The 71,131-nt window shown below is 33.3% G+C and overlaps 8 protein-coding genes, 2 long non-coding RNA genes and 1 pseudogene across 16 annotated transcripts in view; 8 read left to right on the top strand and 3 right to left on the bottom strand.

Moving 5' to 3' along the window:
• LOC146950267 (receptor protein kinase TMK1-like) overlaps window positions 1-554 on the top strand; it is a 3,806-nt gene extending 3,252 nt beyond the window's left edge. The window contains exon 2 of the mRNA XM_085746207.1: window positions 1-554. This exon is cut by the window's left edge and continues 236 nt beyond it. Coding sequence (XP_085602333.1) covers window positions 1-279 — 279 coding nt within the window. The 3' untranslated portion in view covers window positions 280-554.
• A 953-nt stretch (window positions 555-1,507) lies between these two features.
• LOC146950266 (pentatricopeptide repeat-containing protein At1g05750, chloroplastic-like) lies at window positions 1,508-3,420 on the top strand. Its single transcript, XM_085746206.1, has one exon. The coding sequence runs from the start codon at window positions 1,567-1,569 to the stop codon at window positions 3,121-3,123; it is 1,557 nt and encodes a 518-aa protein (XP_085602332.1). The 5' UTR covers window positions 1,508-1,566; the 3' UTR covers window positions 3,124-3,420.
• Window positions 3,421-3,820: 400 nt separating this feature from the next.
• On the bottom strand, window positions 3,821-5,126 carry LOC146950265 (pentatricopeptide repeat-containing protein At4g16470 pseudogene; annotated as a pseudogene). Its single transcript, XR_015027475.1, has one exon. The product of XR_015027475.1 is annotated as a pentatricopeptide repeat-containing protein At4g16470 pseudogene (transcript).
• A 10,073-nt stretch (window positions 5,127-15,199) lies between these two features.
• Window positions 15,200-16,339, bottom strand: LOC146950264 (uncharacterized). Its single transcript, XM_085741558.1, has 3 exons — window positions 15,922-16,339; window positions 15,695-15,762; window positions 15,200-15,578 (listed from the first exon to the last, which is right to left on the bottom strand). The coding sequence occupies exons 1-3, from the start codon at window positions 15,995-15,997 to the stop codon at window positions 15,423-15,425; spliced, it is 300 nt and encodes a 99-aa protein (XP_085597684.1). The 5' UTR covers window positions 15,998-16,339; the 3' UTR covers window positions 15,200-15,422.
• A 6,550-nt stretch (window positions 16,340-22,889) lies between these two features.
• Window positions 22,890-23,433, bottom strand: LOC146950263 (uncharacterized). Its single transcript, XM_085748618.1, has 2 exons — window positions 23,262-23,433; window positions 22,890-23,197 (listed from the first exon to the last, which is right to left on the bottom strand). Exons 1-2 carry the CDS (start codon window positions 23,431-23,433, stop codon window positions 22,890-22,892), a joined length of 480 nt encoding a protein of 159 aa, XP_085604744.1.
• Window positions 23,434-29,374: 5,941 nt separating this feature from the next.
• LOC146950262 (serine/threonine-protein kinase Nek5-like) lies at window positions 29,375-37,336 on the top strand. 6 transcript variants are annotated; one of them, XM_085746199.1, is made up of 14 exons: window positions 29,375-29,774; window positions 29,873-29,939; window positions 30,246-30,311; window positions 31,221-31,267; window positions 31,380-31,425; window positions 31,516-31,596; window positions 31,692-31,734; window positions 31,829-31,878; window positions 32,821-32,902; window positions 32,976-33,025; window positions 34,138-34,211; window positions 34,568-34,619; window positions 34,713-35,363; window positions 35,455-37,336. In XM_085746199.1, the coding sequence occupies exons 1-14, from the start codon at window positions 29,677-29,679 to the stop codon at window positions 37,045-37,047; spliced, it is 3,000 nt and encodes a 999-aa protein (XP_085602325.1). In that variant the 5' UTR covers window positions 29,375-29,676; the 3' UTR covers window positions 37,048-37,336. The 6 variants fall into 6 exon arrangements, with proteins under 6 accessions (XP_085602325.1, XP_085602324.1, XP_085602330.1 ...); XM_085746198.1 differs by having other exon boundaries at window positions 35,452-37,336; XM_085746204.1 differs by having other exon boundaries at window positions 30,555-31,267.
• A 559-nt stretch (window positions 37,337-37,895) lies between these two features.
• Window positions 37,896-38,917, top strand: LOC146950261 (NDR1/HIN1-like protein 1). The gene has a single exon (XM_085746205.1). It carries the CDS (start codon window positions 38,034-38,036, stop codon window positions 38,676-38,678), a length of 645 nt encoding a protein of 214 aa, XP_085602331.1. The 5' UTR covers window positions 37,896-38,033; the 3' UTR covers window positions 38,679-38,917.
• A 3,249-nt stretch (window positions 38,918-42,166) lies between these two features.
• LOC146950260 (uncharacterized) lies at window positions 42,167-45,871 on the top strand. The gene is made up of 6 exons (XR_015027474.1): window positions 42,167-42,749; window positions 42,846-42,909; window positions 43,109-43,149; window positions 43,456-43,509; window positions 44,269-44,320; window positions 45,577-45,871. It is a non-coding gene; the product is annotated as an uncharacterized LOC146950260 (long non-coding RNA).
• Window positions 45,872-52,430: 6,559 nt separating this feature from the next.
• Window positions 52,431-54,695, top strand: LOC146950259 (uncharacterized). The gene has a single exon (XM_085746197.1). It carries the CDS (start codon window positions 52,452-52,454, stop codon window positions 54,693-54,695), a length of 2,244 nt encoding a protein of 747 aa, XP_085602323.1. The 5' UTR covers window positions 52,431-52,451.
• A 10,715-nt stretch (window positions 54,696-65,410) lies between these two features.
• LOC146950258 (uncharacterized) lies at window positions 65,411-66,267 on the top strand. Its single transcript, XR_015027473.1, has 2 exons — window positions 65,411-65,721; window positions 65,834-66,267. It is a non-coding gene; the product is annotated as an uncharacterized LOC146950258 (long non-coding RNA).
• Window positions 66,268-68,533: 2,266 nt separating this feature from the next.
• On the top strand, window positions 68,534-69,569 carry LOC146950257 (uncharacterized protein At1g08160-like). Its single transcript, XM_085746196.1, has one exon. The coding sequence runs from the start codon at window positions 68,654-68,656 to the stop codon at window positions 69,350-69,352; it is 699 nt and encodes a 232-aa protein (XP_085602322.1). The 5' UTR covers window positions 68,534-68,653; the 3' UTR covers window positions 69,353-69,569.
• Window positions 69,570-71,131: the final 1,562 nt, after the last annotated feature.

Raw genomic sequence — 71,131 nt, 5'->3', positions numbered from 1 at the left:
CATTGCACTGCTAGGGAAGCATACCATAGGCCAGATATGAGTCATGCTGTCAATGTACTATCAGCACTAGTGGAGAAATGGCGACCGGTTGACGATGAATTCGATTGCTATTCTGCCGTTGACGACACTCGACAACTTCCTCAATTGTTGAAAATTTGGAAGGATGCAGAAAGCAGCGAGTTTAGCTATAGTGCTGCGAGTCTTGAAGACAGTAAAGGAAGTATTGCAGTGAGGCCTACTGGATTTGCTGACTCTTTCACTTCTGCTGATGCTAGATGATTAAAGTAGATTTCACTTGTTTTTTGTGGTTCTTGGTTTTTTGTGTGTGTGTTTTTTTTTTATGAATTTGACTTGGATTCACCATGTCTGTTTTTTTTTTATTCTCTTTCTGCTGTTAAAAGGCATGAATTATTTGCTTTTAGTCTTTGTATTGCTTTTGACACTAAAATACTGCAGAGTACTATACCAACATGTAGATAAATGTAGTTTGGGATTTTGCCCTACACAAGAAAACAATTTCTATTTCATAGTAATGAATCTGTGTTACAAGGCAAGTTATGTGTATTTCTTGTGATATTCATGTTGTACGAAGTTGATTATGGTATTAACATGTGATACCTAAAGAATTTGTCAAGTCTAATAAATACCTGATTATTTTTTACCTGCATAAACATGTAAACAAAATCTGCTCGATTCCCGTGTATTATACGACACGGCATATCTATGTCTCATGAGGTCTCAGTTTACATAGGAGCAGATTTGCTACTGTGTTTTGAAGTAGGCCAACTTTATGAGGATAATTTGTCATGTGTGCTGGATTTTCATGGAGTTCTTTGGCAAGTTAATGCTACAACTGCTTGGCAAATTATAGAGAAGGTGTGGCTGTGATGACACCAAAATTGATGCTATATGTAGACTTGTGTTTTTCAACTTTTAACGACACATATATGTACCTTTCAAAAAAAAATGTCAACTCATGTATAGATGTTTTTGATTCTCTAGGACTAATAGATTCATTGGTTTTCATACCATTGAACCCATGTTGTGAATGTGATTATGTGAACAGATGGTAGAACCACTACCCTCTTCATTAATTTAGTTAAATGAATGTTGCAATTTAAGATTTCAGTTCAATGAATAGTTAAAAACCCATTTTTATCTCTAAAATTAGTTTCATAAATTATTTATCTTGTTTAATATCAGTTTTGAAAAATGAAAATCCATTTTTGAACACCCGACTATTCCGTTGTGTCGAAAGTCTTCCAACGCATAAAAGTTTCAATTCGAGCGAAATAATAAGACACATGATATTCTCTCAAAAAAAAAAAATAAGACACATGATATACTTTGACCAACATAGTATAGTTTAACGCAAGGGATTAGACCCTCGCAACGTGATAAACTAAAGTTTGAATTTCTGTTTAGAGACGTGACCACGTTCAACCGTATCTGCAGTAAGATTACTTTACGGGAAAACCTATAAAAGAAAACATTTACCACCCCAAAAGAGTGTATAAATATAGGTGCTCAACCAAAAATCAGTTACCACCCCAATTGAGAGAAAGAATGATCCTTACTACGTGCACTGCAACACCAACACACCACCCTCACCCTCCACAGATTCACCCTCCAAATCATCAACCTCCCTCTACATTTTTTCCCCCAAACAACCCCAACAAAAACCAAACACTCTCTCTGAAACACAAATCCACCTCAAACCAAACCATATCATGGACATCCTCAATTTCTCACCACTGCAAAAACAACAATTTCCTCAAAGCCGCCACCGAATTCATCCAAATGCTCGAAGCCGAAGTTGAACCCAATCACATCACTATCATCACTCTCCTCTCTGCTTGTGCACACTCTCCCTCCAAAACCAGCATCTCCTTTGGAACTGCATTACACACACACGCTTTCAAACATGGCTTTGCCATGGATGATGTGATGGTGGGTACTGCGTTGATTGACATGTATGCTAAATGTGGGCAATTGGATTATGCTAGGTTGGTTTTTGATCAAATGGGTGTCAGAAATTTGGTTTCTTGGAATACTATGATTGATGGGTATATGAAAAATGGTGATGTTGAAGATGCACTTAAACTGTTTGATAAATTGCCTGTGAAGAATGCTGTTTCTTGGACTGTGGTTATTGGTGGGTTTGTTAAGAAAGAGTGTTATGAAGAAGCTCTTGAGTGTTTTCGAGAAATGCAGCTGGCTGGTGTTGTGCCGGATTATGTGACTGTTATTGCGATTATTTCCGCCTGTGCTAATTTGGGTGCACTTGGTCTTGGGTTGTGGGTGCATAGACTTGTGATGAAGAAAGAGTTTAGGGATAATGTTAGGGTTTTGAATTCTTTGATAGATATGTATGCGCGATGTGGGTGTATAGAGCTTGCTCATCAAGTGTTTGATGGAATGAGTCAGCGGAGTTTGGTGTCGTGGAATTCGATCATTGTTGGTTTTGCGGTTAATGGGCATGCTGATGAGGCTTTGAGTTTCTTTCGTTCAATGAAGAAGGAAGGGTTAGAGCCGAATGGAATTAGTTACACGGGTGCACTCACAGCGTGCAGTCATGCTGGGTTGATTGATGAGGGACGGAAAATATTTGCTGACATGAATAGAGATCGTAGAAATTTGCCGAGGATTGAGCATTATGGTTGCTTAGTGGATCTTTATAGTAGAGCGGGGAGGTTGGAGGAGGCTTGGGATGTGATCAAGAAAATGCCTATGAAGCCTAATGAAGTGGTGCTCGGGTCATTGCTTGCAGCTTGTAGGACTCAAGGGAATGTTGAATTGGCTGAAAAGGTGATGAAGTATCTTGTTGAATTGTACCCTGGTGGAGATTCAAATTATGTGCTTATTTCTAACATATATGCTTCTGTTGGAAAATGGGATGGTGCGAGCAAGGTTAGGAGGGAAATGAAAGAACGTGGCTTACAAAAGAATCTAGCTTTTAGTTCCATTGAAATTGATTCCGGCATTCACAAATTTGTGTCTGGTGATAAATATCATGAAGAGAACGACTACATTTACTCAGCCTTGGAGCTTTTGTCTTTTGAGCTGCACCTATATGGCTATGTTCCTGATTTCTCAGGAAAAGAATCTTATGATGATGATTGAATTTTGTGATTGAGTTGCACAATTACATAACTCATTCACCAGACCTACTAATTGAGTCCAAGAAAGTGATTTATTACCATAATTTACTCTGAATTACAAATCAAAAAATCATCAAGACCTCACCTATTCCTCATGTTATGGGGGCAATATATATAGTCAATTTTTATTGCATCGTATATGAATTATGTAGAAAAATCATACTGTTAAAAAAAACACAGTTTACTTATCCATGTTACAAGCGGCGGTGTCTCTATCTAGATTTCTATTTATTTATGTTGGCGTGTGTTTGATTGTTGATTGTCTCAAATTTTCATTTTTCTCCCTCCGTTTTTTCATTCTTCTATTTTCTTTCCTCTCCTAATCTTTTTCTTCAATCTCAGTAGACTATGTTTATGACTCATTGCAACATGTTAATGTTGTTCCTGGTCTAAACTTTAAGTGGTAAATGTATTATGTTGGAATACAATAACAAAAACCAAGTCTTATCCACTAAATGGAGTCAGCTACACGGATCAAATTACGTCATAGTGTTCTATCATAAATCATGTTTTGATCTAACTCATTAATCTCTAGATCTTTATTAACAGTTTCTCTTATAAATTTCCTATGTATTTCTCTTCTTCTTATATAGTTTTAGATCTTAATTATGTTGGAACATACAATTTGTTAAATAAGAATTGAAAGTAACAAAACTATATTCTTAAATAAATGATGCAATTGACATTGAAAGAGAAAAATGTTACATCAATTGTTATCATCTCATTTCAAGCACCCATGATGGGATATTGGGATAGGTCATATATCTTGAAGGATATAAAAGAATGAACTAGAGTCTATATATAGCCTTGTCTTGTTATGAGAAAACATAATGTATATTGAATTCAAATTGAGGATGCAACAACCCTCAGCTCACTCCCATAAACCCTCTCTGCAACTCTCTCAGCAACATCAACCTTCCCATGAGTTTTACAAGCTCCCAACAAGGCACCCCACAAAGCTTCATCAGGCTCAACATCCATTTTCAAAGTCAACTTCTCTGCTTCTTCCACCAAACCAACTCTCCCCAACATGTCCACCATACATGTATAATGTCTCACATCAGGTTTCACCCCAAATCTCACCTTCATCATCTCAAAAATCTCCCTCCCTTTCTCTACAAACCCGCCATGACTACACGCAGTCAACACAACCGTAAAACTCACACTATCCATCCTCTCTCCTACTTCCACCATTCTATTAAACATCTCAAAAACCTCTTCAAACCTCCCATGCATTCCATAACCCGCCATCATCGTCGACCAAGTAACCTCATTCCTTTCATACATTCCATCAAACACTTTACGCGCACACTCCAACTCCCCACATTTAGCATACATATTTATCAAAGCATTCATATTTTTCAAATCTAACGCAAACCCATTTACCAAAACAGCTCCATGAACTTGTTTCCCAAGCCTTAACGCCGATAACCCAGCGCAAGATTTTAGCACAAGCGGCAAAGTATGGCAATCAAAGGGTTTATAAGACAACCGCATTTCGCGAAATAGCAAAAGTGTTTCTTTAAATAAGTTGAGAGATAAATAGGCTCTGATGAGAGAGTTGTAGAGGAAAGTGGGTTTGCGATTTGTGAATGAAAAAAGAATATTTGCTTGGTGCAATTTGGAACATGAAGCATAGCAAGAAACAAGTTTGGTTCGAATGAAATCATCGGGTGAAATACCTAAACGAATGGTGCGTGCATGGATTATTTTGAGGTTGTTTATGTTTTTTGAGGAAAAACATTTGTTGAGAAGTGTTGCATATAATGGTTTGAGTTCATGAGGTTTGGCCATGACGTTAATAAACCAAACCCCTAATGTTGAAAGAAAGGAATTTATGTTATGATAGTTGTTCGAATTTTGAAGGATTCTAATATTCTATTTTGTTTGAACATTGTACGACAGTGGCTTTTGGAATGCTGCAGAGGAGACTTTGCACTTAGCAGTAAACGGAACCTGATTGGGTTGGGGGTTGTAACTTGTACAGTAAGAGATAAAAACACGTAAATTTAAAAGAAACTACTTCCTCCGTTCCGTAATAGATGATCCATTTAAAAATGTGCAATTTTGACTTAACTTACTTTGACCGTATTTTTCTATTAATATACAAAATAAATAATATCATATAAGATGTCGTTAGATTCGTCTCAACGAGTATTTTCAAAATATCAAATTTTCATAGTTTTTTCTAATATATTATTCAAGATATTTAAGCTCAAAGTTATGCATTGGAATGCGTAATAAGGTCAACTGTGTCAAGTATTATGGGACGGAGTATAAAATAGTTTTTTTTTCTTCAAGAAGAAATAGTTTCTTTTTTGATATTCAGTATCTGGTTCATGGATCGACTAATTTGAGGGTTTCAATATCACCGTCTACTTGTATGGGTTCCAATCCCACCAAAATCGACACCAAAGGAATATAATATGAAACCTTAAAAGAAAAACACTCCAAAGTCTCAAACCAACACTACGGGATCAACTCAAATGGATTAGACTAAAAAATAGTCAATGATGGTGAGACTCACATAATGGTAGGACCATTTATCTATTTTTTGTGGCTGCCTCTCGTTCATATTACTTTGAGAAATGGCGAAGATCCTAACACGTTCTAATGGTGTTTCCATTTCTTAAAACAATTTGAAAAGCTCATTTTTGTTGTTTGGTGTCAAGTGTTAACACTATAATTCTCAAGAGAAAGGTGCGTCGGTAATCCGGAGTTCGGTCGGAAGATAAAAAAAAGTCTTATAAGAGTTGTTCCACCAATAAATCGAACTAAGATTCTTCTAAATAATGCACCTGAGCTCGTTAAACACTTGATCCCAACTTTATCATAGAGAGAAAGACACAAAATTGTTTGATTTTTTTTTTCAAAACAAATTAAATAATGAAAAAAAAATTCGTTCATTTTTGTGCTTTTTTTTTTCTCTCTAGCAAAAAAAAAAACGTCTGTAGGATTCAAACCCCTTCTAGTTGATGTGTGGTTTAGATGAGGTTTGAGGTAACAAATCATGAAGCATAAAATTACACGTGGTTTTGTTTGGTTGACTCTTTTAAAAAAATTGTTAGGATCTGATTAAAATTTAGTTTTTTGGAGGATGATATGATTCAATTAAATCATGGTTTGTTAAAATATACTCCCTCCGGTCACTATTATAAGCAGAAATTGACTTTTTAGGTTCATTCAATAAATGATGTATGTGGTCTATATATAGACTACATACATTATTTATTGAATGAATCTAAAAAGTGAAATTTTACTTATAATAGTGACCGGAGGTCGTACATACCACTTACAATGATGATTAATTGTCTTATGATCTTTAGTGCAATGATTTTTTTGTCTTTTAAACTATGAAAGTTTTATATTTTATGATCAATGAGTTTTTTATATGATTTATAGATACTGATTTATATGGTTTAATACACATACAAATTTTTTATAGAGGCCAGTTACGTAATCGAGTCATCTGATTCAATCATGCGGTTCAATCAACGACCTAATGGTTCGATCATTGAACCAGTGAGTCAATGACCTTACCGAGTTTTAAAACTTGGTGGCGAATCTTACCTAAAATATTTGGGGGAGCGAAATATACTAACATAAAAGTTATATACAATTTTACGCAATTGGGGGGAGCCAAGTGAGAAAAAGTTTGATAATTTTCTCTAAATGTAAGATGTATTTTGGTATCTTCCTATAAAATTTATTTTATTTTTTTTTGGTGGGGGGAGCCACCGCTCCCTTGGGCTTCGTAAGAGCTCCGTCACTTATGCTTTGTTTGCGAGTTTGGAGGGGAAGGAATGTAACGGCTTGCAAGAAAGAAAAAAAAAGTAAGTGGAAGAAACAGAAGATATTGGAAGGAGTGGCTTTGGGGGGATTATTTTTCTTCAAAATATAAACCCCTCCTCATTTGGGGAACTAAAAAATTGTATTGGATGAGGGTTTTGGGTGGGGGGGGGGGGGGGGGGGGGGGGGGGGGGGGGGGGAGTTTGGGAGGATTTATATGAATTCTTCAAATTTAATATATGTTGTTATAATATTCTTAAAATTTAAAATGTATTAATCATAAACATTAATTTATCACTCTCTAAAAAAATATTCTTTCAAAAGATAAAGATTTCTTAATTTTCCCCTATATTTCTCTCATCTCAAAGTATTTCCTTCTCCTCCCCTCCAAACTCCTGACAAAGCCTTAGGGTGTGTTTGGGAAGAGGGTTTAGGAGAGGAAGGGAGGGGAGGGCTCACTTTTATTTTTTAAATTACGAACAATATAAAATGTTTTTTTAAGATAAATTAAGTGTTTTTGAAGTACTATATGATCATTTATCATGTTGTTAATTCAATTTTTTAAAAATCATTCATTTTATAATGTCTTTAAATTAAAAAAGGAATGTAAGTCCTCCCCTCCCTTCCCCTCCTAAACCCTCTTCCCAAACACACCCTTAGAGTTAGAAGGGAATCATGACGTTGAGGCACGTAAATTATGTTGCAAATCAAAATCTAAGTATAAAATCATTGTGCATACGTTAGAGAGAGATATGCATTTACATTCAAATCATGCGTTTCAACAATCACATGCAGCTCTGCCACATTGATAACACGATTATGTGCATTTATGTTTTAATAATTTCTTTGAAATCCTTGAAACACACACATGACTATAATTACGTGCATTGCATTAGTCTTCTTCACCACCAATATTTGCCTTCTACTCCAATGGCGTCAAAATTCATCCCTACCTCTGTCATTATACTTGTTCTTATTTCTTTGCTTTTTATAAGGGAGACTTCTGGTTTGTCAATATTCTATTTCTATTCTCCTTTTCTCACTATTTTAGTTTTTCGAAAGAAAAAAAAACTTGGTTTTTATTTTGCTAGGTTTTATTCATGTTTATTTACAGCATATTTTGCTAGGTTTTATTCATGTTTATTTACAGCATTGCTTACATCATGTTAGTATATAGTTTTTGGACAATAAAACATTCATATTATAAATAGAAAGTAGCTAGTAACAACAAAATCTTTGTAGAAATAAACACAGGTACTAGAAAACGTTAATTTGGAGAAATGAACAATTTTTTTTGTCGGAACAAATTCATATTTCTTGAATACAAGAAATGAACATGTGTTTATTGAGTCATTTTTTTCATTAATAATAAATAAATGTTTGTTTACTTGCAGGTTGCAGTTCTGCGTATGCATGCGTTGATGTTAATGGAGAAAGTCTAAATAAGATAGGAAAATGGAAGGTTTGTCACCTATTATAGGCTTGTCTACATATTAATTTTTATTTTTGAAAAAATGTTTATATTTTAATTAATTAATTAATTTAGTACAAAGAAATGGCATACTTTTGTTCTTCCAAATCTTACAAAGGAAGATGACATTAAAACTATTTTCTTTTTAAAGACTCATAAAAATATTTTTGTATATTCGACATTTTAAAATAAAACTGTCTAATTTGAAATATGAAAGTTATATTTTAAAGGTTGGTCAGCAAGGATCATCATCATCAAGAATCAAATATGGGGAAAAGCCACAAATTGGAGGATTGCGGAAGGTTCCTTCAAGTCGAGACCCAATACACGATAGCAACGTTGACTCCATTGAGGATGAAAACAAATCACAAATCGGAGGGTTGAGGAAGGTTCCTCCATATGCACACCCAATGCACAATAGTGTCATTGACTCCCTTTGGGTTGAAAAAAAATCACAAATCAAAGGATTGGAGAAGGTTCCTTCAAGTCCAGACCCAATACACAATAGCGAAATTGACTCCGTTGAGGATGAACACAAATCACAAATCGAAGGGTTGAGGAAGGTTACTCCAGAAGCACACCCAATAAACAATAATGTCGTTCACTCCTTTTTGGTTGAAAAAAAATCACAAATAAGAGGATTAAATAAGGTTCCTTCAAGTCCAGACCCAATACACAATAGCGACATTGACTCCGTTGAGGATGAAAAAAAACCATAACTCGGAGGGGTGAGAATGGCTCCTTGAGGTCCAAACTCATTAGACGATAGACTCATTGACTCTGTTAGGACTAAAATCATGCCATAAATCGGGGGACTGAGGATGATTCCTTCAACTATTTATGTTTCCTTCAAGCCATATTCATGATTGTTCAAGTATTTATGTTCATATTCATAAATAAATCATGTTTTGTAATTGAAACATGAGTAAATTTTAATTAATTTAACTCTATAATGATACTCCTTCCCGTCCTAAATATAAGAGAAGAATATTTTTTAGGTTTATTGAATAATTAATGTATGGTGAAAAGTTAAATTATATCAAGGGTCATTTTTAGTTAAACATACTAATTTAATTTTTTAGTATGTTTGCATTGGATATTCAACAACATTTTGATTTTTAAAAAGTTAGATTCATCACTTTTCACCATTTTCTAACACAATATTTCTATTTGTATCCTCTTAACCAATGCCCCAAGGACACTCTTTATCATTTCCCTTAATGTATATAGACTATAATACGAACTAAATACATCATTTATTCTATGAAGCTGAAAAAAGAATATTCTCTTATATTTAAGACAGGAGTGAGTATTATTTTTGAAATATTTTTTGATGTAATATTTTTAATTTTTTATTAACCATATTTTATTATCATGGAACAAACTCTCACAAAAAATTAAATGGTGAAAAATAATAGTTTGAAAAATTCATTTTTTTACAACAAAAAAAATTAGGCTAAAATGCACTTTTTGTTCCCTCATTATTTTAAAAACAATAAATGAAGTTTACAACCCCTGTTTTAAAAACTATTTTTTGGTCCATCAATTTAACTTTTTTGGAATTTTTATCCCTATCCTCATTTTTGGGTAATTTTTGATGATGAGGTTTAACATCCATATATAAATCCTAAATAATGACTAGTGTACATATGCCTCTCTAATTATATTTAGGTTTAATTGCATTTTTTGCTCTAATTTTTTTAATTGTTGAATTTTGACCCTCTTAGTTTTAATTGGGCGATTTTACCCCCTCATTTTCACCCTCTTTTGCAATTAGTAGCCCCTCATGTGCATTTTGACCGTGACACATTTTAACTAAAAAAATTGACATGACCATTTTTACGAATATGACAGAAAATCATATAGGTTTTGAACTTCTTTGTGTTAGTTTAGAGTTAAAGTAGCAAGTTAGATTATATTTTAATCAAGTTTTGTAAATGATTCGATAAAAATGTCGTGAAAGGGAAAAAAAAACAGGAAAATAACCTTGAAACCATGGAAATCGACCTGAACCAGACAACTTTGCGACTGTGCTATGTTTTTTACAAGTTTATCATGATTGATTATTGGGGCATAGTCGTCAAAGACGTTTTGGTGAGAAGAAATGGATCAAGGAGTGAAAAAAATAACATTACCCAACCTCGACTTCACCTGTGATGCGTGTTATGAGCTGTGCGTCGCAAGATCTCAAGGAAAATAGTCACGGTCCGTCTCACATCAACTCGTGTCGTGTACTATAAGTTGCACGCCGTGGGATCCGAAGGAAATGCAAGGTATTAACTCTAATCTCAACTTGCGTCGCGACATGAAGACTCCGGATCGCCGGCCAACTATCCCTGAAATTTTGGTAAATGTTCTCCTATATATAGTAGACACCTAGGTCAATGAAAAATCACCTTTTGACAAAAAGGCGAAGGAATAAACACGATTTTTAAAAATTAGGAGCTACTGAAGCCATTAGGGAGACTTACTTCGTAACATAACTCATCAGACGGCTCACATAACTCACTCATGAGGGGAGACTTACTTCACTCGCCCACCGTAGACTTAATTAGCCTAAAATCAAAGGCTTAAATTACCCTTGTGCAAAAAAATTATGCATTTGTGCATCCTAAAAGTGAACCTCAATGAGTGGTATAGAATAACATTTGGGTCTTGCTAACAAGGACACTCGTTAAGAAAGAAAAAAATAGAAACCTTACATTAAAAGCAATATCTTTTAAACATTCAAAAAGTTTTTTTTTTTTGACAAATTAAACATTCGAAAAGTTGAATGTACATTTTCTAACCATTTCTCAAAAGAATATTTCTATTTAAATTTTTGTAGCAAGCATCCTAAGAACACTCTTTAGCATTTTTGATAATGTTTAACGTACACAAAATACAAAATGCATCATATATTTCAAAACGTAATGATATTTGTACATCCATTTTATACAACTTTTGAGACAATCTTGTTTTTCTTTTTTTATTGGACAAAAACAATAGTAAGGAAAAAAAAGGTAGAGAAAATAAGAACCGAATGATAATATAAGAGAAAGCCGTCCTAAAATGATTATACAAATATCATTTGTCTATTTCAAATTCTTAAAAAATACTCCCTCCGTCCCGAATTAATTGAGCCCTTGGCTCATTTCACACTTATTAAGAAAAATGTATAAATAAAGGGGAAAGTGGAATATATTGAATTGAGAATGATGAAAGTAGTATTAATTAGAGTTATAAAGGGGAAAAAGTGGAATATATTGAATTTGGAATGATGAAAGTAGTATAGAAAATTGAAATGACTCAGTTATTTTGGGACACTTTTTTTTAGTAAATGACTCAGTTAATCCGAAACGGAGGGAGTATCTAGCTTTGTTGACTTGGGTACAAAATATTTTGCCAAATGAGAAATGCCAACAAGTTATCTAAATGTACTCCTTGATAATCTTAAATAGTAAGTTTTTTTTTTAAAAAAATATTGATAAATCCAGTGTATTGAAAATTGAATTATTTCATTTTTTCAATAAACAATTTATTAATTAAATTTTTTTAGAAAGTGCACTTAAGACATTGGAAGATGGTTGCCAAATTAGCTTTTGGAATGTTGCAATCTATAGAGAAATGAAAATGATTAACTTGCGTCCCCCAAGCATAGTTTTGAAAATCGGACCGGCAGGTTGAACCTGTCCGACCGGGAACCGGTGGGATGACCGGTTCAAGTTGCTAAACGGATCGGTCATGTAATTAAATCGGACTGAACTGGCGTGACTCGGCCAAACTCGGGAAAAACCGGTGAACCGGCGGCTTTGACAAACCGGACCGGTTTGATGTGAAGCAGAAATTAATTATATTTATTTTCCAAAAAAATGGCCGTGTGGGTGTTGAACCCGCGTCCCCTGGATTGCAATGCATTCATATTCATTTATCCACTGCGCTATGCATATCCTTTGTTTTAAAGTTGCTTCTTATCATTTATATATAATTACTGAACAATTTTTTTTTAAAGGGACCAAGCATTCTTTTTTTTAAGGAACGAAGCACACTCTTATCATTTAAATATTATCGCCGGTCATCTCAGATATTTTAATAAACATTTTTTTATTATATTTATTTGAATATGTATTACTCCTTCGTCTCTATATAAACACCTATTTGATTTTATTTGATTTTATTTTTGTCCTTAAATGTAAACCTTTTTTTAAATTACAACATGCATTATTTATTTTTCCAAATATACACTTATTTAATACTATTATTAAAATATATGCAACTAAATTCAAGGGACATCTATCAAGTTGTTTTTATTTATGTCATAAAAATGAAAAAAAAATTGATTTAGGGCCCGTTTGTTATGGATTAAAATAAAAGTGATTTTGACATAAAATAATTTAGAGATTATATTTTAGAGATTTTATGAAAAATCAGAATCTATTTTGCGTTTGTTTACCGTAATAAAAATCACTTTTTTTAAACAAATAATCTAGTTTGTTTGGATACAACTATATAAAAGGGATTTTTTGTTACAAAATTAGCTCAATCTTTTAAACAATATTTTCTCTCTCCTCTAAAAAAAAATCTATTTTTTGAGAAGCTGCTCATTTGAAGCTGTTTTTAGATTTTTTTTAGATTCTGATTTTTTTAAAAAGCTGTAACAAACGGATGCAAAACTCTTAAAAGTGATTATTTTTTTAAAATAAGCGATTTTTTTCTTAAAAAAGCTATAACAAACGGGCTCTTAAAGTCATTCGGTTTAGTCTAATTTAACATAAAGAATTTTTTTATATAAATCGAGTCATATAACCAAGCCATTCGATTCAATCCGATTCAGTCATGCGGTTCGACCAGTGACCCAGTACCCTTACCGAATCGATCACCGGTCCGGTTTTTAAAACTATACCCCGAAAGTTGATTGCTTTCGTACCATACTAACCAACGTCAGCATGAGCAAACACATTTGAGAATAGAAACTTCAAGTTAGTTATTTATTACAAGACTTGAAGGAAATCTTCTGCGTATATATATTATATAATAGTAGTATATTTTTGTAGTATCCAGGCGAAAAAAAGCTAAAAACACATCATGTCAACGTTGTTTCTGTCCAATCCGTTAATTAGCTGTAACCAAATTACAGAAAAAACACACAGAATTGGAAACTAAAAAATATAGAGAGAACAAATAAATATTCATGTTACTCCTTCAAATTGTTGGATGGTGAAGATTAAATATGAAAATGAAATAAGCTTAACATTGATAAGAATGTTGTGTTAGATGTGTGGTAAAATTAAAAATGGTGATACTAGAAAAAGAGTTGGGATAGATCTACAGTAGAAAAGATGGTAAAAAATATGCTTAGGTGGTTTGAATATGTAGAGAGATCTATAGATTTTGTAGTAAAGAAAGTAAATCAGACTGAAAATAATCAGATTAAAATAGGCAAATGAAAACCTAAAAAAAATATTAGAGAAACTATTAGAAAATATTTAAAACTTAGTTGAATCAAAATATGGTTTATAATAGAACATTATGGCTATGGCCTATGGCGTAATTTGATCCATATAAACGAACGCATTTGGTGGAAAAAGAACCTCCGTAAGACTTAGTTGTTGTGTTTACTCCTTCAAATTGTAGGTCTCCATATAAACGAACGCACTTGGCGAAAAAAAGAACCTTCGTAAGACTTGGTTGTTGTTTTTACTCCTTCAAATTGTAGGGCTAAGAACCTCTGACCTCTTTTTTAAGTACTTCATTGAGTTTATTTTTTTGTCAAGTAACCTAGTGGCTAACGCTCACACATTTTAAATGTGGAGAAGTGGGGTGTCCGTGGTTTAAACTCTAATCCCTACATATAATATGTAATATCTCTATCAACTGAATTAAACTCACAAAGATACTTCAATGAGTTTTTACGTATACACATAAGTTATTATAGTTTATTAATGGTATACTTCATAAAAACTTTGTTTCTTTAACTCCCTACCTCAAAAAAAAAAAATATTAGATGAATCACATTACTACCATTTACTAACAGCTTTAGTAACATCCTCTTCTCCATAGGTACCATTTTTTTTTTCTTTTCAATGGAGATATTTGTTTGGTACAAAGGCTTAAGAAGTTAAATTTCCCTTGTTGTGGATATTCTAAATCAGCCTAATTAAGTTCTCTACGTTAGCAATATTCTAAAAGTATTCATGAGATAGCAAAATATAAATCAATTATGTGTTTCAATATTTGAATCTCTATCAAATGCATGGTATTACTCACTTAATTTCAAATTCATACTAGTTTAACGTTATTTCTAGTACTCTAAATACCAACGGAAAAGAACAAATTTGACTAAAATTTTACAACCTGAGTATCATTATGAAATATCATTAATGTATGAACTACATTGATACAGTCACTTTTTTGATTAAAATTTCCTCACTTTTTTTTGTCTCTTTTGGAGAAATTTTTTGTTTCTTTTTAACTGTCACTTTCAAAGTTCAATGCAACATTAAATGTTGTTTTACCAATATTATCCTTAGTTATTTATTTCGGAGAGAGAAATATATGAAATGAGATATTAAATGAATAAGGTCATTATAGTAAAAGTATAACTTATTGTATCAAAAGTAGTAACAATTATTGATTGTCTTGGTTTGTGTAAAATGTCAAAAGGTGACACTTAAAAAAGAACGGAGGTAGTATTAATTTATTATACTTATATTGCTTCCACAGTATTTATTATATTAAAATAAATCATGGAACCTCTGTAAATTAATTTAAAACAAGATGCCAAAAATAATTAGTACTCTTTCTCTAGAGACATAGATGATGATAAATTAAATTGTACAGAAGGAGCTTACAAACTTCTTAGTAAACACAAGATAAACATAAATTAAAAAGCTACATGCTTCCACAAAATTACAAAACAACAAAATTACTTAAGACTTCAATTAAACTTGCATTTTCACATGCATGAGTACATGTAACAAACACTAGACCAAAACATAGAAACTAGTTTTTCTTCAATGAGTTTAAGGGGTTTCAGGCTTAATGGGGTTGCCAATGTTATGATGATGTAGTGGATCTGGACCTGTAGGAACCTTTCTCAACTCTCCAACCACTGCCTTTTCACCATACTTGATCTTTGTTGAAGATTCTTCCAAACTAACCTTCACGCCAGACAACATCTGCACAAGCATAGAGTTAAAAAATGTACAATATATAATAAAAATAAATATTTTATTTTGAAAGAAAAAAATGGGTATACATATGTATGCTATAAGCCTAAAATAATGTGACAAACCTTCCTGTTTTGCAACATTTTGAGACTTTCTCCATTAGCATAAGAGCATGCATATGCAGTATTGCAACCTACAAGTAAAATAAATAAATTATGTATTATATATAGAATGAATGTTTATAATTTATACTTTAACAAGAACATGAATAAATTAACAAACAAAAAGAAACATATAATTTTTTTATGAATAGAAGAAATTAACAAAGAAAAAAAGAAGATTAATGACAAACCAGAAGTCTCCTTGATAAAAAGCAAGCAGAAAAGAACAAGTAAAAAGACAGAAGAAAAGATGAACTTTGAAGCCATTATAAATATTGGAGATACGTAGCTAGGTTAATTTAATATGCATGTTGTGAAGAAGAAGACACATATATTTATAGTGGTGTGATATAAGGATTTAACAATTAGAAATTAGAAATTAGAATGATGGGTGATGCAGCCATTTGGGAAGAAATTAATGATTAAAGACACTAATGAGGAAGCATTATCTGTACGTTTTCACTGCTACCTCTGTGTACCTATGTGACAGAGCCGTCTTATAGGTTGTCGAAAATCACCTGGTTGCAGGTGCTGCCATATGCAAAATCTATCTTAAAAAATATGATATCAAAAGTTAATAAAGAACTATAAAAAGTAGAAAGGATATGATTTTATATTATTATGATTTGATTTGGAATGTCAAATAAGATAGGAGGAGCATCAATATATACGTCATGTTTCCTTTCTGAGTCTCTACAACTTTTTTGGGGATGTAGCCATATCTGATTCTCTCTGTCCCATAATCTGCTTACATGATTCACCTCACTTTTGTATATCCAATTTGTAAGAGTTTAAAAGGCTCGAATTATTTACTAACAGTCTGTTTGGTTGAAGATAAATAAGGAAGAGAGAAAGAGAGAAGAGAGAAACAGAGAAGAGAGAGCAACTTTCTCTTGTTTGGAATGAAGAGAAATAGGGAAGAGAGATTAAAAAATAGTGGGACCCACCACTTTGTCATTTCTCCTCATAATAGCGAAGAAAGTGGGGAGAGAAGGTTTTTAATCTTGTTTGTTCCTTTTTTACCCTTGGAGTGAAATATTATATCTTATTTCTTAGATCCCCTACAAATATAAATGGTTCTCTAATCTTTCGGCACTGTGCATGAAGGATTTCAAAATTACTGGTCCGCAGGTAGTACATAGACCATCAATGGAAATGGATTTATGAATTGATTTAGTTAACTATTTTTTTTTACCAAAACTAAATTATTTAAACCTTGTCAAAAAACTAAAAATAATTAATCTAATCAAATTAAAAAAATTATTAGTTTGTAGTTTAATAAATAAATTCACATGCATAAATAAATTAGTATATGTTGATTGAAGGATTTTTAATTTGGTGTTATAAAAAAATGATTTTTAATTTGGGGCATTTTAGTACTTTCATAAGTAATCAACACTTCTTTCTTCTCTATTTCTTATATCTTTCTCTTCTAACAAACAATCCATCAAATCTACTCTATTTCTCACTTATTTCTCTCTTCTCTTACTCTCTCACCTATTTCTCTCTTCACAACTTCTCTTCACAACCAAACAAAGTGTAAGTTTTTACTCAGTTCAAAATTAAGGAGTTCAAAATTAAGGAGTATCATTGAAGGTCTTCATAGCCTACTTTTTTTTAGGAATCTTTACTACTTTACTATTCTAATAAATAACGAGTTGAGATCCTCTCCATTTATAAAAATAAATGAAGATTGTCATTAAAAAAGAGATAGACACAAAAATAAGTTAGGGGTCCTATTATTAAATAAGTCTCACCATCATTAATTATTTTCAAGATTTTTTGTGTCTTTATATCTAAATAAAAGAAATGAAGAGTTTAAATGAAGAGAATCTGTTTATTGGAGTACTGGTATAAATTTGATTAATTATCGACTAATGCTAACCTCTTGGCTTAACAACACATTATCTAAGTTACTTTTCCACATGAATAAAGGGGTTAAACCAATGAATCATCTTGTCTCCCACCTGAGAGTTCAAAAAAAGAAGACTATGTGTTTGTTTGGTACAACGTTTATAAAACAGAGTTTGATAGAAATCACGGTAAAAAAAACCATGTTAAAATAAAAGCTGGTATTTTGAGCTTCTAGAAATCACGGTAAAAATTCATCGAAAAATGTGCAAACGTGCTTTAGTGTATTGCAAACGGGAAACCACACTTCAATCAACTAACCAATTAAGCTACATGGACATTATACAAAATATCAACTTACTTGTATTAATTAGGCAAAAAATTTCAAATTAAATGGTTTTTTTGTCTAAGTTATAACACTTGAGTCCTTTTTTTGTTCTATTAAAAAAAAATTATTTCTTAAAACGTGTACAAGTTAGTTCTTTTAATTTTTATTAGAAAAATCGTTGAGATGGCTTGCAACGTAGGATTATTAATAATAATTTGATTTTTCAAATATTCTTTTAAAAAAAAAAACGAAATCAAGCTATCTTCATATGTTCATCATCTAAAATCTTCATCATCATCTTAAACCTAAATCTTCCTGGCTCAAATTAGATCCCAGAAAACACCAAACCTACAAATTTTCTTCTATTTTAATCATCATCTTAAACTCAGAAATTGATGAAATTAAAATTGAGATTCTGATATGTGTTGCAAACGTTGAATAACCAACAGTTGGGAGATTTTGATGTGTTCTAAACTTCTTCTCTCTTAGTTGAGTTTCTTTTTTACGATAGATCATGGATTTTAATCTAAAATCACTACAAATTTGAAAATTTAGGATGTTGATTTGATAATGAAGTTTTATGGGTTTAAAGATGATGATGAATGTGATGAACATATGAAGATGAAGATAATTTTTTTCAGGTTTTTTAATAAAAAATTATTTAAAAATAAAAGTATTACTACTAATAATAATTTGTAACAAGCCACCTCAACACTGTTTTAATAAAAAATTGAAAAAAATGACTAACTTGTATACATTTTTAGGTATAAAGGATTTGAACGTGTCAAAAGATAAAGATAAAGGACAACCACAAAAATAAAGGATTTGAACATGTCAAAAGCAAAAGATTTATAGAGATTAAAGTGTTACAAATAAATAAGATAAAAGACGCGGGAAAAATTATGTCAGTTCAATAATACATGCTAATTTGTTTTGGAGGCCTAGATGTCTTTAACAAAATGTATTTCTAAGGTATAAAGTATAAGGGTTTACTAGATGTCTCACCACTAATTATTTTGAATTGAGTTTAAAAGTGACGTTGTCAATGCCCATGTCTCTCATCCTGTGAAGCTCTGATACTTCAAATTGGATGACGTACCGTATCTCCTGTGTATCCTGCACCGATACCTGCCCGATACTTCCCGATACGTATCCGGAGAGTATCCAAATATTAAATTTTATTTTTTTAAAAATTAATTATCCGATATTTTCCGATGCGTCCCGATACACACGGATACTTGTGTTTTTTTATATTATTTTGATTTATTTTTTTTAAAAAAAAATAAGAATAAAAACATTATATTACTATAATATATATACATTTCCTTTATCTTTCTTTGCTGCCAGTACGACCCACACCACACCACACAAACAATTGCATCTTTCCCTTTCTAAGAAATTAGGGTTTCAACTTTTTCTTCCAAAGTGGTCGCCGTCCACTTTGGACACCGTCGAAGTCTTGGTATCGGACGACTTTGGTATATATTGCGTATGTAATTGATTAATGACCACTCTCTTAATCGTCAATATCCTTATTTATTAATTTTGTTACGTCTGTAGCAATTTAACCTAATTTTTTCCCGCTCATTTGCTTTATTAGGTTTGCAATTATTTAACCTAACAAATTCCATCTAAAAAAATGCATCGCACCAATTTCATTCTATCCTCTTGCCTTTTTTTTTCCTACACTTATCCTTATTTATTAATTTTGTTACGTCTGTAGCAATTTAACCTAATTTTTCCTTACTTATTAATTTTGTTAGGCCTGCAACAATTTTACCTAATTTTTTCCCGCTCATTTGCTTTATTAGGTTTGCAATTATTTAACTTAACAAATTCCATCTAAAAAAATGCATCGCACCAATTTCATTCATATCCTCTTGCGTTTTTTTTTTTAATTTTATTAGGTCTGCAGCAATTTAACCTAATAATTTCCCTCTAAAATGCTGTATTAGGTTAGCAGCAATTTAACCTAACAAATTCCATCTAAAATGCAGTGCATCAATTTAACCTAACAAATTCCCTTTAAAATGCAGTAATCCCTAATATTTCTGCTCGCTTTTCATTCCTATCATGTTTTGTCATCGTTTGTATATATCTATTGTTTCTGTAGACTTTTTTTTTACAATAATTAATGTTAATATTCCTGAAGTCCAATAACTTGAAACCAAATATTCTCATACTTCTTTATTTTCATACGTCTTTAAAATTTTATTTTATGGCAAAGTATTATACCTTTTGACATATTATTTTATTTATGATGCAGACTATGAATATTATTTTCTACCACTATAAGCCAATTATTGATAGCTTATTTAGGTGCGAAACTAAAGTCGATATTTGTTGGTTAAAGGATTTTAACCATTAATATGTTGTGTTGTTTAATGAATTTTATTTATGAATTTAAATTATTTCAACCTAATATATTTATGTTTGCCCGAACACAAAAATTTGCTTATAATAATTAACCCGGGCAACGCCGGGTATTTAGACTAGTTATTTATATTTATGTTAATGTGCTACGAGCCTGGTTTCTTGTGTTTGCTAATATATTTGCATATTAAAAAAATGGTTATAATTATATTTTACAGTTAATTATATAATTTTTTTTATTAACGTATCCCAGCCGTATTGTATCTTGATTTTTGAAATTTTTCCGTATCAGCGTATCGGTGCAGTATCGTATCCGTATTGTATCTCGTATCCGGGCTTCACAGCTCTCATCTCTATTGCATAGCTTGAAGCAACCAAAGGTCATACCTTCATGAATGTTTAACCTTAACCAGAAATTGGAGATTTTTTTCCTTGAAGGAAATTACCAACCTCAATCACGAACGCGCATAAAAGCCATAAACACGTTCTAAAACCGACCGCAATATTTCGAGGAGTGTTATTTTAACACACAAAACCAACACCATATAAAAAAAACATCTCGAGCTAGTTTTTTGTAAAATATGATTTGTTTTTATGTAAAAAAAAAAATTCTTTGTCCCGTAAGTGTAGCTCAGTTGGTAACTACCAGGGACAATGTTTGCAGAAGTGTGTGATCTAGCCACTAGGCTATTGAACCAAAAAAAAAAAAAAAATCTTGTATAAGTGATGTACTCAATACTTCTACCTTTTAATTTTTTTTTTTTTTAAGATATGACTTCTAGACACTTGTTAGTATATGGTTTTTCTAAAAGAGAAATGTTGATGATTTTTTTTTTTTTTTGGTGGCCGAGGTTCTAACCCGGACCTTGCATATTTTATGAATTATCCATATCAACTGAGTTAAGCTCACAAGAAAAAATGTTGATGAATGTTATCAGGACACTCTTTAAAGACCATAAATAATAAATTTTTATAAAAATATGTATATCTAATATATTATAAATGAAATGATTAACTTTTTTAAAATATAATTATTTTTAATTTAAAATATGTTCGGCAACACTCGTTCCTAAAATCCTAAAGTTCAAAACTAAACGCAGTGTTGGTGTGTAACTGTGATTGTTTAGACTTATTTCGTTACCTCTACATGTACTTGTACCAGGTGTTTAAGGTAAAAGTAGTCATGATTGGTTGTACCACTGTGAATAAGTCGACTAGACAGAAATTATGGCAATGGAAATTATGGATTATTTCACTTTTTTGGGTTTGAATTTGAAATTTATTGTCTTCGTCCAATGACAGCATGAAGTCATCTCGAAGGAAAAATGTGCAAAAAGATTGATGTGATTGTGTGGTTAGTTCTGCTCTATAATAGAGATTTTCATGGGCTAGCTGAAGATGCGTCTGCAGTAAATTTACATTTTTAAGGTAGACATCATTCTTTCTTGGCTGTGAGGAAAGAAATTTAACATATTTTAAGCAAGTGAAATGGTAACACACTTGGTAAGAAGTTGAAAATAAAAAATTTATCATTTCTAAAACATATCTCTAAAACATCGAATAATTATCATCTCTAAATAATTATCTCAACTCACTAGTAACTTAGTGAAATAACTATTTTACCCTTACTGGCCAAAAGACTAAAATACCCTAAGCCTTCAAAATGACTAAAATACCTTCTAGGCCAAAAATTCACTAATCCCAAATTAAAGAGTAATGATATTTTGACATCCATTTGATGACAACTTTGTTGACAACCTTGTTTTTCTCACTTCTTATTGGTCAAAAACAATGGAGAGAGAAAAAGGAAGAGAGAGAATAACAACATCATGTGAATATGAGAGAGAAAGTTGTCCAAAAGTTGTCAAAAAGTGATTGTCAAAATATCATTTCTCCAAATTAAATACACACAAATATGGGTGGGAATAGGCCAGGCTTTGATAGGCTTGAGTCTGGCCTACGAAATTTTTTACAAGCCTATGGCCTATCATAGGCCGTTTTTCTTGGTCTGGTCTGGCCTATTTAAAAGTCTGGACTGGCCTGAAAGCCTACTTCCAGGCCTACTTTACATTAAGGGTATCAAATAGTCATTGAATTTTGCTCTCCACCCAACACAAATCACTCGCACCCTGCAGCGTTTCCTTTTTTACCCTTGCGCAAGTTAACTAACGCAAGTGTAAAACTATGCGTTAGTTAACATACGCTACGCAAGTGTAAAACACTGCGTGAGTTAACATGCGCATCCAATAGCCATGCATTAGTACATGTGCGAGTTAACATACGCAGCCATTAGAACATGCGTGAGTTAACTCACGCACATTCTGTGCATACAACAAGAAGAGGCAGAAACCTCTATTTTCCCTATTTTTTTTTCAATCCTTCTTTCATACATTCATTCAAACATACATTTTTCATCATTCATTCAAGCATTCATTCATCAAGCATTAAATCATATTTATATGACGAAAAATAACATAATAAAACAACGAAATAAAATAACGCATAATGTCATAAAAGCGCCAAAAAGCACAAATGTAATAGGATTATAACCAAATCCTTCAAAATGTCAAAAAAAAAAACTACACAAGTCATAAAAAGAAGCACAAGTCATGCTGGTCCATCCCGTGGACACCTACTCCTCCTCCGCGGAGCCGGCATCTGCTCCAGCATGCTCCACTCAGACTGTATGCCCTGCATGATGCGAAGAACCTCTGGATTACCAAACACATCTGGATGCCCAATGGCACTGTCCACTATAGCTCTGATGTTGCCGATGATCTGATATGGGTCGGGAGGATGTCTGGCCCACTGCTGCTCAACAAGAACCTCCTCGTAAGGAGGGACAGGACGAGGAGGGGCATCAGCTGCGTAGTCAGGAATGGCCGCAGGGGGGGTGCACAATAGGATGTGATACTCTAATGAACCATTTCATGTACCCCTTAGTATGAGCCCACGGCTGGTTATCCGGAACCGGATGACCCCTCTGCTGATGGCTGAGGACATGTAGAGCAAACTCAATGAAGGCCTGGGCCACATCATCCGCCGCAAGAAGCTCAATGTCTGTAGGAGGCCTGGGAATTCTCTGGACATACTCGTACTGCCTAAGAACCCGCTCTGGAAAGTGACGGACCATCCTGTCTCTGCCGCCCATGATCCATCCTGAGTACCAGCATATATCCTGAAAGGGCGTGATGTGTCGTCATCTCTCGTACGACATCCAGGTGACATGAGAAAGGTCCATCGAATCGATGGCAGCTCTGTAGTGACGAGGATCAGTAAAGCCCCTGGGAGGTTTGCATTGACTCACAAGCGGGGAAACAGTAGGGTCGTAGGCATCATCATCAATCCTCGGAATGATGTTCGAGAAGTGCGCCAAAGTCCATCCCTGCAAACACAAAGAAACAAATATTTATATCACCGCAAGAATTATACAAACAACTAAACATTTACGATCCAATAAGTAAAAAAGAAGAAAAACAAATATTACCACAAGCAATGTCATGTAACCACCAATGGAGGCCACAGATGAGTCGGAGGTAAGAGATAACTGCTCATATAGGAAAGCAAGTCCCATCCCACCCCATGACCAGCTGTCCAACTCGTCCATATCTTGCAGCGTAAGCAGCCAAAGAAGATTAATATTTTTGCTGTTCTTGGCAGAAAAAATGGTCCAGCTAAGCAAGAGCAACAGAAACGCCTTAACGCATGCCAACCTAACTACAGCTCGCTCGTTCTGCTCCTCAACTGTGTCAATCTCAAGAAGCTGATTACACCTATTCAAGAGCTCCTCGTATCGCCTCTTCAATACACCAAAACTGATGTGAGAACCACCCTATTTTGTCAGCTCCTTAGCGGCATCCTCCTCTGTAAACAGTAGGTCCGCCTGCATCATCTCTAGCCCCTCCTCACGGATTAACTCTCTATTAGGAAGGAGTCTCCCAGTGATGGGGATGCCTAGGAGACACGCCACATCATCTAGTGTGATGGTCATCTCTCCAACTGGTAGATGGAAGCTGCTGGTCTCCTCATGCCATCTCTCTCTAATCGCACAAACGAACCCGTGAGGTATGTTCTCGTACCCACTAGTCAGGAGGGGAGTCAGACCAGACATATTCACTTCATCCCAAAACCACTCATTTTGTTCCCCCCGCATAGGCAATGCCAAATTTTTAATGCTCAGCTTCTTCCCGTGCGAGATACCTTTCACCCTATGTTTTCTTCGAAACTGAAATACAAAAACAAAACACAACAAACAACACCGTTAAATAAATAATAAGTAAAACAAACATTAAATATATACCAACATAAATGTTAATTCTAACATTAAATAAGTAAAAGAATAATTAGAATAAGTTGTATAAATAGTAAAAGAAGTAAAATAAACACTGAGTAAGAATAGCATAGACATTTAACAACAACATTAATTATTTTAATTGAATTTCAAAACAAAAAAGAAGTAAAATAAACATTAAATTATACTTACATCGGCATCAACCCATATCCTGCATGCGACATGTCCACCAAAGTTAGGTAAAAGCGTGAGATCAGAAAGCCCCCCTGCATAGCCGTCCGGGCCGGCCTCGTACACCACCCTCGGCACCCCCTGAAAACGAGGCTCAGGCTGCTCAGGCTGCTCAGGCTCATCATTCTGCTGAGGCTTCTCAATAACATGTGGCTCCTCAACAGCAGGCTCCTCAATAACAAACTGGTACTGGTGAGGTTGAGGCTCTTGAAACTGATACGCATCATGCGGCTGCTGATAGACCTCATAATGCTGCTGATACTGCTGATAGACCCCCTGAAAACGGGTCCATGTTCACTATCTTATGTTGTTTTGTTTTCAAGAATTTAAATAATGTTGTTGTAAGTGTTGATATTGTTAGCATGACTTGGTCTCTCATCGTCCTGCTGGTTTTTACATTATCAATATAGATTTGTCTGTTTAGGATGTCTATAGGCTTATTGCTTTGTGGAAGTGTTTTTGTATCAAGGATAAGAAGAAGAAGAAGAAGAAGAAAAATATAAAAAATTTCAAGTTCGGGGGGCATTTTGCACATAAATGCAAAACTTCGGGGGGGTATTTGCAAAACGTTATGTTGATTAACAGAAGAATTTGACGGAGGGGGTAAATTGATTAACGTTGTGCAATTTCATGGAGGTAATTGAAGTTTTGTTAATTTCAGGGGGTAATTGACGAAACTTGCAATTTCAGGGGGGTAATTGTCTATTTACTCAACACTTTAGTCATAAATTTTTACATGGGCACAAACCCAAATCAAATTTATTTGGGCGCACACACACAAATGTAAAAAATTAAAAGAGAAATTATTTAGTCATATCATTTAAATCTATTCTCTTTTACTTTTTTTTTTCATTTGTGAGTGTGTGCCCAAATAAATTTGATTTGAGTTTGTGTTCAAGACCGAATTTCTCGTCAACAAGATCCAAAATAAACTTAATGGTTGGAAACAACATTGTTTAAGCTTAGTAGGTAGAATTACCTTTTGTAACTCGGTCATTAGTTCCACACCTTACTATAATTGAGGTGTAATGACCTTTTTATCCTCTTAGATATCGTGAGTCCCCATCCCTCACTTTTATTGAACAATTTAGGTCTCTTGTGTTTTCATCCTTTTTTGCGTTAACCACGATGATGAATAGACACCTTTATTTTCCTGCACTCATTAAACACTTTTTTTTACCATCATATCACAAGCTTATCATATCATTTTTTTTTTGTTTCTTCTTTATAAGGTGTGTACACGCTCAAGAGGTGTACACCAATTATTTTCTTTACATTAAGAAGGCACTATAACTAGATGTACATCTCTCATAGGCATTTGTTGTACTTCTCTCATAGGCTTTTCTAATTTTCTCCAAAGTAGTTTTTGTTGAAGGCAAAAAAAAAAAAACCAACAGTTTGGAATCCAAGTTATGGATTTTATTGCTCTCATGTAAACGAGATGATTTATGGTATTTTTAAATTTAAATAAAAGTCACACTAACTATGAGATTGGATGCATTGTGAAAGTTTGGAATCGAGGTTGTCTAAGTGAAGATGCAAGACATTATAACCAATCAAACACTCCCGCAAAATTGACTCACACTAACTATGAGAGGACACTGAGGTTAAAAATTAATGGAAAGAGACCAATTTGACTAACATAAATGCAGTTAAGGGACTTAAATGTAATAATAATTAATTGTGGGACAAAAATTAAAATCTTAAATAGCTTAAGAGACCAAGTTTGATAACAACGAGTCTCCTTTTTCAAAGCTCCTCCGGGTACAATATCTATAATTAAGTCCTTATTTAGATCATTTTTATTTGGATAGTGTTAACTTGTGCCCTTGGGGCACATGTTAAGAAACCTAAAAGAAGAAACTTTCTCTAAAATTTTGTGCATTTAAATGATTAAAAAGTTAAATATTAAATGCAATGCACACATTTCAATAAATTTTTTCTATATTTGAATCATTAACTTGTGCCTTGAGGGCACAAGTTAACATTTGCCTTTTTATTTACAGGAGTGAGGAGAGTCATAAGATTCATTGGGGCAAAGTGTGTTAATGAAAAGAAAAAGGTGGGTTAGGGGTGAGAAATTCAAGAGCTTTTAATCTAGCTCTCTTAGGGAAGTGGTGTTAAAGGTTAAGGAGTGAAAAATAACATATTTGGCATGAAGTTTTGGTTAAGAAATATAGACTTTTAATTGAGTTGATGAGTAAAAACGAAGAAGAGACTCGTGGCGGTAGATATATATTTGTTGTATTGAGAAGGGTGATGAAGGGTGTGGAAGGAGATGATTTTGTAAGAATATGTTGAAGAAAATAGAACGGGTGCTATACTTTGTTTTGGGTTGAGTCTTGGATGGGTGGGGAGGAGTTCAAGGATCACTTTAGTAGGTTATTCAATCTTTTAGTTGATCAAAATGTTTGAGTGAAGGACGTGGTGTTTTCAAGTGGTTTGGAGGAAGGGGCTAGAGTTGGGGAAGAGTTTTGTTTGTTTGGGAGGAAGATTTAGTTGATGGATGTATGATCCTATTAGCTAATGTTTCTTTTTAGGATGATGTGGAGGATGTTTGACAATTAGATATCAATCTCGATGACATATACTCACTTAAGAAGCTTATAATCTGATCTCTAGGTTCGATTTAATATTAGATTCTATATTGTATAAGATTTCTTGAAATAATTTGGTTCCGTTGAAGGTGTTTCTCTTTATTTGGATATTGTTAAATGATCGTCTTCTAACTACTGATAACTTGTCTCGTAGGGGTGTCTGTAATATAGCAACCCCTTTGTGTTTGGACAAATGTATCACAAATGAAACATCTAGTCATTTGTTTTTTGATTGTCGTGTAGCTAGTAAGTTATGGGCAGATGTTTTGTTTTGGCTAAACCATTAATTGTGCTTTGTCAAACAAAAGCTCTAGTGAGGTTACTCAATTTGTAGGTTTGGTTTTCTATGGAAAAATGTGATGAAGTGTCTTCACTCGATATGGTTTGCTTGTTTGTGGGTGATTTGAACGCAACATAATCAAACTATTTTTAGTAATCAAGACAGACTTTAAAGTCTTCTTATTGGTTTGGTGAAGTTTTTCGTGTGATCTTGGATTAAAAATCAGACTCTTGTTAACGAGTGTCTCGGGGACCGGAACACTCTTTAAAGATTTCAAAATAAGAAATTATTCTATAAAAAAATCCAATATTTCAATTTTTAATGCAATGATTATACAAATTTTCAAAAAATGACTTTATCTAAAACTAAAATGACTTTATATAAATTTTCTTAATTACGATTATTTTTCAGTGATTATATTTTCCTTTCCTCTTCACACTTTTTATCCAATCAAACAATGCCCTTAAAAAAATCTAATCAAACAACACATCTCATACCTATTTTTTTTTTTTTTCATAATCGATTGACTAAAAAAAGTCACTTTTCATAATCTTTCTCACATTTTTCACACTTGCCACTTTCTTTACTCAACCGAGTACACCATAAAGTTACTTTCTAGGTAGTTTTATTAATTCCGATTCTTGTTTTCCTTCTAACTTCCTGGTCATAATTTGACTAATTGACATGTTCCATTTGAGTGATTTTTTTTCCGAGTTTGAATATGGACCTTGCATATATTATGCATTATCTCTATCAATTGAGTTAAGTTCACGATGACTTCCATTTCAGTGATTAACAGTACTAGATACACACTAATTTAAAATCACTATTAATAGACATTTTAATTGTACAATTAACGAATTAAGAAAAAAAGATAGTTGTAATTTTTTAATTTTTCTTTGTAAAACAATGTATCCTCACTAATTATTTTAACTTTAGGGCGTACTCCATTAATTTTTATTTTTATTACATGAGATTCATAAGTAAATGAAATTCATTTAAGGATATTTTTTTTTAATAAAGATACATTTAAGGAACTAATTTCTTTCAACAAATATTTTTTTATATGCTTTGATCAAAGATGTAACGATGAAATGATCAGTTGTCCAAATATCTATGTGTGTGTATGAAAATATATTTGTTGTAGTCCTTCTGGCTTTAACTCAGTTTATAGAAACGTTGCATAATACATACAATAGTCGGAGTTCGAACTCAGACATTCTATGACATTATATTTTTTTACATTTAAAATGTGTGAACTCTATTACTAAGCTACTTCACAAGAAAAAATTGTTTGAAGAGTTCAACATTTTAATTGAATTATAGTTTTGATTTATCAAAAAGTTTTTTTTTTTTTTTATCAAAAAGTTACGTAAATATGAAAATGAAAGAAAGTAGAAATAATAAAGACCAAAAATTGAAGGAAAATGCTAACAAGTGCCCTAATGGCATTGTTTAAGCATCTAAAAGTAGTAATTTTTGCATTGAAAATTGTACGGTTATGACTTTAAAAAGTGCTTAACTTGTATTTTCAAGACATAGTTTCTTTTTTTTGGTTCCTTAAACAATGTCATTAGGACACTTGTTAGCAAGACCCAAAATTGAAACGTAGGAGGCAGTTGAAAGACCAGCTGTCGGTGTATCCTCCCTCTAACCATAAATAAACCATTTCCCTCTTACTTTCTCTCTCTTCATCTTAGAGTGAGAAACCACTTCTTCTTCTTCTTCTTGAATTCAAAAAAATCAAACCGTAATCAACGCAATTACTCCACTAATTAATTAGTACACTGTTTACACTACAACTTTTACCACAACCAACATAATTAATCATCATTGCCAGCGTGAGAGTGAGAAACAGTTGAGTATAACCACAAAACGTTCATTCATTTCTCAAACGGTTTCTTTCAAAAGCAATGTAGTAGAAGAAGAAAACGAAAACCGTTACAATGCTTTGAAATTCAATTTGCGTTTGATATCTACATTTTCGCATTTGCAATGATGTCTAAGATGGATCAGTATGAGATCATGGAGCAGATCGGTCGCGGTGCATTTGGTGCTGCAATTCTCGTTAATCACAAGGTGGAGAAGAAACGGTAATGTGTTCACGCCATTTGCGTTTTGTGTTAAGTTTTTTATTTGAATTTGAGAATTGAAGTTAAGCTTCGTTTTCGTTGATTTGTTGTTGTTGCAGATACGTGTTGAAGAAAATTAGGCTTGCAAGGCAAACGGAACGGTGTAGAAGATCTGCTCATCAAGAGGTAGTAATTACATTTTGTTTTGGTAGTTTCTTGCTTACTATCACTTATACTTCTGATCAAATGTGTATTCGGTGTCCGACACGTGTCGGTATCAGTATCTGATATTGTCTAATTACATTGAATTGATCAAATGCATTAGTCAGTGATGTGTCTGTATATGACCACTCTGTAATTACATTGAATTATGTTATTTTCTCAAATTATTATTTGTGATGACGTGTGACTGTCTCTTTAGTGATAGGTGTTTGTGCTTCATAGCTTGTTTATATGAAGTGGTGTAGTTGATTTTGGGAATTGTATTTGTAGATGGCTCTAATTGCGAGAATTAAGCATCCTTACATTGTTGAATTCAAGGAAGCTTGGGTTGAGAAGGTGAGATACACCACTAGATTCTTTACTTTATGTGTGTATCTTTGTTTTCATACTGGATTGTGAAGATGTTTGACTTTTTGGTTTAACATTAGATATGTAAACATGGATTTTAGGGTCTATATTTAGTGATTCGAAATGAAACTAAGAGACAAATATTTTTTTTCCTTTTAAAAGTTGTTTATAATTAGGGAAAGTTATAGTACTATATTTGCTTGTCTCATAGTATTAATTTTCTTTTTTTAGGTTCAGGGTGCCGAGGATCGAACCTCCAACAACTAGTTCTTTTTAAATTAACTATGCATTATTAACTATTTTTACCTAATATCTCATTTTACCTAAAAACAATGCTGACTATTCTAATAATAAAAATAATTTTGGCAAATAAAGGTTATTTTATCATAAAAATGAGTAAAATTGATGCTTTTTTTAGAAAGTGTATACAAAACACAGAATATGAAACAGAGGAATACAAAACATACAGCATTTTGCTTCCAAACTTCAGTTTGATTGATACAACTGTTTGGTTGAAAGTCAAAATTGATTGTTAAAATTATGCTAAATTTTAGTTAACATACAAGCGTTTGATTGCAAGTCAAAATTGTTTTCCATCCAAACTTCAGTTTGATTAAGAGTGATAAAAGAAGTTATTGCATTGAACTAAGAAATTTGTCCTAAGTTTAAGCTTTCATAGTAAAAATATTAAAACACAATTTATATCTCTTCCACCTCAATTTCAAAACGATCAAAATCACTTGTATCATTAGCTTGTTCTAGCGTACTTTAACAATTTGTTATGTTCTTTTTGTGTTGTACTCTCTCTGTTGTAATCTAGAAATAGTTTGCATGGTAAGTTTGTGATTGTTTGATTCCTTTTCATCTAAGTTTTTGATTGTTTTACTTTTATTGTAGGGTTGCTATGTTTGCATTGTTACTGGATACTGTGAAGGTGGAGACATGTGAGTCTTCGGATAATACCTGTACTAACTCGGTTCCATGTAAAATTTTATGAGCCCAAAAACTTGATTGTTTAAAATTCATTATGTTTGTTTTCTCTTCAAATCTTTTCAGAGCAGCATTGATGAAAAAATCAAATGGGGCTTACTTTCCTGAAGAGGTATTCTTGTTTATACTTTGACTGTCTTAAATTTTGTATTTTTGTTAAATATTTTGGTTGCTCACATTGAAATTGTTTGACATTGCTCAGAAACTCTGCAAATGGGTTACTCAATTACTGTTGGCAGTAGAATACCTGCATTCAAATTTTGTTTTGCACCGTGACCTAAAGGTATTACATGGATAAAGAAACTTCATGGACTTTTATTCTTTTTAAATTCCACTTAAGAATGTACCTGGTTAAATTTTGTCAAACTTTGATGACAGTGTTCTAACATCTTTCTTACCAAGGATCATGATGTTCGCTTAGGTCAGTTCATACACCATTTTTTATTACATTTGAGATATATGACTGATTAATTCTTCATCCTTAATTTGTTTGTAATTTTCTGATATTTACATAGGGGATTTTGGGCTTGCTAAGACACTAAAAGCAGACGATTTAACTTCTTCGGTACGTGTGAAATTGGGAACTTGTTGATTTCTTCTTTTATATTTTTTATAAGCTTGTTGCTTCTTCTATGAATCCAAGGGTTCAAGCTAAATTTGTTCTGACCATTTTCCTTAGTATTGAATGTATTGATGAATCCTAATTGCTTACACCTTTTAGAGAGAAGAGCTGGAGCAGAGTTATGATGATTTTAGGGTTTTCAATCTTCACATTGTTCACACTTCCCCATTTTTTTCTCTCTCACCTTGTCATTATGTTTTCAATCTTCACATTGTCCGGATGAAATGTTCCTGCACACCTTGTTGCTCATTTTATTGCTACTGTTCTGCTATTAAATCTGGACTCTCAGCACAACATCTCATATTAGACCAAAATGGTATCTATGTTATAGCTGCTGAAAAGAACTAAGCCTAATCAGTTATTTTTTCAATACAAAAAATATAAAATTTTGTTTTAAACAATTATAACTGAACAAAAGACTAATACATAGCCTTGAAATCCTTATAATAACTTCCTCCTGCTTATAACTAAATATTTTCAAATGCTTCCACTTTTTCCTTTATTTTTACTTTTTGTTATCCTATGAATATATTTTTTCTCTTTTGGGTTGATCACAGCAACACTTAAAACCGTCTAAGTTATGTATTGAAGGTAGGTGTATGTTAGTTTAATAAGGGCGGTGTTTGGCACCTATAACTTGTGTCAGTTTATAGTTTCTACTTAGATCTGATTCTGCTAGAAGACTATGTTATAATGTACTTTTTGTTTTCATTATTGCTCATATTTTGTAAGGATCGAATCCAACTTTTAATAATTCCGAGCTACTTGAAGTTGATAATGACAATTGTACCATCTTGTTAAGCTATATAATCAGTATTGCATTTATTGCATACAGTACAATCACTGATTGTGGAATTGACTAATTGTTGTAAATATTTGTAACAGGTTGTAGGAACTCCCAACTATATGTGCCCTGAACTGCTTACAGATATTCCTTATGGATTCAAATCTGATATTTGGTCCCTAGGTAATTTTTTTATTTTTCGACGACTATCTGATATTGGTTATGATACAGTATAAATACCTTTTTATATGTTCAGGGTGTTGTATATATGAGATGGCTGCTCACCGCCCTGCTTTCAAAGCTTTTGTAAGATTTCCTCTATTCTCACTTGATACTTAATAGGTATAGATATGCCGTAATATACTATAATAACAGATATGCCATAATATAGTCATTCATTCATTGCACTATCAGTAAGTCATGCATGAATATTTTTCATTTCTTCATTTAAGTCAGTAAAGTAGCATTTCGATGCAACAGAAAAGGTAAGGTATTAATTTGCATAAATGGTCAAGAAGGAATAAAATTATATAACATTGTTACATTGAGAGTTCCCATAGTTTTTTTTTTAACTTTATATGAATATTTTGTAATCTTTAGGCTTTGTTTGCGAGTTTGGCGGGGAAGGCTTGGGAAAAAAGGAATGAGCAAGTGGAAGAAATAGAGGAAAAAGGGAGGGGAGGGCATTGGGGGTTAACTTTTCTTAATAATACAAAACCCTCCTCATTTGGGGGAACTAAAAAATTGTATTGGAGGAGGGATTTGTTGGGGGGGGTTGGAGGGTTGATATGAATTATTTTTATGGTAATCTTTATGGCGTAATTTGACCATGCAACCGACTCCACTTAGTGGGATAAGACTTGGTTGTTCTTGGTGTTATCCTCAAGTTAAATCTGAAAGTGATATCTCATTTCAGGATCCAAAATTAGCAAATTTAAGATTTTGTCCAGCAAAAAAGACATGGTATCTGTTTGTGTAAATGGTCTAAAGGAATAAAACTAGAAAATTTATGCATAATTGAATTAGGCTGCTATCCAGATTAATGCAGTATTTTGCAAAGCTACCAGCTTTCAAAATTATACCAAGCTACCATTTTCCAGAATCCTCATTCTGACCTATTTTTTGGCTGCTTTTCTGATAATCTATGACTGAGTTCTAAATTTTTGTTGGCTTTGTAAGTAAACTTAACTGCTGTTTGTTAAGGGTGGGGGTACTGCCTAACATTGAGTTTGCTTCCATTTTCAGAACTTTTTTAATAGAGTTGCTGGTGATTTTCAGTTGGTTATGCTTTGTGATTGATTTCCCATCAGTACATGATGAAAGTTTTTGTGATTTTCGACTCTATTGTATGGATATTTATGTATGTGGAGGTATCTTATCATGGTTCCTTTTTCTTGATAAAAATGGTACTTTTTCAGGATTTGGATGGATTGATAAGCAAGATCAACCGTTCCTCTATTGGTACTTTGCCTCCCTGTTATTCTCCATCCTTGTAAGTTTCTACTTTTTCGAAGCTTATCATCTAAGATCATTTGTTAATAGAAAGTTAGTAATCACTTGAGTTCAGACTACCCGTTGAAGTCAAATAGGTATGGCAGAAAGATATACAATTACTAGTATAGACGCGCGTGTTTGTGTGGGTGAACTTTACGGCACAGTTACACACTGCATTTGTTGCACCACTTCAAATTTTGTTTACTGTAAGAAATGTCATTGGTGTCCGGTAAGCATCATCAATGAGCATGATGTTGATAACTATCGGAGCCACATAAAAAATTGTTTTCTTTTTACTTTTCTCTTTGTGCATGTATGTGTACTGGAAATCTTACTTTAAATCCATACACACAGGAAAACACTGATAAAAGGCATGTTGAGGAAAAACCCCGAGCATCGTCCAACAGTAAGTCTCTCTCAAAGACTAACATTATTTTCATTGTGAAACAAGTTTCCCATCAGTACATATCCTGAAAACTTTCATTTATGTATTACACAGGCATCCGATATCTTAAAGCACCCTTATTTGCAGCCTTATGTTCATCAATATTGTTCATCTCTCTGTTCTCCATCAGCCTCTTCTCCTGAAAAGCCAATTTTTGCTGTTCATGTTCCTCGAAAAACCATGGCAGAAAGTGAAAAAAGTAATAGTTTGTGTAGTGAAAAAGGTGGTTTGATGTCAAATAAGAGAAACGTTTCAAAAGCAGCACCAAAGGGTGATGACAAAATCACTGAGGTAGACCTGTCATCGATTGGTGACAAAATCACTGACCTTATCATGCCCTGTAGAGAAAGAAATAGCTCTAGCAATGTCAATGCCAAAACAGATAAACAGGAGGTTAGGAAGCAAACTCACCTTGAACACAAATCTAATGTTGGATCTAAGCAAGCAAGGATAGTTAAGAATGCAAAGATGGGACCAAAACATGAAAAGGTTAAAGAGATGAGTTCTCCAATGAGAGGGAGTCTGATGAAGGCTGGTGGTATATCAACACAGAAAATTAATACAGAGACCTTGTGTAAATTTCCGAAATCAGATTTCGGTGTTAATGGTTTGAAGCCTAATGTAGAGGTGCCAACTTTAGCACCTTCAAAAGCAACCCTTCATTCTGCAAAACGAATCCAGGGATCACATACTTCAAAACATCAGGTACATTACCATTAGAATGATATATTTGTTATTATAATGATCTCCCTATGACACTGAAACTTATTTCTTGTGTATTTATCCATGATAGCAGTTACCGATGATAGAACCTACACCAAAAACTAAACCTCGACATAAGGTGACACCACCATGTGGTCCTATCAAACAAGTAGTAGCAGAACCTGAAGTTTCTGCACAGCCAAAACAAAAGACTCCTCCAAGCCTACTTAAGCCACCCTCATTTCTGGGACGCAATAAGCAAGCCGGGCATGATATGCCAAATGCAGCAAATGATAAAGAAAGGTTAGATACAAATAAAATAGCCCAGGAGGCTAAGATGAGACATCATCGGTTGCCTAACGGTCATCTGCCACATGTTTCTAGAGAGCCTTTGAAGGCTTTTGAAAGTAGTACCAAAGGAATGCAAACAACCAGCAACAATTCTGTTTCATCTTCAGTCTCTGTTCAAGGATTTGAACTTTTTGACTTTGCAAACACTTTTATTGACTTGAGTGAACCAACACCCCCTGAACATGGGAGTTTTAATCACACTGAAATTGTGGGATCACGTGCCAACAGTAGTGGACCTGATGAAAATATTTCTGGCGAATCCTCTCCGTTTACACCAACTTTTCAGAATACCATAACTCGTAATGAGAAAGTAAGTCCCAGGTTAACTCTGGATCACTCAGTGATGTATGATAGTTTTCTTATAAATCAAACAACTACATCTGATTCCGGTGAGTGCGATGTTCCGTCTGCCAAAGTCACACAAGAAATCAAAGACCTTCAAGATTTTTGTAAGGAAATGGCTTCAATCAATTCTCTCAAACATTCACTTTCCATTTCTGGAAAAAAGTCAGTTTGTGAAGTTAGTCCAGAAAGCTTGCCAAATAATAGGCCTCATAAAGTTAGCCTGCCAAAGCTTATGTGCATCTCAACTGGTGATGACAAATTCATGGTGAGGGAAAGAGTGTCCTCAGTGGCTGAAATTGCTCCTGTGAATATATCTACTAAAATTTCAAGGCAGAAAGTTTTACAAGAAGAGAAGGGAATGGTTTTACAGAATCTAGCAACAGAAAGACCAGCTTCTGGCCATCTTCCCCGAGCTCTCGATGATGTCATCCATGTTATACGCCATAGCAGTTACCGGGTAGGGAGTGATCTTCCAGTAATGGAATCAACTGAGAAGGGAGTTACAAACGTAGATGTTGGTACACTCATCAACGTTGTAAAGGATGATTTAGAAATGAGAAATGTGGGAACTCCTTTGTCCCTTAAATCTTCAAATTGCTCTGAAGTTAATAGCTTGAACTCAAATACTATTGATAATTTGGAAATCAGAAACTTGAGCTTCAAGTCAAGTATTTCTGAACATCCTGGCGTTGAAGAGCAAGATGCGAGAAACCCTGATTTCGCTAAATATAACAAATATAGCCTTCCTACAGCTGAAGAGGAAATGCCAGAAAAGGAATCATTGGATGTTAAATCTTCCAAACAGAGAGCGGATGCACTTGAAGGGCTGTTAGAATTGTCTGCAGATTTGCTGCAGCAAAATAGATTGGAGGAACTTGCAGTTGTTCTCAAGCCCTTTGGAAAAGGTAAGGTCTCCTCAAGGGAGACAGCTATTTGGTTGGCCAAGAGTCTAAAAGGATTGATGGTTGAGGAAAGTAGGGGACGTAGTTAGTAAGGTTTCTTTATTCTTGGTTGGAATGTTTACTTGACTTTGATGTCTTTTCTTGTTTTGTTTTTGGTACATAGCTTTTCAAGTGCCACTTGAATTAAGAGAACAAACAGGTTTTATCGTTTTTTCTCTCATTTTTTTTTTTACTCATTCTTCAGTGCCTTTATGATGCTGTAAATAGTAACAATTCAAACTAACAGATAAACTCACAGTTAATTGTATTTTTAATTTGTTGCGATTGGCCTAATGGCTCACACATACTCAAATAAACACACACATGAATATGGTGAAATGTGGTGACTCGGATTTGAACCCGATGGACCAACTTACAATTAATTGTATACGGTATATGCTATGGGGCCAAACATAGTTGACGGTTGATGTACACTTCAATATTCTCCAATCTTGGAATATACCAAAAATCAGAAGGAAAAATAAAATAAGCAATATATAATGACACAGAAAGTCAGAAACCATACTTAAACTAGCAACTAGAAACTAGGAATGGATGATTCGTAAATAAATAATTAATGAAATCATCCATCCATAAATAGAACAAAACAGACAGGAGGTCTTAACGATAGAGACATTCACCTGTATTAAAGAAGCATGCTCTTTTCTTATTGGCAGATTGGTAATCCACTGTTATCTTTATTCATATGTATATGTATGCATATACGTGTAATTCCTCTTAATGCTAGCTTCTCGTATTCATGTTTATTTCCAAGATGCTTCGTGGAAGCTGCTTCTACTTAGTTTAAAGTATACCAATTTATACGTCAGAATTGCCACCTCTTCATAGTTACTACAATATATAAAATTATAAATATATATATACACACACACACCTCACCTTTTGCAACTACCCCCTTCACCTTCTATTATAAGATTGTTGCTAAAGAGAGACAATACTAAAAGCTGTGTTCCAAAATACTACTAGCTATAGCATAACTCCTGCCACATACCCTACTTCATTCCAAAATCTACATATGGAGCCTCAGCCTCCTCATACCAGCACCAATGCTTCTTCTAGGACACCGGGGTCCTCTACTCTCGGTGTAGTCCGTCGACTTACCTGGACATTCATTTTACTCTTTCTTACTTTAACTGTCATCATCGCTATAGCTTGGAATGTCATGGACCCCCATAAACCTCATTTTCGAGTCAGCTCAATCTCTGTGTCCAACTTCACCGTCTCTGATTCAGAGCTAAAAGGCATGTTCGAGGTTGAACTAAACATAACAAACCCAAACAAAAAGATAGAAATGAGAGTTGATCGTTTCTCTGTCTCAGTATTTTATGGATCGGACGGCCTCTCTGGGGCTATTGTGCTGCAACCCATTTACTTGAAGAAGTCAAGTGACAAAGATGTGAAGATTAAGTTTAGCTTAAGGAATTCTTCCACCAAATCAGCTTATAAGGTGGTGTCTCATGATTTGGTTAATGATTGGAATAAAGGGATAGTGAACTTTGATGTGAAAATGTTGGCTAGAATTGTATTTGAAGCTGGAATATGGCCAAGTAGGGAAAAGTTCGTGGACATTTATTGTGGTAATCTCGATGTTGGATTTGTTCCCAAAAAGAAAACGGGTAAGCTCCTAGGTATTGGGAAGGAGTGCCACGCTGAAAGCTAGGTGGAGGTGAAAGAAGAATATTCTTCTGTACACATTCTGTAGTAGTAGTAGTAGTTTTTGCAGTAACCCAATTACGATTAGATAAAAAAAATCACCAACATGCTTGCAGGACAATAAGAAGAGAAACGTACGATGATGGTGGGGATCCTGTTTGTTGATGATGTTGTGTTATGGTTGTTTATTCCCAGTTAATTTTTCTTTTTAATAAGATAAGATTTAACCTCTCTTGCCACATCCAATATTATGAGTATCATGAGTACAATGTTGGTCCCATCAACAGGCTGCATATCAAATCAAATATGTTTGTTTGTTTCCTTTACTCCCTTGGTGTGCATTTTTTTTTTTTTTTTTTGTGAAAGATGGTATGCATGTGTTGGAATCATCATATTTTATTATTAACGTGTTGAAGTATTATAAGAATTTTTTGGTGAATCTTTATATATTATAGGATTGTGTTGCTAAAATATGATTAGAATTTTAAATGTATATGTTTGCTTCTTTCCTATTTCCTCCTTAATAATGTTTCGTAATATTATATTCTAAATTATTTGGTCAAAAAAATTATATTCTAAATTATAAATATTTTCTATTATGAGATTTAATGGGATATTTGTGTAAAAAAATTAACATTTATTCTTTGTTTTTTTAACAAGTAAAAATGGAATATATATATATATATATATATATATATATATATATATATATAAAAGTTTGCTAACTTAGAGCAACAAAAAATATGAAGGTTCAAGTTAGCAAAATTGCACCTTTTTATTTGGACAAAAAAACCAATATCCACTAGTGTAAACCAATTTAAAGTAAGGGATAGTTTAGTAAATTATCCCTCAAACTATTTGTTATAAAATAAAAGGGAGTCTAAGTTAGTAAATTGGTGCAAGTTATCAAATGTGTTTTAATAAAAATTATTAAAGTAACTCTCAAGCTATATATTAGTTTTAAATAATAAAGATGAAGGGCATTTTTATTCAAATAAAAATATTCACTTTTGCTAACTTGAACCTTTATATTTTTTGTTGGTCTAAGTTAACAAACCCTGCATATATATCAGAGGTGAACTCACCAATGGTTAATATCAATAATAAAACTAGGTTTTATTTGTCGTAATCCACCAAAATGTTAGTAACTTAACTCTATTCAGCAGCTTGGTCGGAGTCTCTTCTTTTTACTGAAACAGTTGAAATTTTCTCTCACACTAAATAACTCAAACCGTAGCTAATCAAATAATAGGCATTGGAGACCTTATTTTCTTGGAACATCCACACAAAGAGCTAAGATGCAAAACACGATCAAACAACTGTGGAATTTATTGAGGTTATGTCCATCCATTGCCCAACAAGACTCCATAAACTTTCAAAAATACGACAGCCTAAAAACAAATGGTCTATAGTTCCTCTTGTCCACAAAATGGTATCATCCATCTTAAAAATTAGTATTTCTTAACATGACTTGTCTCCTGAAAACAAATGGCCTATAGTTTCCTCTTGTCCCTTATCATTTGGACCAATCCATTGTTAGTAAGATGACTTGATTTTATTTTGTTAAAAAACTACAACTGATCATTTAAAAAAAAATGAAGTCTCGTATTGGATTGATTGATAAAAATTGTGCAACTCAATTTGATCTTATAAAAAAAAATATAAAGTTCATTTCTTAACCTCCAGCACCTTTTACTTTAGTTCAAATCAATTGAGCTACGGACAAACATTTCGGAAACCAAAACTTGTTGAATTAGGTGGATTAAAAATAAAATTGAAGATTGTACCAAAAAAAAAATTGAAGATATTTATATGGATCAGAAACTTATTTTTAATCTTTTTTTTAGGGATTTAATCCTTATTTTTATTCGCTAACAGAATTAATCTTCTCCTTTAAATTCCTTTTATTCGGTTCCCGTTCAAAATTTTGGACCTAAAATCATTCTAGTGGATTTATAATTTACAGCATTATGTCATGTCAAACAAATTTTTGGTCCTTATATCATAATCGAAGCTTTCTGGTGAGAGAAACTCAAACTTCTCTCTAAACTTTATTTCTCCTTCGTTCATCGATGATGAGTGGTTTTAGGTCATTCTTTATTCTAAAATCACCTATCTACATCTTTTTTCTCATTTTCTTTCAATCGAAATAAATGTTTTTGACATATATCAAGTTTTTCCGTTTGTGTTTTTGTGATTTCGTCGTCTAAGTGCAGTGTTGTTTGTCGTCTTGTGCGGCGTTTGATTTGCGTCTTGTCGCGGTGTTTGTTTAGTTCATATTGAAAATTGAAAGATCTACATCAGTCAATTACAAATTCAATCAATGATTTGTATGTCAACGTTGCAGATCCGGAAGCATGGGTATTTCGGACACTTAGATTTTATCATATTTTTGTAGGCATTTTGCCGTTGTATGTTATTAACTTGGGTGATGTGAGGTGATGTGAACTTGTTCACATATTCATCCTTTACGTTTTTAACTATGTTTATATTTGATGTATTCTATCAATTTGAATGAATGAATATCATTTTGTTTTTGTAAAAAAAAAACATTATGTCATGTCATGTGTCATCGTCAATAAAAATTATCATATGACCAATTTTAAGTCTCCCTCAACAAAAAAAATAATTTATAGTTAAGCAGGCAACCAAGAAACTAAGTTTAAAGAGACCAAATCAGTGAATCAAAATTGGAATTATTAAAAATAATAAATACACCCTCCATTTACAACGTGGATGTGGAATTATACCATTTAATTCACGCGGTTTTCGACTTGCTTGATTTGATGTGTCATTTTCCGCATATCTCTTCTTTGTATTTTTCATCTTTATGCAGCTATCTTGTACGAAATGAATATATTTAACGATTTGGTTATTTGACTTTTGTGTTAATAGCTTTGATCAACGTTCGACTTCGGTTTAGAAAAGGTATCACACAATTGCTACCGCATCATAATCAATCAATGTCTTGTTTGTCATTTTACATGGTATGAATGTACGACTCTATGCACATGTTTAGTTATTATCTCTTTCGATCCACACTTGACATATTCACTATCCATTTGTTCGATGGCAAGTAAACAACCAAGTTATTAAAAGCCAAGACGAACAGCTACTTTAGGGGAAGCATAATTCATGCTATAACGGCAAGATGCTGAAAGGTATGTGAGTCGTCCGATCAAAGACTAGTGGTTAAGAACAAATTGTTTAAAAATTAGAAAAAATCTAAACTTGAATCACCACGTTTTCTTATTTAATGTGTGTTTATTTGAGTATAAATATTTTGTGAAGGACATTTGAATATAAGTATTGGATTGTATATAATAAAGATAAATTACTTTATGTCTCTAAAGATAATTTCTTATTTATGTATTTCAACTAAAAGTTTTATTTTTTAAAAAGGCCAAAAAAAATTATATTAAAACACTATGATAAGCTGTTTCCGCATAAGGTATTGTCTGAAACCAATCCATCAAAGTCGCATCTTAATCTTAATCTTAATCTTAATCTTAATAATATACAAGCCTCCTACATTTTTTAGCATCCCAATCCAATGTGTCAATCTCTCAACCCCCTAATGCCACATCATCATTAAAAACTCATTTTATTTTTGCCATTTTAAGCATTCACACAATACAAACATTAAAATATCTTTTATATTATTTTCCCTCTTCAATTTAAAATTCAAAATTCAAATCTTCTTTTCCATCCTACTTTTTCTCACATCTTAATCAACACCACTTTCTACTTTCTTTCTCTCTCATTAATTTCAAACTTCTTTCCCTTTTCTCCTCATTTTATCCCTCACAGCCAAACCTACCACCACTCTCTCTTCCCTCATTCTCTTTCTCTCTCACGTAAAACAACAACAAAAATTCCACCATTTTTCCTCTACCTTCTTTCTTCATTTTTGATCAATTTCGGCCTCCTCCCACTAAAAGAAAGCCACCATCATCTTCCTCTCTTCATCCTCTACAAAACCAACTAATTCATTTATACATTCTACCAAGTTCAATTTTGAGACTACCATTGATCACCGCGTCGGAATTCGCTCTCCGACGTTTCAAAGCATCATCAGGTTCTCTCTCTATCTATCTCTCATCCGAAAATACCCATTTTCGATCTGTTAATAGTATCATAAATCTCTCTAAGCATTGACTATTTGTGTTTGTAGTTTTGAATTTTGGATCTGTTGCATAATGAAAGAATGAGCTAGGACGCACACTTCTTGGACGGAGGTAATGATTCATCCATTTTTCATTTTCAGATTTATAGATCCATTATATTTTGCATTTTGAGACCAACCAATTTTATTTGGTATTTTTAATTTATCTATACTTTGAAATCTTTGAGCAACTTATCTACCCTTTTAACTTTTCTTATTTGTAGTCTGATTTTTAGAGTTAAAAATTTCTGATGTTTTTACTTCTTATGCAGCAATAACATTGCGATTTTATGCTTTTGGTGGTCTTCAATGGGTTAGTCCTCTCTCTAATCTCATATTTCTTAATTCTGGAATGGTTCACTGTTGGTTAATATGCAGTCTTAATTAAATCCTTTTATAATAGCTTTTATATTTATTTTCTTTGCTACAATAATAGCTTTTATAATTATTAAATTTAATTGTGATGAGTTTGTGGTAAAGTTGCAATAACACTTGCTATAGTGAACATGGTACTCATGGAAGAGGAGTAATTATTATTTTATGCATTAACAGCCAAGTTATGTGATACTATTGAGTTTATTTGTTGCAGTCATATTCAATTCAATTATTTTATTTGCAGGCGGTTGATTTTATCTCTACTGCTAACATGAGCAGCATTCGGTTGTTATTATTTGTAAGTTCTTCCAAATTTATTGTAGGTTCTTCCATTTGGTGTTCCTTCCATTAATTGTTTCTATTAAATCATTTTTATACATAGCCCCATTTGATTGTCATTATTTGTAGTTTCTTTCAATTTGATAATGATACTCAACTTATTAGATTTGACTAGACTTTTATGTTATTGATGTTAATTTGATGGTTCTTTATAATTTATGAAGATATCATGATTTAAGATATGCTTTTGATTATCAGTTTTCATTATTAAAAAAAAAAATCTTGCCACTAACACTTTCAAATTTCAAAATTTCCCTCCACTATCATTTTGTTATTCAAACAAATATTCACTAAAAGGCAGGCTGACTTACACACACACAATGCTTACATCACATGATCCATAATGAAAACTGACTTGCACTTATTCAGATAACATGTTGCTAAATAGAGTTTTTCGACAATTATTGCTACCAAGACACATGCAAATTTCAAATTTTCCCTGTACTTTAATTTTGAGGTTTAAAGACATATGGACTAAAACACTTGCTGACACACACAATCCTTTTCTGTATTTTCTCCTGAATTGTTTGCATGTTATTTAAAGTTTGCAAGAACATGAGTAGTATATTAGATCAATCTAGGCTCATTTTGTAATTTACACCAATTTAGAAAATTGCTTATGCTTTGTCAGTGCAATTTATTTGTTGTGGATTGTTAATCTATTTTTTTGGGTGTTTTGGTACTAGCTATAACTTTCTATTTTTGGCTAAACATGCAGTCATTGTAGGAATTAGTCAATCAGCTCAAGTAATTTATCTTTGCATAATAAGGTAAATTGGATTAATGTCTATTATTTCTTAGATGTATAGTGCAAAATTTAGAGTGTATAGAATGGATGAAAGTTAGCTTGCTGTTCTATTGGTTAGCACGGTTTCACACACCAAAAATAGTAGTTATTAGTAGTTAATATTCAGTTAATTGTTTACCATTTTGCCACTTTGTTTCTCTCAATGAAATTATATTCCTCTTGAACATGATTAGTGTATTAATAAGCTTATTTACTATGTCATAAATAGAAGGCATAAATTATATTCCTCTTGAACATGGTTTCAGTTTCTGCATAACATGTGGTGAAAATAAGCATTGATTTTTGTGATGTGCTTTATTGAACTTAAGTTTTTGTAATTTGCCTTCTTCTTAACAGAATCTTCATTTTGTTTATTATAATCACATCTTTTAGGCTGTTGTCTATTAGTTTGCAATTTTTAATTCATTCATTTGAGAAAAATGCCAAGTTGTTTCCATTTTATGAGAAGAACGAATGCGGTAATTCAAACTCATGCACTATCATTTATAAGTAATTCTTACTACTAACACATGCACATTCAAATTTTAAAATTTAAATTTTCTTTTATTATTAAAAAACAACTCTTACTACTAACACACATTCAAATTTCATATTTTTCTTCCACTATCATTTTGAAATTCAAACTTATATCCACTAAAAGACACGCTGACACACAAAATGCTTACATCACACATATCACACAGAAAACAAAAGGGACAATAATGGGTCAAACTAAACCATGTCTTTTCCAATACTTTTACATTCCCATGTTTGTCTATTTGTAGTATGTATTTGATGTCACTCATTATTTAAGAAATTGAATTTCAAATTTCACATTTTTAAGAATATTGTTAATTTCATTATAACTTGAATTAAGTCTCCTGTTGCGGCTATTTTGGATACTGGCATTTGGAATTTGATATCAGTATCTCTTGATTTTAGATTTACATGTCGTTTTGGTCATTGTTCTCTATATGTTTATTCTTAAATTGAATGAATTATAAGCTTCAACAACTTATATGATACTTTGAATTTTTTGCTGACATCTTATTTAGTATTTTCTCTTTTTGGGCATATACACTCATCCTTAGCTAAAGATTTCTTTGAACCATGATTTTCTGTCAAAAGTATTGTTTGTTTGTCCTAATTATTCAAGTCTTCTTGAATTGAGAAGCAATTTATGTTTTTCTTAATTTAAACTTTTATTAATTAGTTCATAAATTTCTTTTTCTGCATCAGATTTTCATGATTAGAGAATATATGTTCACTCAAGGTTTGGTAATATTTGTCTATATTGGGTTGCCTAAAGAATCTCATGAGTCTGTGCTTTAGCTGAATGATAACAACCAAAACAAAACAGGTGCAACACATGTGATGTTTCTTTTGAAGATGGTCAGTTGTATATGGAACACGACAAGAGTAACTATAATTTGTCTCTTTATGAATTTATCAATCACAATTGTAAATAATTAGGTGTTTCTACAAATTATTGGTTGAACAATGTTTTTATTAATGAAAACTGAAGTTGGTTTCATTAGGATTTTGCTCAGGAGGGGTAATTGAGGAGCATAACAATTATTTAGTATATGCGAAAACAGTATTGGTTTTAATTTTATGTATGTATCAATTTTGTTAATCTTATTGAAGGGATAATACTAGGTCATATTGGTATTATTAAGTCCAAATTTGTTTATTCTTCAAAAACACGGGGGCAAGGGCGTAGCCCTTCATACAGGACGGGTAGCCTTGGCTACCCCAAAAAAAATATTATTCTTGAATTAGTCGGTATGTATTTATTTTCGGCTACCTTAAATAATAAACATTGAGCTACCTCAAACAAATTTAGTTGCAAAAATTAGCATAAATAATAAAGTAAAAAAACTACTACAAAATTAATAGATTTATTTGCATTGATTTGATATTTTCGGTCTCAATAACAACAATGAGAAACCTTTTTCAACAATAGTCGTATACAAATTAAATGGACAATGAGTATCTTGCAAATAACCTATTTATTTACATTTGAAAAGACATTATTAATCTATTATTAAACATGCAGTTATTGATGAAATTGAGTTCTTCAAATGCATTTTGCCCAATGTTTTAAAATAGCGATTTTTATGTTAAGTTTCTAAGATTTGTTAATTTTAGTCCTTAATTTTTTGTTATAGATTAAATTCAAGACTAAAAACATTTTTTTTTTTGTAAAATTTTAAAAAACTGAGACCAAATTTGAATAATTTTTTTATGGACTAAACCTAAAAAATTATAATTTATGGGACTAAAAATATATTTTATCCTTAAATTTAATACGTCTGTTTTCAAAAAAAAATCTTCTTTATAGTTGGCCCCTTGTTAGCCAATATATTTTACTAGCTGTAATAAATGTGGTCAAAGTATAGTTGACCTAGATTTAAAGAAGATTCGAACAGAGTGTTGTATTGAAAGCAAATATGGGTTCGAAGATGGTAGAAGACTTCGATAAAGCAGTTTTCGAAGGTGGTTATCAACGGTTATTCTTTAAGTCAGTTTGTATTTTAAGTTTGTTTTCAAATAAGTAAAACTGTCGACTTGTGGCAGTTGTAGTTTGAATTTCAAAGAAGTGTAGTTATTTCTAGACTTAGTATAAATAGTAGTTTTTCATAGGAAAAACGGGACACAATTCCATCATACAAACTTACACTCAAAGTATCCGTATGGAAGCGAGAAACGAGTCACAAGTTGCAATGTATGAATCTGTGTACCAACTCTTATTTAATCAATGCAATTTACCCTTTTTTCTTTAAGTGTTCTTGCACTTTACTTTGTTAAGTTCGATTGAGTTCAAGTGGATTGAATTTGATTGTTTTTATTGTATTTCTTATATTTTCGACACCAAAACACAGAATTTCTAACAACAAGAACAAACACAATATGTCCTAAGATTTACTGGTTGATCTTGCAAGTTACCATGTGTAAACCAGCGGTTGTTTACGAAAATCCAACGTAAACAAATTGGCACGCCCAGTGGGACTGTTTGTGTTTTTTTTTTTTGTTGTTTATAGTTTTTGTTAGAGTTTCTTTTAATTCTGGTTTGTTTTGTTGTGTATGCAATTAAGAAACAAGAAATTGCTTCTTAATATGACACGCGCTAACAACCAAAAGAAAACAAATCCAACATCTTCAAATGAAGATGTGGATCAAGTGACGGTTGAAGATGATGTTTCATCCCCAGGGAATGTTAGAACATCACAGGCTGTTCCGATTAGTAATACAGTCACTCAAACATCGTCTCAGGCCATGTCTTCGATGGCCACAGTAATTTCTCAAGCCATACCTTCGATGGTTACCCAAACTTCCCATGATTATCCAAATAATACTTCTATTCAAGGAGTTTGGGATCATAGATCAATGCCATATGGTATGCCATCATCATTGATGCAAGGCTTACAAACTAGTGGTAATATGTTTTCAGAGAATTTAAATGTATCATTACCACAACTTTTTGGTCCTGGGATATCTACAACATATAGAAGTTCCCAACAAAATTTAACCAACGCTTCTATGGCTGCCATTAGGCAAACTATGGAAGAAACTAATCATGATATGGTTAATATGATGACCCAACAAATTGGTACTGTCATAAATCCTTTAATTCGAGACACCAATACTAGTTATCAACGGTTGTCTGATCAAATGGAAAGAATTGCCAATTTCTTTGGCGCTCCACCAATCCAAAATACCCAATTGCCTCAAAATCGAAATTTGAGGGCAATTGAAATAATTGCTGATGAACCAGTGGTTCGAAATCATGAAAATATTGTCCAACCACAAGTAGTACAACCACAAGTTCAGGCAGAACCTGAAAGACAACCCATTTTGGTTAACAGAAACCAAGATGCCGATCAAGTGGTTTTACAAGCCCGTCGAAACAATTTCGATGGTCAGAATAATATAGCGGGTATTGTCGAGGCTTTGTTAGCCCAAAATGGTTTGAATATGGGTTTACATAGACCAAATTTTGTGTCTCCTTTGTCTGAGTATGTTTTAGACGCTGAATTGCCTAGAAATTGGAAAATTCCGAAGTTTACCAAATTTGCTGGAGAAACTAATGAATCTACTGTCGAACACATTGCTAGGTTTCTCATGGAAGCAGGAAATATTGCAGAAAATGAAAATTTGAGAATGAAATATTTCCCAAGTTCTTTGACAAAAAATGCTTTTACTTGGTTTACAACTTTACCTCCTCACTCAATTTATAGTTGGAACCAATTAGAAAAAGCCTTTCATGAACAATTTTACATGGGTCAATCTAAGATTAGTTTGAAAGAATTGGCCAGTGTTCGACGTAAAAGTCATGAGACAATCGATGATTATCTCAATAGGTTTCGTCTCCTTAAGGCTAGATGTTTTACTTCTGTTCCAGAATATGAATTGGTCGAAATGGCTGCTGGTGGCCTCGATTATTCTGTTCGAAAGAAATTAGATACCCAGTACCTAAGAGACATGGCCCAATTGGCAGACAGAGTTCGACAAGTTGAAAGACTTAAAGCTGAAAAAACTAGAACTCATAACAAATTTCCTAAAAAGGAAAAAATTGCCTATATAGAAACAGGAGATAGTGAATCCGAATTCGATTGGGGTTTAGATATCATTGAAGACAATGATATAAACCTAGCAGAATTAAAAGATGGACCTCCATATGCTTGTAAAATGTTGAGGCCATCCAATGGAAAAAATCCTGAAGATCCCAAGAGTGACAAATATCCTTCTAAAACTTATACTTTTGATATTACTAAAAGTGATGAAATCTTTGATCTTTTAGTTAATGATGGCATAATATTAGTGCCACCTAATATGAAGTTGCCTCCTTTGGAACAAAGGAAGAAAAGAGGATTTTGTAAATTCCATGGTTTTTTAGGTCATAACTTATCTCGATGTACTCGTTTCAGGGATTCTGTACAAAAAGCTCTTGACGAAGGGAGGCTGAAATTTGGAGAGAAATCAAAACAGCAAGTGGATGGAGATCCTATGAAAAAGGCAGAGTCCATGTTTGCTGATGTTTCTGCCAATGTGGCAGAATCCATGTTTGCTGGTATTTCTATCAATATGGTGGAAATTTCAGATAATATTGATACATAAATGGTTACTGAGGACCATCAAATTGAAGAGCCAGTGGTTACTGAAGATCAATTGGCCAAGGAAATGGAGAAAGCATATCCAAAGGCTGAAGAAGATTTGGTTGATTTTTTAAACCGATGTAAAATATCTAACACCAATGCTATGCTTTGTCCTCGATGCAGTGCAGTGTTAGATAAAGAAGCTGCAAAAGCAGTTGAAGGATATCAACCTCAAACAAAACGTAAAGGAGGGTGGTTCGAGAACCGTTCTAAATTTGGCTTTAACAAAAGAGGTGTTCCTTACAAGATGAAAACTTCAGAGAAGTATCAAGTGAAGAATCATAAGAAGACGTTTGTTCCTTCATCGAAATCTCCTATTGATACTTGGGTTTTCTCTGGGGGCAAGAAAACTGGTCATTCTGCGCCTCCAGCACCACCAACAAAATGGGTAAAAAGAGCTGTCAAAGTTCCGGACCAACCGGAGAGTTCTAATCCTAACAAGTATGCTTACAAAAATAACTATAAAGGTAAGAATCCTATGACTAGAACTCAATGGCGCCGTTTTCAACGCCAGAAAAAGGAAGGAGTTTTGAAAGATGTCACTAATGATGACAAAAGTAAGGGAAAACAACCAATAGTTTTCGAAATGGTTAAAAAACAGCTACTGAAAGAATTTTCCCGCCATTATCTTCTGCTTTAAACATCCCCAAAGGGGATGATGATATTCTAACTTCTACTTTTTCAGATTCTGAACCAAGTCTTGACATTATATGTGTGGTTTCTGTACTACCAATTGAATATGCGTATGATGTATCTTCGAAGACCAATCATGATGATGAATGTGATTTCACTGAGGAAATGGCTCGTCATAGGCCTCTGTGTTATTATGTTATGAATAATGGTTGCATCGAAGATCAACATGCAGTGTTCGAGAAACCTGATGATAGCATGAAGCTTCATTTAAAGCCTTTGTTTATTCAAGCTAAGTTAAATGGTGTTGGAATTAACAAAGTGTTAGTAGATGGTGGTGCTACTGTTAATCTCCTACCACAATCTTTTCTAAGGAAACTTGGTATTTCTGAATGTGATTTGAAACCACATAATGTAGTGCTCACTAATTATGAGGGCTCTACTGGACAATCTCTTGGTGCTATCGAACTAGAATTGGTAGTAGGAAGCATAACCAGAGCAACTGTGTTTTTGGTAGTTCCTTCTAAAGCCAATTTCAATGCATTATTAGGAAGGGAATGGATCCATGCTGTAGGTGCAGTTCCTTCTACAATGCATCAAAGGATTGTGATTTGGAGGAAAGATGGTTTGGTAGAGAATATTGAGGCTGATCAGAGTTATTATTTCAAAGCTGAAGTTGATAATCAAGATATCAACAAAAAGAACTTTGACAAACAGCTTCAATATATTGCACCATTCATGGAAAATGATGCATCAAGTTCTATGACTAAAGAAGAAAAATTCTTTGTAAAACTTGCACTAGAATGGGGTTTTCGTTGGAAAACTGCATTCGATGATGACTTCGTAGTGGTGAACAATGAAGATTGCCATGAGAAGATACCTGTAAAGGAAAAAGATTTGCTGAAGACAAGAAGTACTTCGTACAAGAGGGTTACTGATGACCAAGAATATTCAGCAAATGGAATCTCACCAACTGGGTGGGATATCAATAATTGATCGATGGTTGAGCCCAGCATATGGGAAAAGATTACGGCTTATGTAGCCGAGAAAAACTTCGATTTGGCTGAAACAGCCAAAGAAGAAGAGGTCTTCGATGCTTCAGTAGAAAATAATTCTGATGACCTCATTGATGATAAAAAATTAGACTGTATTTATGATGATGAACCTTTGGGTTTTGAAGAAGATCCAATGGGATCTACAATAAAAATGAAGGCCCAAGATCCTCTTGAAGAAGTGGATATAGGAGATGGTTCTGTAAAAAGACCAACATACATAAGTTCAAAGATTCCTAAGAGCTTCAGAGATCGAATTGTGGCGCTGTTGAAAAATTACAAGGATTGCTTTGCTTGGGATTATCATGAAATGCCTGGTTTGAGTAGAAAGGTAGTAGAGTTGCAATTGCCAATCAGGACAGACAAGAAACCAGTGAAGCAAATTCCAAGAAGGTTTGCACCAGAGATTCTACCAAAAATAAAAGAAGAGATCGAAAGACTCCTCAAATGTGGCTTCATCAGACCTGCAAGGTATGTTGATTGGTTAGCTAATGTAGTTCCTGTTAAAAAGAAAAGTGGAAGTATAAGAGTTTGTATTGATTTTAGAGATTTAAATCTCGCCACTCCTAAAGATGAATATCCTATGCCAGTAGCAGAAATGTTGGTAGATTCTGCAGCAGGTTTCGAATATTTGAGTATGCTTGATGGTTATTCAGGTTATAATCAAATATTTATTGCTGAAGAAGATGTTTCTAAAACAGCATTTCGATGCCCAGGGGCATTAGGATGTTATGAGTGGATAGTAATGCCATTTGGTCTTAAAAATGCTGGTGCTATATATCAAAGAGCAATGAATTCAATGTTTCATGATTTTATTGAAGATTTTATGCAAATTTACATTGATGATATTGTTGTGAAATCATCTTCTGAAAACAAACACTTAGAACATTTACGTTTATCATTCGAAAGGATGAGACAATATGGATTAAAAATGAATCCATTAAAATGTGCGTTTGGTGTTTGTGCAGGTGATTTTTTAGGATTTGTTGTCCATAAAAAGGGCATCGAAATCAATCAAAATAAGACTAAAGCTATAATGGAGGCTAAAGCACCCTCTACCAAAAAAGAGTTGCAGTCTTTATTAGGCAAAATAAATTTCCTCAGAAGATTTATTTCTAATCTAAGTGGCAGAGCGCAAGCATTCTCGTCATTACTTCGATTAAAGAAAGAGGAAATTTTTAGATGGGAGCCTGAACACCAAAAGGCATTTGAAGACATAAAGTCATATTTATCTAATCCTCCTATTCTTTCACCTTTGTTGAAAGGCAAAAAGATGAAGTTATACATAGCATCATCTGAAAGAACTATAGGGAGTATGTTAGCACAAGAGGATGAAAATGGTGTAGAAAGAGCCATTTATTATCTTAGTAGAGTTTTAAGTGATGTTGAAACAAGATATCATCCTAGTGAGAAATTATGTCTTTGTTTATATTTTTCATGTATGAAACTTAAGCATTATATAAAGCCTTTTGATGTTTATGTTTATTCCCATTTCGATATTATTAAGCACATGTTATCTAAACCTATTCTGCATAGTAGAGTTGGTAAATGGGCTTTGGCACTCACAGAATATTCTTTAGCTTATCAATCTTTGAAAACTGTGAAAGGCCAAATAGTGGCTGACTTTATTGCTGATCATTCCATTGAAGAACCTGTGACTGGGGGCATCGAAACATTTCCATGGACATTATATTTCGACGGGTCTAGTCATAAAAATGGTTCTGGAATAGGTATAGTTATTGTTTCACCAACAAATGAGGTAACCAAATATAAATTTCGAATTAGCCAATATTGTTCGAATAATGAGGCAGAATATGAAGCCTTAATAAATGGTTTAGAGATTTTGCTTGAACTGGGGGCGAAATGTTTAATTATTAGAGGTGATTCTGAATTAGTAATAAAGCAAATAACAAAAGAATATAAATGCCTCAAAGAAACTTTGATAATGTATTACACTATAGTTAATGCATTACTTAAACATTTTGCTCAAATTGAAGTTCAACATGTTCCTAGAGCAGAAAATCAAGAAGCTAATGATTTAGCTCAATTGGCTTCTGGGTACAAACTTTCGAAGGAACAAGAGCAAGAGGTTATTGAAATTAAAACAAAGCGTAATTCGATAGATATTGTGCCTAACAAATTGTTAAGACCAAAACTTGGGGGCATGGAAGCATCTCAAGGATACCTTCAGAGTGAAAAATTTTCTGAAATTTTGGTCATTAACAATTTGGATGATAATGATTGGCGAAAACCCATAGTCAATTTTTTGGAAGATCCAGATGGCACAACTTGTAGGAAAGTCAAGTATAGAGCCTTGAGTTATGTGATAATAGGCAATGAATTATTTAAAAAGACTCCAGAAGGAGTTTTACTTAAATGCCTTAGTGAAGCAGAAGCATATTTGGCTGTATCGAATACTCATAGTGGTGCTTGTGGTACACATCAAGCAGGCCATAAAATAAAATGGCTTTTGTTTCGACAAGGTGTTTATTGGCCAACCATGTTAAAAGATTGCATAAACTTTGCTAAAGGTTGTAAAGAATGTCAAGAACATGCTGGAATTCAAAAAGTACCAGCTAGTGAATTACATTCAATAGTGAAACCTTGGCCATTCAGAGGATGGGCTTTAGATGTAATTGGGGAAATCAAACCTAAGTCATCCAAAGGCTACAAATATATTTTGGTTGGAATAGATTATTTCACTAAATGGATAGAAGCTGTTCCACTAAAAGATGTTACTCAAGATGAAGTTATAAACTTCATTCAAAAATTTATTATTTATAGATTTGGCATACCAGAAACTATTACTACGGATCAAGGATCTGTATTTACTGGTCGAAAGATGGTAAAATTTGCTGAAGAAATAGGATATAAGTTGTTGACTTCAGCACCATATTATGCTCAGGCAAATGGTCAGGTAGAAGCAGCAAATAAGAATTTGATTACTATAATCAAAAGAAAAGCTAGCCAAAAGAAAAAACCCAAAGAATGGCATGAGTTTCTTTATGAAGCTTTATGGGCAGTTCGAACTTCTCCTAAAGAATCTATAAATACTACTCCTTTTCGATTAACATTTGGCCATGATGCTGTATTGCCAACAGAAATCTTACTTCAATCTACTCGAATTCAAAGACAAATCGAAATTCCAACAAATCAGTATTTGGATATGATGTTGGATGAATTAGTAGATATTGATGAAGAAAGATTAATGGCTTTAGAAGTGCTTACAAAGCAAAAAGAAAGAATAGCAAAAGCCTATAACAAAAGAGTTAAATCGAAATTATTCCTGCAAGGGGACTTAGTTTGGATAGTTATCTTGCCGATGGATAAAAAGGATCGATGTTTAGGAAAATGGTCTCCTAGTTGGGAAGGACCATGGAAAATTCTAAGAGTTTTTTCGAATAATGCGTATGAGATCGAAGAATTACAAGAAGATCAGAGAATTATACGCATAAACGGTAAATATTTGAAAAAATATAAACCGATGTTACAAGAAATTAAAATTACACAAGAGTAATTTGATTCGAAATAAAAACTTGGCATTAATTTAAAAATGCCAACTGATGGGCTGGTCACATCGAAATGCTTAAAATGGAAAAACCATTACAAAAGAAAACACAAAGTACTTAAAGACTAAAAGCATTTAAAGATGGTTTTCACCATTCAGTTACAATCCCAAAACGATCGAGAAACCAGCGAATTTCTGTATCGAGACGACACTTGAAGCAAGCATTGACCAAGTAGTATTCATGATCTGGCCCAGGTAGAAGTGAATACCAACCTCCAATTCTCCCATCTCCTGCACAGTTGTGGTAGTTGTTGCAAAAACGACGCCTAGTAAGCCAAATAGGCATGGGCCTATTCCACCAAGGACAACGAAATCGATAAGTTGAAGTTCCTCCCAAAATGTCGCTTCGAAATTCTGCCAATCGATGTGTCCATGCAAGATCTTCGAAGTTTTCGAGGATGTTTTCTGGCATAGGCATGGAGAGCTCATTGATGAGAAGAAGGTAGTACCTTGCACTCAGAGAGCCAGTGGCGTTGATAGCAGTAGTAAGGAGGCGTTTTATTTCTTCAATGTTTGGATTAGCATCCAACATGTGTTGAGTGCTTCGAAGAATACAGAACATGGCGTTGCCATGATTCCAGAGTCTAAGTTTAAAAGCAAACTTAGAATGAGCCACCATAGCATTGTTGTACCATTCATTGGGGTCGTAGAGGAAGTAGAGGACATCATTTCCAAAAGCCCTAGAAACTTCAGAATCCTCACTGACGCGCCAATGCCTGCTATTGGTATGGCGAAAAGCGAAAAGATCTTTCCTGCTTTGAGCAGCAATCTTTGCAGCAATCTTGACTAAAAGATCATCACTCAGATTATCAATGGTGGTCATGATGATTTAAGAAAGAAAAAGCTTTGAGTAAGAAGGATTTTTCAGACGAAGACGAAACAAAGAAAAGAGTGATTTTTATAAAAAGGAAAATCATATTTATAGTGGAGGGAAGTTGAAAGAAGTGGCTTAATCAAACGGTTCTTCTTGCTTTGAAGATGATGACACGTGGGAACAGTTATTCCGATGGCCAATGGTTACTTAACTTCGTAACCTGAGGGAAGTTTTAAAGGTTTTTTTTTTTTTTAAAAAAAAAAAAAGGATTAATCTGTGTTAAAAGGTCATTTATTTGTTTTATTTCTTTTCAACTTCCTAGGCAAGTTTAACTTGTTGGGTTAAACAAAAAAGTTACTTTTTTGTTTCCTCATCATTAAAATGTCTTGGAAATTGTTCCAATCTTATTTGGATTTAAATAAAATTTAAATTCGATATAAGAAAATAAGAAAGGAATTTCGATGATTGAAAAGAAATTGTCGTTCGAAATAGAAAATGGTCCACGAATTGTTATAAAGACATTACAGACCAAGATATTCGATAAGGCTGAAATAAAATAAAAGTCTTAGAGAATAAAATAGAAACAGAACTAAATCTCAAATGATGAGATGAGTTTCTCGATTTGGCTCTTGTATTCAGCCAGTTGAGTATCGAGAGCATGGTTGTCACTTGCAAGTTGAGCAATGGTAGACTCTAGTTCCTTGGAGAGCTTGAATTTGTTAATAGCTTCATTGGCTTCTCGATTTCTGGCTTCATCCTTAGCCAAAATTTCAGCTTTTTGAGCTTCCAGTTCTTTAATTTTGGCATCGATGTCAACCACTTGCTGCTTCGCATTGTTTCTTTCTTGCTGAAGAGTTTTAAATTTCTCTTGGAAGGATGACAGTTCGATTACAATTCGATCATGATGCGCTTTCTTCTCTGCCATTTGAGCTTGATCAGTTTTCCTCTTCTGGAAGTTTTGATTAGCACTCTCCAACATTGGTTCAAGATAATTAAACAGGTTTCGAAATTTCCAACCAGTTGGGAGAGCACCAAGTTTTTCAAATAAACTCCTGATTTCAGCAAGAGCTCCAGCATCTTTTTCAATCAACTCTAGCAAGCTGGCTTCGATGATCTTCTTTTGAAATTCTGCTAGCAGGTTGTTCTTTGAAGTCTCAGAGGGATTTCCCTTGGATGAATCAGAAGTTTGGCCAGTGCTAGTTGAGAAAAGAGTATTACTCTTAGCTATCAAGGCAAAGGCATTGAAAGGATCATCTTTGGCCAATCGATCGATTTCTTCTAGATCGATCATAGGGGTATCTTGTTGAGCAATCATTTCTGCATCACCAGGAGCATTTTGTCGAGTAGTTATGTTTGTATCTTCAGTAGCAAAGTTTGATACATTACCTCCAAGGGTGGGTGCAGAATAAGATTGATCATTGTTGAGTGATTCATCATTTACCAAGTCATCAGTGGGTGTTTCTGTTTGTTGTTGTTGAGGAGGATCCACTTTAAGACCTTCTGGACTGCTAGCATCATCATGCTCATCTTCTTTGTCTTCAGCAATTGGTGAAGTGGTCTTCGAAGAAGGAAGAACTTGCCCATGTTGTGATGGATTAGTTTGTTCTTGTTCGATACCCTAAAAAGAATAAGATCAATGCTTAAAACAAGATACTTAGAAACATTGCGTATAAAATATGGTTTTGATAAAATACCTTCGAACCATTATCACCAACATGTGAATGAGCACTAGAATGAGAAGTCTTTCGAAGACGTTTGAATGGTTTAGATGGTGAGATGGGGGGAGAACCTTCAGAAGCTTCCACTTCGACTTCCTTTTCTTGGACAAGTGAAATTTGTTCTTGTTTTCTTTTCCTTCTTCCTTCAGTATGGACTTTGGGAAGTGTTACTTTGGAAGCTTCAATCTGTTCTTTAGTTATCTCCACCTTGATATCATCATCAGAGAGATCGACAGTTGCTTGTTCTTTCTTGTTCTTTGATCTAGAAGATCTTTTTGATGAAGTTGTTTTCACTTTGGGTTCCTTTGATTTAGAAGGTTCCTTTGATGCAGTCTCAGATTTCTTCGATTCAACTTCTTTAGTTTGGGAAGCTTTCTTTTTCTTCTTGTCAGACTTGCTTTTCGAAGTGTTCTGGGTGCTGGCATCATCGAGCTTTGCTTCTCCTGGAGTTAAAGGCAAAGCTGAAATATGTGATTATACAGATAAGTACTATTTCTTCTAAAAATAGTATTAATATATTTTAGTAAAAGAAAAATCATACCCATGATACTGGGAGTTTCGATTCGAACTTGGGATAATTCATAGCCAAGTTCACCATTATATTGGTATAAATGGCATTTAGCATAGGTTACTAAATTATTTTGTGGGAATTTGAAATTATAAAGTAACCATTTTGGGTATGGTGGCCTAAAGGCCAAAGCAAGATTACAAGATGGAAGTTTTGCTAGTTTCATCTTCTTTTCTAAAACATAAAGATATTTATTGGGTGTTCCAGGGGGAAAAATTGTTTCTGGAATTTTTTCTCGAACTTTATCTCTCAGAGTTTGAGCAGCATAATATACTGTCCTCTTTGGATGTAAAGGGTCATATGTTGTTTGATAATATCTTTGAAATTGCTGAATTTCTTTAATGTGCGTACCTCTAGTCTTCTTGTCTTTGTTCTGCAAAGTGTGAAAAGTACTGGTCAGTTGAGGCAGCAATTCATCAGGATTCCCTCGATTGGATTGGCGTGTGTAATAATTTCGCCACCATCGAAAGAATGCTTCAGAGCATGCAAATGATGTTGAGAAATATGTAGGCTCGAACACAGTTGTTTTCCTGGCTTGAATTATGGATTTCCACACAGGTTCGATCAGAGGAATTTTCCATTCACTTATACTTTTGAACAAAGAGCTGGGTTTCGATTGAACCATACCAAACTGTCTAGCTACATGGTTAGGTTGATAACCATATACTCCATAAGGACTACCAGGTGTAAGTCTGCTAGATAGATAGGTAGGGGTCAAATAAGCTTCCCATATAGCATTGATTTCTGTTTTGTTGGCTGCTTTCGAAGTAGTGGGAAAGTCCTCTTTGAACCAGTTAGGTCCATATTTCCTAGTGGTAAATGGTGCCATCATAGGGGTGAAAATGGGACAATCAAGCAGGGTTTCATAAGCATTCTCAAAAAGTTGTTGTGAAGACTTATTCCCATCGGGGTGAAACATAGCTAAGCCTATACCTTCAGTGGTCTTGTCTGAGTATGCTGATGTGTAAGAGGAAGGTAGGATCGAAGCAAGTTTTGATCCAAAAATGGCTAAAAGCCATAGTTGGAACAACCATATGGGTCCTGATACAACTAAATTCCCACCAGTTTGGGGATAATCTCTAAGATTATTAGTTGTATGGTTAAGGGTTTCATACAAAGAACCTAGAATCAGTTTGCTTAAACAGATATCTGTTCCTTCATGTAATTGACTAGCTAGACACATGAATTTCTTAGGGACTTGTATTGACCTTGAGCAAAAAACATGCATAGATAACCAGTAGGTCAAGAAAGCTACATGTTCATCTGCAGATACTTCAGCACATTCGGTATCATGGTTGTTAGCTATAAACAAACCATAGGCAGGGCTATCGAAATTTACTGAGTATTGAGAGGTGGTAACATCTGGATTAAAGGTGTATCCAGTTGGTTTTAAGCTAGTAAGGCCAGCCACATCTAAAAGGGTAGGAGTGAGCATTCCACATTTCAAGTGAAGGCTGTTGTTCGATGGGTTCCAAAAATGTAAAGCAGCAAATATCAATTCATTATGGTATTTTGGACCATATCGAGATATTTGGATGAGATCAAAAATCCCTTTCTCCTTCCAGAATTGTCCCTTTTGTTTTTGAACTTTGTCTAACCAAGCAATGTATTCTGGATAAGTTTTTGGTTCAGTCCTAATTTTGGATTTTACAAAACTTAGGTCAAAAGGACCTTTTGTGAAAATTAAAGGAGGTTGAGTTTCGATGCATGGGAAAAGAGAGTTAATCTCTGGAGTTTCAGGTTCTAGAGAAATGGGGCCTAAGAATGCATGTGGAGTATCAGTACAAGGGATGATTACCTGGGTTTTCCAGATAGCTTTTTCAGCTTCATTGATCTCTGGTTCATTCATAAAAGCAGGAGCAGCACTGGCGATTTCTTTAGTAAAATCAATGGGTTCTTCGCGATTCACATGAGAAGTTCCTGCTGCGTTCGTCATTGTTTAAGTGTTTTTGTGAGAATTTGATGAATAGTGAAGATTTCGTGGTTAAAGGTAGAAGTTGCAGAAAATTCAAAGTGTTTTCTTCGAGAAAATTTTTGGCGGAGAAGAGGAACAGTGAAAGTGAAAATGAAATGGTGAAAAGTGAGAAGAGTAAAGGTGAGTTTGTTTTTATATGGACCTTTGATCATGACACATGTCAAGATCTTATTTTGACAGTTTTACCATTAAAGTGTTGCCTTTTCCAATGTTAGAGAACGTGGCCCACTAACTAAGATTGTGGGGTCAGTATTTAAAGGAAATTTGAATTAGTTTTGAATTAAATACTGACATCATTCATTTCGATGGAGAATGTTAGTTTTTTTTTTCAAAAACGTCTTTTTCTTCTTCGGTGAAATCGAAAATGGCGTTTCTGGGGGGCAATTTGTTAGCCAATATATTTTACTAGCTGTAATAAATGTGGTCAAAGTATAGTTGACCTAGATTTAAAGAAGATTCGAACAGAGTGTTGTATTGAAAGCAAATATGGGTTCGAAGATGGTAGAAGACTTCGATAAAGCAGTTTTCGAAGGTGGTTATCAACGGTTATTCTTTAAGTCAGTTTGTATTTTAAGTTTGTTTTCAAATAAGTAAAACTGTCGACTTGTGGCAGTTGTAGTTTGAATTTCAAAGAAGTGTAGTTATTTCTAGACTTAGTATAAATAGTAGTTTTTCATAGGAAAAACGGGACACAATTCCATCATACAAACTTACACTCAAAGTATCCGTATGGAAGCGAGAAACGAGTCACAAGTTGCAATGTATGAATCTGTGTACCAACTCTTATTTAATCAATGCAATTTACCCTTTTTTCTTTAAGTGTTCTTGCACTTTACTTTGTTAAGTTCGATTGAGTTCAAGTGGATTGAATTCGATTGTTTTTATTGTATTTCTTATATTTTCGACACCAAAACACAGAATTTCTAACAACAAGAACAAACACAATATGTCCTAAGATTTACTGGTTGATCTTGCAAGTTACCATGTGTAAACCAGCGGTTGTTTACGAAAATCCAACGTAAACACCCCTGCATAAATTTTTTGCGAGCTTCGCCGCTGCACGGGGGGGGGGGGGGGGGGGGGGGGGGGCTATAAGGTTTTATGTAGCCTTTGTGTTAGTTGATATAAATATTTCTTATCATCATTCTTTATGATATTTTCTCAATCTAGCCCCCAACGACACGGGGGGCTGTAAGGTGACCATAACTATAAAAGATGGTATTTTTTTGATTTATAATTACTCTAACTATAAATATGACTATTGTAAATGACTATTGATCAAGCAAGTGGTTTATGTAATGGAACACACTTGCAAGTTAACCATCTTGGAAAAAATATCATTATTGCCATTGTAATTATTGGCAAGAGTATAGGTCAAAAGGTCTTAATTTCAAAGATGGATTTGGTTCCCCCATATTCAAGATTTCCATTCAAATTCTCAAGAAGGCAATTCCCCATTTCTTTATGCTTTGTTATGACAATAAACAAAAGTCAAGGTCAATCATTATCCAAGGTTGGGTTGTACTTACAAGATAACTATATATTCAAATATATATATATGAATGACAATGTATCTATGTATTTTGTTGTTGTGTTAAGTGTCAACAATTCAATGCACTACAATATACTGCTTTTTGCCCGTGCGTTGCACGGGGCAAATACTAGTAATTTAACATACAACAAATCAAATTCATTGGTTGCTCATAGACTTGCTAGGGCGGCCACGTTGTATGCTAGTATCCAAGATTTCACTATATTACCTGATTGTATTCAAGATGTTCTTATTAATGAAATGAGATAGTTATTTTCTGTCAAAAAAACAAATCAAATTCATTAAAAAAAACAGAAGAAACAAACCACATTAAATAACAACAAATAAGCAGAAAATAGGATTAAGCTTGATAAATTGGTAATCAAATTCAAATGTAACATATTTCGGTTTAAACCACCAAAAGACTGAAGATTGACCCTTTCACAAAGCTTGACAAGAGAGCTAAAAGTTTGGAGCAGAATAAATAGATTCCCCGACAACATCAATTTCACGCCAAACCACTTAAAACCTCGTACCAAATTAAACTAAGAGTGATCTCAACAATATTATATCTCTAAATTCATTAAAAAAAAAATCATGAGCCTTAGAGAAATATAATGTAATCTCAATGTGTAACTTTGTTCCTTCATGTAACAGTACGTTCATTAGAAGCCTTCAATAGTTTTACTGTTCCTTGAGTATATCATAAATGATCAATAAAAAAACATTATTTGAGCAAATCCTTTAGGGATTGTTATATATAGAATCAACATTACATACATGATTTGTAAACTTCTGGTTTACAATAATATATGTTTCATTTGTCTAATCCATTTGAAACAACAATGAACAAAAAATATATATCCAAATGAAATTTAAATTCTAAATCCCTTGTTTATTTTTTCATTGCCATAAATATATCAAATATAAAAAGAGCTAAAATATAATGAATAAGAAATAAGAAAATTATAATGAAATATTTAGTCACAAAATAAGGAAACAATCTTGCAGGATTCTTAAAGTAAACAAACCATACTATGTGGAATATTTAGTCACAAAATAAGGAAATAATCTTGCAGGATGTACGTTTGTTTCAAGTTATATTCGTAGATTCCTAGGAATAAAATGATAGAAATATACATGACTATGTTTGTTACAAGTTTACTAAATTTTATTACCGGGTATAAAACATTCTTGGGAATAGAAAATTTTTTCCCAAAGAAAATTGTGGGAATAAAGTTCCCATGAAGATGGGAACAAATTCATGTGTAATTACTTATTATAATCCCTATTTTTAGGGTTCCTGAGAATATTATAATGTTAAGCAAACATTTTTTTTAAAAATATCTTGGAATAAAATTCTCGTCTTTATGTCCAAGGAATGTTATTCGAATAAATAAATTTGGTAAACTTGAAACAAACATACCCTAAACAAACCATACTATGTGAAATAAGAAAGAAGAAAATCATAATCAAATAGTGGTTTTAGAATAAAGAAACAATCTTACAAGATTCAAGCCTTATGCCACAAGACTTGATTTTTTTTTCAAAGGCTTTTATTGTTTATAGAATATTGTTTTTTTTTTTTTACAAAAGTAAACGATATTCATTCATTCAAATTGATAGAGTACATTGATACAATACAAATCCAAATTCGCTAAAAAGAAAAAGAATGAATCTGTGAACAAACTCACAACATCCATGTTAATAGCATAAAACGGCAAAGTATCTATGCCTACAAATATGACTAGTATGACTATATTCGAGTCTCCGAAATACCCGTGTCTCCGGATCTGCAACGTTGATGACGCCAAAGTCATTGTCATTGATCGGATCTGCACTTGCTCAAAGTTAATCTTTCAACCTGAATCAAATAAATACCGCACTAAGACGGAAAATCAAAAGCACACCGCACAAAGACGGGAAATCAAAACAAACAGAGTTGTTCAGAGAAGACGAAATCACAAAAACAAACGAAAGAAAACAGAAAATATGTGAAATCATTTATTCAATTAGGATAGAAGGAAAAACAATTCGGAGGGGTGATTTTTGGGTCAAAATTGACCCTTAATCACCCCTCTGACAAGAAGAAGAAGAAAGGGGTGGCGGCTAGGGTTTGAGAAGTAGAGAAGTTAACAACTCCTGTAACAGTATAATATATTTTACCAAAAAAAAATCCTCAAAAAGAAAAAAAAAACTCTTGTAACAATCGTTTTGACTGAACAAAATTTTTCAAAACTAATATTAATAAAATACTATCTAAATGAAGTTGATTATGATAATTTTTTGCGTCTTAAAATACTAAAAAAAATAAAATTTAAACAAAAGTAAATAATTTGAGCAATATATATAAAAGGTCTTTTTTTTTTGAAGAAATCAAAATGGAATATTATAAACCAACAGACTATCCCTTCAGCACAAGGTGTGCAAAAAAGGATAGCCAATAATTACAAAAGAGTGTTAACGGTTAAAATAGTGGTTAACCAATCCCCAGACAAAGAAAAGGGTTATGACACCAATCATAAAATCGATAATGAAAAGCAATAGAATGAGCTTTGTTTTGAAGGTCTTGTTTTGAAGTTTGCTTTAGGTCTCATTTAGTGGTTGGCCGGCTCTGGGTTTGGTTATCATTATGAATCCCGGCCTTATGAAAATAATGATTCCATTGATTGTCTTGCGAGAATCCTTAATTAATTGGAGCATTTAAGCAGTTAAAGTCTAAATATGATCATCAATTGAAAAATGTTTGAACTCACACATAAATAAAAAAATTAAAACTAAAATAATTTAGTCGTATCATCTAATCATTTTCTCTTTAATTTATTTATTTATGTGTGTGTATCCAACCATTTTTCATTTGAGGTTGTACTTAAATAAATATTTCTCTCGATCAATCCCACACCAACGGTTACTAAATTTATTTTTATATTATTTTTGAAAGAAAGTACATCACCATTTTCGTGGTAATAATTGTGTCTAGGGAAATGTTACACACATTCTTACACACAATTTTTTTGATTGGTTAAAATTAATACGAGACTCATATGATTTTATAGAACCCATGTGAATTTAAAAAAAAAAAAGTGTGTTAAAAAGTATGTTGATAACATTTTTTATTGTGTCAAACACTCTTTAAAAAAGCCCAAGAATCTTAATAAAAAAAAAAAACCAAGAATCCCTCTAAAATTAATTGCACAACTTTCATCCTTATATTTTATGGTAAATTATTCCTGCTAGTGCAAATGTTTGATTGTTTGTCCCTTTTTCTCTCTTCAGATCAAACATTATTTTGTGCACTGGACTGAGTGTTTTTTAATTGCACTATGTCTAAATATGATCATTATCGATCACAACCTTAATATGATCATTAATAAGGTTGTCTACTTCTTGAAAAAAAAGCAAAAAAAGGTTGTCTAAATCAATATTGCATTGGTTGTCTTGCGAAAATCTTTAATTATACTAAACTAATTAATGTCTAAAATACACCTGTAGGTTCTTTTTGCATTGGTTGTGAACTTGTTTTCTCTCTATGTTGTGGGAATAAATACCACTTCACCTCTTCAAAACCGAACAAACAAGAAATGCCAAAGTTGGAAAGCTATATGTTTTTGGTGCAGGCCAAAACTAAATCCAATTTCAACCGAGTCTTCCTAGTCGTTTAATCCTAGACTACAGCTCTACAAGCATGATCAACTTTGTCCTCACCTGAAATAAATTGTACGCGTTTATTTCCTATGCAACATACCAAAATTTTATAAGTCCAAAAATTTGATCTAGTAGTAAAAAGATAGATCCGACAAGTAATTGGGTTCACATGATTGATAAGTTTCCATGGGTCCCTTTAGTTTGGACCAGTATATGTTTTGGTCCAACTTGAACCAGTGAAATTACCCGGTATCATAGGTTGTGTTTCAGTTGTCCCATACCATACACCCTATAAGCCAACAACACACTAGCAAACTCTTTTCTTCATTTAATTTACAAAGTTATTATTTATTAATTATTTTATTTATACATTAAAAATCAATTAAAATAACTTCCTCCATCTTCACCACAACACTACCAATAGATTCATCACAATCCATCGTCAACACCCTTAAAACTCAACCCAAGTCTAAAATTAGAACACCATCCTCAAAAGGTAGTTATTGGATTCACTAAGTGCTCTTGTTGTTTGTCAAACTCATCAGTTTTCATCACCAATATTCTACTTAACGAAGAAAAAAGTCAAGAACTTACCCATAAAGTCCCAAAAAATCTTCACATCAAACTTCATTAAACTCATATCTGTTTGTAGCAAACATCACAAGCAAGGGAAAGTTGATGTGGAAAACGAAATTGTTGAATGACGATGAGAGAATAGGAAAAGGTAGTGGCCAAAGCTATACTTGGAAGCCATAGATTCAATTTTTTTAGTAAAAACTCATATTTGAAATTGCTTCATGCAAAGCTCATATCTTTTTTATTTCTATTTGTTGCAGAATTAAATGTAAGAAATCTATAAAACCCAAATCTGTAATTTCTTGTCCTGAAGCCATGGTTTTGAATTTTTTTATGGTTATCGAACCATGATTCCAAAACAATAGCGCTTGCTATGAAGAGAATGGATAAAATTTGATTCATGAAAGATTCACTAAAAACAGAGTTGTGGTGAAGTTTAGTTGCAAGTGTAAACAAATTAGTTGTGATGATGATATAACGTGATGGTGGTGATGAAGATTTGAAGATGAAGATGACGAATGTGTATGTGGCTGTTGAAGATGAAGATTTGACGAAGAATTTTTTTTAATTAATATTGATATTGTAATACATAAATAAGATAAAAATATGACAACAGTACTATTGTGCGGGTGGTCTTAGAATAGGCTTGGATTGTATCTAACTTGGACATCAGGTAGTGGACAAACAATCACAACTGTGTATATTAACTAATATTATATCAAAGGCCAGAATTCAACTGGTCCAAGTTGAACCCCAACATCCACTGGTCCAAACTAAAATTAACCAGTTTCCATTTATAGGTGGACCAATTCTTGATTATACTTTAGGGGATTACTTTTCCCACCCTATGACATTCTCCCGCGCGCTGTAAAAATTTTAAAAATGCCCCTGTGCATTTCGGATTTTAAAATCCGGATTCATGTTTACTATTTCGGATTTTATAATCCGGACAATTCTTATGTATAATTAGCCATCAGACTCTCTCACATTTCAGCAGTTTTGAGTTCTGCTTTTAAAAACAACAAAAAAATTAAGTAAAAAATGCTAAAAACCTGTCAAATAAAATCATAAAAATATAAAAATGACACCAAAAAATTCTAAAAATCAAATCAAACTAATGCAAATTTTTTCGGATTTTTCTGAGAATATGAAAAATTTAAAAAAAATGAAAAAAGGGTCTAAACGATTGAATTTTGGATTTTGAGGGGTGGAATCCCATATGAAGTCCCTTCTAGGGGGAGTCATGGTCCTTTAATTTTTTCTGATTTTCTGGGGAAGTTTCAGAGCAATCCGATCAAGTAGCTCGAAAACCCGATTTTTGACTAAGAACGGGTAACAATGACCCAAAAACTAAAGGATGAGAGTTAGAAAGAGTAATATTGTCCTTAAAATACCTATCCGTGTTACAAACATGTTTAGAATTTGTGCTGATACAGTTCAGATTATATAATCCGAACTGTTTTATCTTGTAAAAAGGTGTTTAGGGGGTTTCCGGATTATGTATTCCGGAAACATCATGTAACGTGCCCTATTTTTTGAAGTATTCGGATTACAAAATCCGGAAAAATCCTTACTCATTTTTTCACCCTTTAACAAAAGAAAACACCATTCCGGATTATAAAATCCGGAAACTCAAAGGCATTTTTGAAAAAAATAGAGCGCGCGAGGAAAAAGTAATTCCCTATACTTTATTTACCTTTTAGATGAACTTATGAGGTTAAAAGACTCTAAGCGAATTTTGAAGGATTAACAGACAAACAAAAAACGTATCTTATATTCGAAAGGTCCTCGTTTGAACTGAGGAAAATGTCTATACGTTTGTAAATGCCAAGTCTTAAAATCTTCTCCATCTTGAACCAAGACACAATCTCTTTATGTTAAATTTATATTAATAATGTAAACGCGTTTATTTCTTTAAAAAGTAAAATAAACGTGTTTATAGTAACTTCAGTTCCTTCCTCTGAAAAAAAATAAACTACAATTTCTTGTTGCAAGAATTAAAAAAAAATCCTTAACTCATGATCAATTCCTCACCATTTAAAATAAAGAGTAATGAAACAATTTTATTCTTCAAAATTTTCTCATGACCAAATTTAATCTCTAACAAAAATAAAATTTAAATTAGTCTTTAACACTTTTATTACAAATTATTTTCTGATCCATTCATAACAATTAACAACATAGCAATTAATTTACCCCGATATAAACGTATTAGAAGTATTACTTTTTTTTTTTTTTTATCAAAAACAAGATTGAACAAAAATCTTATAAAAGAAAATTGAACAACAAGTTTGAGAAGAACCTGAGTTGAGTTTCATTCTAAGATAAATAAAGGGAAATGCTAACCGGTGCCTCGGGGCACTGGTTAAGGATACGAAAAAGAAAATTATATAGTAGTTAATGCATTGAACTTATGTAATTAATTTATAATAAATCAAAAGCAGTTTAATTTTATGATAATAATTCCCTTTTATATTATGTTTAACCAGTGCTCAGGGGACACTGGTTAGCAGGACCCATAAATAAATTAATAGTACACATTAATCTTCTATGCAAGATACCAAAATTAGTATCAAGATAATCAAGTAATTGAGTTTAAGTAATTAATAAACTCCATTAAATATATTTTTTTTCCAAAATAACTTGCTTTCAATTTTCTTTCTTTCCTAACTCCTATTACGTCCTAGCCGAATTGCAAATTACCTAAAGTCTGAGTTCAAATCTAACTTTCAGTGTACAACAACGTTAAAACTCTTTAGAAAAATTAACGAGTTTCACAAGAATTGAATAATTAGTGTTCATAAATTGTACGCAAATGACCCGAGTTTACGCTAAAAAAGACTCTTCTTACGTCCAAGCCAAATTTCAAATTACCTAGAGCCTTCATTACCAAGTAATTTGACGCGTTTGTAATAACTCGTATTCCTTTATTGTTGCAAGAATTAAAAATTCCTTAACTCCCCACAACATTCCATATTTGAAAAAAGTGACCTAATAAAACGTCACAGTCTTCTTCTCTTCTCTTCATTATTCTCTTCTTTTTCTTTCACTCACTCACACACTTCACTAATAACAACACTATGCATCAACCCGCTACCGGCTACCCAGCCGCACCACCCTACAACAACCACAACGGCGCCGCCCCTCAATACCCCTACGCTGCACCCCCTCAATACTACAACCCACCCCCACCTCGCTCCTTCGCTTCCCGCTCCTTCTTCCGCGCCTTTTTCGCCACCATGATCTGCCTCGCCGTAATCTTCGGCGTAATCCTCGTCATCACCTGGCTTGTCCTTCGTCCTTCTCTCCCATCCTTCACTCTCACCACTCTCTCCCTCTCCTCCTTCAACACCTCCTCCCAATCCCTCACCGGCACGTGGCGTCTCACCTTTAACGTCCGTAACGGTAATAACAAACTCTCCGTTAACTATAACGCTCTCCGTTCTTCAATCTTCTATCATTCTAACTACATCGCTGAATCCAATCTTGCTCCGTTTAAAATGGACACCAAATCTGAAGCGAATCTTAATGCTACTTTTTCTGCTGTTAACGCTTATCTTGATTCGCGTGTGGTTGACGCTCTTAATGGTGATAGATCAAAAGGTTCTGTTCCGTTTGATGTACAGATTGTGGCTGAATCTTCGTTTCGTTCGGGTTCTTGGAGGTTTAGGACGAGGATTTTGAAGGTTTTGTGCAGGAAAATTGATGTTGGGATTTCGTCGAATTCGACTTCTGGTGAATTGATTGGTGGAAATAGAGAATGTCAGGTGTGGACTTGAATTGAATTCAATTGCTTAAGGGTTTAGCTTAATTTGTTTTAGGTTTTTTTTTCCCTTTTTTGAAACCCTAGCTAGGCTTGAAAATTGGATTTGGTGATTAATGTTTTTAGCGGTTTATGACTATGGGTTTTGATTTTAATACGTAATTGAGTATTGATGATTAGTTTATGATTGTATATAATTTTCACGTGTTATGTTAGTTTATATGCTTTGTGAACCTTGACTTTTATTGATCATTGACTGAAGAATTGGTCTATTCTGCTGCTAATTGTAATGGCTAATTACTTAACAAGTTATTTTTGGGCTTATTCAGATTATGACAAAGCAATCATAGACTTTGATATTATTATCGATACCACTCTTGTGAAAATAATGGTTCCATGTAAATTATTGTTTGTATTGTGTAAATTCTTAATTGGGGTTATTTTAGTAGTTAATGTTTAAATATGATGATATAGGCTATTTTATTTGAATGGATGAACTTAGCAGTCCTATGAAACACAAACACGGACACCTCGACACCGATAATGGTTTGAGAAAATGACATAATTTAATGTAATCATCTGTGTCATGACGGTGTCGGACACGATACGTATCTGACACCGGGGCACCGGGCACTCCTAATCCCAGGAGTTGAGTGTCTGTGCCTCATAGCCTTTTCACACCAAGCTTTACATATTTTAGTAATTAGTATAGACTCTGAGTAGTTGAACTTTATCTCTTACTGAATTGAAAGAATGAACTTGGTAAAGAATGGAAGAAGCCTATCTGTTAGATTATAGAACTGGCAGATCATAAATGAACCTTGGTGTCCATTTCTAGTTTTGGTTTTAGCTGTTCTTGACATTCTTTCCAAGAAGAAGGTTGATAGTATTATGAAAAATGCATTTTATGTTTGGAGTAAATTTTAACAAAAAAAAAAAATTAAATTTGGATTTGTACCTTTTTCTTTTTCTGCTACATTCCATCATCTTTAAGAAAGAAAATTTTTGGGTTTCACCTTTTACTATTTGGATTTGTACCTTTTTCTTTTTCTGCTACACTCCATCATCTTAAGAAAGAAAATTTTTGTATTTCGCCTTTTACTTTCACCTCAGAGAAGAACATATACGGAGTGCTATTTTATTTTATTGCTAGTGTTTCCGAGTATCCTACATTAAGGCCTTTTGTTTTAGTGTCCATTTCTAATTCTGGTTTTAGCTGTTCCTTCACATTTTTTTGCAAGGATAAGATTGATAAAATTATGGAAAAATGCATTTTATGTTGTGTAAATTCTAACAAAAAGAAACAACTTTTAGTTTTCTACTTTTTCAGCTACAGTCCATTGTAAGAAAAAAAATCCGTGTTCAACCTTCTGCTTACACCTTAGAAAAGAATATAGTGGGTTATGTGAGTTTTTCTGATTATCCAATAGGCAGGCCTTCGTTGATCGAGTACTTATTTAAGAACTTCGAGTTTTGATTGCCATGGTATTTTATTTTAAGGAAATGCTTGGGGGATTTACAAAATGGTTCATATGGTTGTAACTCCTTACCAAATAGGATGTCTTGTTCTTATTAAGTACATAAATAAAATTCCTTTTTGCCTTTGAAAAAAAATAGCCAAGAACTTTGGCTCTAAACAAGACACATTTGTTGTTGAGCGATGCTGTTAAGCGTTAACCATTCAGTTACAGGCTAGCTTTGCTATTTTCTGAACTTTTGAAATGTACTTTGGCAAGGGGTATCAGACATGAGTTGTCCTGTTTCACTGCTGGATGGTAGTGGTACAGCCTACAGG

This window comes from Medicago sativa, chromosome 2 (genome assembly GCF_051527215.1).
Source record: "Medicago sativa cultivar Bolivia chromosome 2, Bolivia_mono, whole genome shotgun sequence".
In the NCBI taxonomy this organism is placed as follows: Eukaryota; Viridiplantae; Streptophyta; class Magnoliopsida; order Fabales; family Fabaceae; genus Medicago; species Medicago sativa.
This window is presented reverse-complemented; position numbering and strand designations above follow the sequence as displayed.

What these genes read in the sequence shown, in the direction of transcription:
- LOC146950266 (XM_085746206.1), top strand. Translation starts at nt 1,567, where the DNA reads ATGATCCTTACTACGTGCACTGCAACACCAACACACCACCCTCACCCT.
- LOC146950264 (XM_085741558.1), bottom strand. Translation starts at nt 15,997, where the DNA reads ATGGCTTCAAAGTTCATCTTTTCTTCTGTCTTTTTACTTGTTCTTTTC. An exon ending in TTTTATCAAGGAGACTTCTG is followed by an intron (nt 15,763 to 15,921) that starts GTTTGTCATTAA and finishes TTTTACTTGTAG; the next exon opens with GTTGCAATACTGCATATGCA. An exon ending in AAATGTTGCAAAACAGGAAG is followed by an intron (nt 15,579 to 15,694) that starts GTTTGTCACATT and finishes ATGCTTGTGCAG; the next exon opens with ATGTTGTCTGGCGTGAAGGT.
- LOC146950263 (XM_085748618.1), bottom strand. Translation starts at nt 23,433, where the DNA reads ATGGGCGGCAGAGACAGGATGGTCCGTCACTTTCCAGAGCGGGTTCTT. An exon ending in CCTCAGCCATCAGCAGAGGG is followed by an intron (nt 23,198 to 23,261) that starts GTCATCCGGTTC and finishes ATGGTTCATTAG; the next exon opens with AGTATCACATCCTATTGTGC.
- LOC146950262 (XM_085746198.1), top strand. Translation starts at nt 29,677, where the DNA reads ATGATGTCTAAGATGGATCAGTATGAGATCATGGAGCAGATCGGTCGC. An exon ending in ATCTGATATTTGGTCCCTAG is followed by an intron (nt 32,903 to 32,975) that starts GTAATTTTTTTA and finishes TTATATGTTCAG; the next exon opens with GGTGTTGTATATATGAGATG. An exon ending in CACATACTTCAAAACATCAG is followed by an intron (nt 35,364 to 35,451) that starts GTACATTACCAT and finishes TATCCATGATAG; the next exon opens with CAGTTACCGATGATAGAACC.
- LOC146950261 (XM_085746205.1), top strand. Translation starts at nt 38,034, where the DNA reads ATGGAGCCTCAGCCTCCTCATACCAGCACCAATGCTTCTTCTAGGACA.
- LOC146950259 (XM_085746197.1), top strand. Translation starts at nt 52,452, where the DNA reads ATGAAGTTATACATAGCATCATCTGAAAGAACTATAGGGAGTATGTTA.
- LOC146950257 (XM_085746196.1), top strand. Translation starts at nt 68,654, where the DNA reads ATGCATCAACCCGCTACCGGCTACCCAGCCGCACCACCCTACAACAAC.